This window comes from Anopheles bellator, chromosome 2 (genome assembly GCF_943735745.2).
Source record: "Anopheles bellator chromosome 2, idAnoBellAS_SP24_06.2, whole genome shotgun sequence".
Classification (NCBI taxonomy): Eukaryota; Metazoa; Arthropoda; class Insecta; order Diptera; family Culicidae; genus Anopheles; species Anopheles bellator.
In genome coordinates, this window is record NC_071286.1 from 24,445,426 (window position 1) to 24,508,066 (window position 62,641).

A 62,641-nucleotide genomic window follows, 5' to 3' on the forward strand; every position below is an offset into this window, starting at 1 on the left:
AACGCTCTGGCCCGGCATGGCCGGAAATGATGAGACTACGACAGTGCCGCGCCCTGCTGCACGTGGGGAGCGTCGGAAGCCCGGAATGGAAAACCAGAAGCACAGAAAAACACGATTAGACTTTTAATCAACAGTATCTCTGCGCCATTAAGCGGGCGAGAGGCGTTGTGGGGAATGTAGGGACCCGACAGCCGTCCCACACACAGACACACGCACCGAGACACAATGAAGTCAGAATATCATCCGGTTCCGGGCTGGGTTCTTTGCCTTGCAAAACGGGTCTCCCGTCAGGAATCGGACCATTCGTGATAATCGCTGCAAAGCTCAACACGGGGGGGGGGCCTAACGGGCCCGGACGTAACGGAGGGTGACTCGTTTGTGAGTAATAACCAAATCCGACGCCGCGACTTCCATTTTTTGCCTTTCGCCAGGAACGATTAAAACCCCCGTCGCCTTGCGCTCGCATTTGCCCTAGGTCCCGGGCGGAAAGGTTAATTTGGTTAGTGTCCAGTTTGCATCGCCTTGAACTTGGCGCAAGTTAATTGGAGCCGTACCGCTTTAAAGCCATTCTCAGCACCACGGCCAGAACTGAAACCACGGCCTTCCGTTCTCGCCTCAGTTGCCTTTATTTACATTTTCCAACTAGAACGTGGTTCCGGGTCCGCCGCCGCGTTGACGCAGCGAACAAGCACGCACACACACAGATAACACACACACAGACACACACACACAATCGGCCTTACGATAAGGAGCGTGGAGATGTAGACGAATAAAACACAAACATTTGAAACAAAGCCATTGAAGAATGCGCCCGCAAAAATCAGTTGTCAAAACACAAAATCTTCGCTCCCTCGGTCACTTCCGGTCGATCCTTTGCGGAAACTCCCGCGGAGGGGAACCGAGGGGAACCACTGAAGGGAATCAGTTGCTGATAACCTAGTTGCGTGATGATAACTTGAAGGACTCCCTTCCGTTGCGGTCGCTGCGATTGGTTGTGCGGCGAGAAGACCTATTCCGACCTATCGCTAATCAATCTCCAGTCCGCGGAACGCTTTCACCGGTGGCTTGATGGCGGCGTTCGAGCTGGCCGGCCCACCGCCATTCTTCTGCTTCGGTGCCTCCTTGAGGACGCTCGAATCCATCAGCCAGTCGCGGTACTCCGTCTCCAGGCGCCGCTTCTGGTCCGCGTGCATCGTGGCCACCTCGTCGAACGGTCCGCCAAAGTCCTGCAAACGAGAACGAACGAACGGTGGCGTGTTAGGGACCCGTCGTCGTCGTCGTCGTCGTCCTGCCTTTCCGAAACCAACCTTCGGCAGGTAGTCGACCCCGACGATCTCCTCCGGGCCGGCCGCCGTGAACTGCAGCAGCCCCAGCAACTCCGACCGGATCAGCGGCTTCACCAGCGCCATCACCTGGTTGATGAAGGACGCGGTGTGCACGATGTAGATTTTCTTCAGGCGCACCGGGTGCGCGTCCTGGATGTAGCTCATGAAGACACGGAGCGGCCCGAACTGGACGCGCGCCAGGTGCCCCAGCCGGACACCCTTCATGTCGAAGATGACGATGTAGCCCTCGACGATGCCGTCCACGCTGATCTGGGCGTCGTTGAACATGCAGAACGACTTGACGGCCTCGGCAAAGTTCATCTTGGACGGGTCGGTGTCGGACAGCCGGTAGTACAGCAGCCGGTACCCTTCCGGTGTCGGCCGTGGCAGGGCAACCATGTGACTAATTTGTGTGTTCGGCGTTTAGTACCGGTGGAAGCGTGGAGTGGAGCCGGGAATCCCCCCGACGGGGAACTTACGTGGCGTTCAGCGTCATCTGCACTCCGGCCCCCATGATGTCCCGGTTGTCGAATATCTCCGGCGAGTTGGCGTGGATCTGGGCGTACTTCTGCATCGCCTTCTTCGCGTCGTCCACGTCCCAGAGGCACGCGTGCAGAAAGAGGTGGGCATGGTTCTTGGAGAAACCGGGAAACCGTGGCTGGGCCTTTGACCTACGGGGAAGCGCGAAATGAGAGGCGGGTTAAGGGGCTACTCAATTTCAAGACTTCTCGGTCCTAAAGTGATTGCGAACCTGGTCGCGATATAATACAGTGTGTCAATCGGATTGTAGGACTCCAGTGTTTTAAAATTATGGGCAAACATCAGCGGAACATAATTTTCTGACGTTCCATTAGTTTGTCTCGCTTTTAATATTTTTTATGATTTGCTGTGGTTTGGGAGTACCTCTCATCTGTATCCTCAAGCGATACCCAATCTTCAGGATGATCACATTCAACAAACTATTTACAAATCTTATCAAGTTAACCAACAACCGACAGCTCGGAAAAAATCAACAGCGTTAGTTAACCCGCCGCATCTAAAATCAAACAATTAATTGTGGTTTCTCTAACTCAACCGTTCATATTCCAGCATTTCGTGCCAAGTTTTACGAAGCTTACGAACAATTGATCGTCGTGCCACCGTTGACATGACCACGGCGGGCATGTAATTTCAACAAATACGGTGCGCCTGATGAACGATCGTCCAGCTTTCGTGAATAATTCAGCTCGTATCGATCCCGGCCCGTAAGGCTCGGTAGATTTCAAAAACCAAAACAGGGCCGGATGTTGTCGCAGCCGGGCCGCTCATGTACTATTCCGCATTTAATCAACCAAATGAAGTCATCAAACCAACCCCAGAAAGGCCTCGTCGTCGGCTCGTGGCTTACCAGTCGTAGAGTGTGTCCACGTCGGCGGCGTACTGCTTGGGCACTTCCAGCGGCTCCGGACTGTCTTTGAACGGATGTGACAAAGTGGTCATTATTGGCACTGGTGCGGCTCTCGGTAGCGCCTGACGGGTTCGTTCACTCGCGCTTCCAGACCGGTCCTCGTCGTCGATCGTTGCCTTTTACTATCCTTCCGATTCGTAGATTAAGAACGGAGGAAAGAGAGAGAGAGAAAACGTTGGGGAAATTACACAAAAAAAGCAGTCAGTTACATAGTTTGGCCGCCAAACTTTACGTCGTCGACATTACAGGCAAATTATTGTGGGCATCCGGGTCCGTGGTTTAATATGCGAACGGCCATTAACGAAACAGAGACCACAACAGGACTTGGGTGGGAAATTTGTATTAATTCTTAATATAGCTAAGCCCAATCCCAAGTCCTGTAAGAGTTTGAAGAGTTCCTCGCAGGAAGCCCAATACAGTCATTTCATTAATCGCTTCATCATTAAACAAACACTTCCAGCTCCACTTTAGGCCCATCGGTTTTCTATTGTCCCGACGTGTCACACCGACGGTGAGTTGATTAATGGGTTAAATTAATTGCCTTTTAAGTGGACGCATTCACAACGAGTGGCCCTTCGCGTGGCCGGGAAGTTCCGGGAGTTTGCGGGCACCAAGATCGGTGCGACTTCATAATTTGTCGATATTACATAAACGATCGATTGGCCGATAACGTAGTCCGTAGTAACGCGGACCTTACGCAGTCTAAACCGCCCCGTTTGTTGAGTATGTTTCTCCGGTGGGTCTTTTTTCGGCTTCATGTTGGTCACAAGCGGCGTCTTCGCGCGACACGAAACGACAGCCCAAAAGGGTAAACAATAAACCACGCAGCGACGGGCGCGACAATAACCTTGACCATCCTAAAGCCCAACCGAGCGAATCCGTGTCCGAAGCGAAACGTCATCATCGAGCGTCGCGTCAATCGCAAACGCAAGTCGGGCCGGCAGCGATCGGGTTAGTGAGCTGCATACATTATCCACGAGGACCCAGTACGCGTACGCAGCACCTTGGCAGCACAACCTTGGCGGAGTGCTGATCGGCTTGACCGCCACCACCATCCATCCGTTTTCGGTACGTAATTATGCATATGGTCAGCGCGAACGTTGGGTATCGATTTTTGGGCACCGTAAAGGCGTTACCGTAGAACATAGAAATCATAGAAATCCTAGCGGGGCCAAAAACAATGGAGGGCTAGGAGAGCTTGTTAACTGGTTTCTACAACCTCTCTTGGTGGACAGTTGGTGCAAACTCAACACGATGAGCCAAGGTCCGTTCGCGTTTCAATGCATCGCTACGCCACGTGCCACCAGAAATGGTGCAAAAAAATGAAGGAAACATTAAAGTTCTCAGCGACGATTTCGGCAGAGGCGACAACTGGCTGCCAACGGCGGTGGTGCCGGAACCTTCCCGTCGGGTCTTCCCAGAAACCCATTCGACACATCGTTACACAAGGCCTGCGGAACGGCCTGCACATCCCATCTTACTCCGTTCCCACGGTTGTTGTGCTTTCGTGAAGCAAAGTGAAGCAAATATGCAAATTCTTGCATGCGGAGCCAACGATAACACCGGCACTGATTTCGTACGTAATGTCTCAAGGGCAGTGTACCTGCACAATGTAAACTTCGGTCTGTATTTCTTCGCGACGTACTTTTTGTGCTCCTGTTTTGTAGCCCTAATCGCCCTAAAGCGCGTCGCCGGGTTGCGGTTTAGAGGATGCACCAGGATTGAATGTTAGAGAGAAACACCGTCCTCGATGCTGACCTCATTAACATGCACTAAAACACGGTTTTGATAATACCCACCAACACACTAACAGTGATTAACAATAGCCCAAGCAAACATTCTTTCAAACGGTCGCGTAAAAAGTCGATCATCGCCAAGCACGTGGCGGCGGCGACCTTCGCGCGCCTTCGGTCGGATCTTCCAGATCCGAACCCTTCCAGAAGATGTTCATTCACCGCCCGAACGCGCTCGTGTGTCGTAATGCACCCACCGCCCCCCCCGCACCTGTTCACCTGGCCAGGGGTGCGAAAAGAAGCAAGAAAAACAAGACGCCCATCCGACGCTTCGCGAGACACCACGAAGAGAAAGAGAAAACTTTCGCATAATTGTCATAAGCGTAACTTTCATTACCTCGCTCTGCCGTGGGCCAAGGTGCCTTGCGTGCCCCTCGTGCCCCCTCGTGCCCACCGGACCGGGCTGGAGGCCATCACCGACAACAAACACCGCGGTGCGCTGGAGAGGGGCGCAAAAAATCGTGAAGCCTCATGGCAACAATTTTTAGTGCGCCCCTTCGCGTACTTGACGCGTCGCGTGCCGTGCCGTGTCGTGTATGTGTATGTGTGTTTGGACGATGGTGTGACGGTGATTCCCGCGAAGGTGTGATTTGTGGCTTCAGACGACTTTTCGGACTGCAAACAGCACGGCACGCCTCACACTTTCGACGGAATGCGCATCTGCTTGCTTGCCGTTACTTATGCTGTGACCCACGATGGACAGGAAAATCGGGTGCTCTGGCCGAATTGTGATGCCTCTGAGCCTGAGACACACGAGGCTCGAGTTGAGATCACGCCGGCGCCGATGCGGCTACTTCGGAGCGGGACTCGGACTTATGTAAGCTTATTATAAATATGCCCCAAAAGCCAACAAGCACCGACAATAGCACCTCAACCCACGTGATACATTAGCGCGGATGGCGAAAAAAAAAAGAAACACCACGACAGTGCTTAGCCGCACTGTCCGTTGGCGCGCGGAGACTGGCCCAACCTCCCAGCATTCAGCCAGGCCAAGCCAGTAAGGCCACACTTTACCATCTGCTGCTGCTGGGGGTAGGTTATGTGAGTGCTTTTCACGTACCATCGCTGTCGACGCGCGTCTTCTACGCGTCCTCTGGCGGCGGCTGAGTAATGAGACCGCGTTATGTGCCGACCGGTTGGAAGGTTGAAGGAGACGTGAATTAAATTATACAACCGTGCGGCACGGCACGGACCGATGAAGTGGAGGCATAATAATGGCGGGAGCATGAATTGCCGATCGCCGTTCATTCTTCGCTTCCCGCCGAACCGTCTTAAATCCGATGGACGGCGGACGGCATGGGCATCTTTCGTCCAAAAAACCATCGCCGAATGAAAGGGAGAAAAAAATGGTCAATTTTGACCACCCAGAACAGCGAGGTAAATAAATGCGTTGTGTAACTCCGCAAAACCTCTTCCGGGACCCCGCGATGCCGATTTATCAACCAAAGCCCAAAGGCCAAAGGATTGCGTAAGCGTCCGTCAGGGCTGCCAGGGAATCGTTTGCGCATACCATCCACACTCGGGCCGATTGACGCAAATCGATCGCTAGAGCCAGAGTGTTGTTTGAGGTCCTTGGGGCGGCCGACCTTGATCGGAGGTCACGCAAAGGGTCCATGGTTCGGTGATCGAACACGGTCACTCATTAAACCTGATCCTCCCCACCCCCGTGAGGCGAAGTAATTGCTGGGCGGCCACCACAAACGGGTTCGGGTGTAATTAGTGTACTGGACTTTGTAGTAATCTAAGTGGGCACCTCTCGCGTTTAATAAAACCGTTTCAAACCGTTGCCTGTAACGACGACCGAACGGACCTTGGGTCAAGGATGGGAGACAGGTTCTACAGCTGAATGAGTCAAGGGGCGAGTTAACAGTAAACTATGCAAAAATGCGATACACACTGCAAAACACAGTAATTACCGTACCGTCGTTGACCCGTTGGGCGTTGGAGTTGGAACTGTTGGAAAAATATGTAACGTAATTGTTAGAGGCCAACTTTCACCTTGCCCCGCATGGCGAGCTGCTTTGCGTCATGCCCTCGAAAGTGTTATCAACGTTGAGCTGACCTACATCCGGTCTAATCGAGCGATCGGAGACTGCGTGAATGGTGAAAAGGCACCCCATCGAGCGAAAGGCCAAACGGCAACATTAATCGCTGCACTGACTGCAAGGCTCGGCGGTTCCGTTGCACCGACCCGATCGTCAAGGTCGACGGCGACCCCGGCGATAAAGCGCACGCGGTTTTGGGTGCGCTTTCGCGTTCCATCCGACACAGTTTCGTGCACCGTTTCGATTTGGAAAGAAGCCGAGATGCCTCCTGCCGAGGTCCCCGGCCAAACGCAATGCAGTTTGCACGCCGTTGCCCTGCGCTGCAATGGTGCTGTAACTCGACATGCGTTTTCTCTCCCTTGTTTTCTGATAAACGATTACGATACGCCGTGTTTGAAGCAGTGTTGAAGGTTAGCTATGATTAGTGGCCAGAGCTGGCAGAACGAATCACGAATGCTGGGCACGAAAGGCTCTCTTACCAAATCAGTGTTATTGCAAGGATGGCCAACAACAGTCCTCATCTCCTCATCTGAATGTTTTCGTAAGTGTGGCGATTACAACCAAATTGAAGAGGATAACTGGCCCCTCCAAGTGGCTTATCGAGCATCGAATCGACAGTCTTAACATCGGTAACCAGCATCACGTAGCGCTCCAATTAACCTGCGCCCGATTCGATCGGCGATTGTTATTATCGTTAAAATAAAAAGCCACACTGACTCAATAAATGCTGCCCCGAAAACCCCCGTGAAACGTGATAATTAGCAACTCGATCGGGGGTTCGAATCTCCGGTCCGGGCCGGTGGCGCAAAGACCATCAGGCGCCACTCCGCCCCAGCGGACTTCTTCGTGGCGAAACAATTATGGAGATTATTCGATAATTGAGCTCGGGAGCCGAGAGATCGAACTCGTTACGCGCGGCCGTCGAGCTGAAAATGCAATCCGGTGCAATCGTTACGAAATGGGCGTCCTCGCGGGACGCATTTCTTCGAGAGCAGCGCGGCTATAGATTGTGCACCCGGAGACGGAGAAATTGTGACACCGCAACAGTTAACCGACGGCACCCAGCGGTGGGTAGGAGCAACATAACGGAGTTATGTAAATTTTTTGCAGATGCCAGCGGTATCGAGTCGAGTTTACCGGTGGAGTCGCTTAAGATCATTGGTAGTCCGTGTCGGGCCCGCAGTGCCTTTCTTACGGCAATTAAAACCCGGGCGACGAGGATGGCAACGAAAATTAAATACGTGATCGAAATATTTGCAACACGGCCGCCTAAAACCCGGGGCTCGTACGGATCCGGTCCGGTTTGCTGCATCCGAACTGCACGCCTTTCGTTTTCCGGCCCTTTCGTCGTGCAAAGGGAAAGGCTCGAACACTTGCCCGTTTCATTGTTACTGGGCTGGTGGACCCGGACCCGGGCCCGCCAAAGTACTTTATGTTCACTTCGGCTTCAGTTTCTTCACGGGGCGCACTTGGGCGCCATTACAGGCGGCGGGTACCGACTTCCGAGGCTCGTTACTTGGTGATGTAACACCGCGAGGTTTTGTAGTGTTGGACCGGGCATGCGACCAGCCCGCGAGTTGGTGTGTAACTTATCGCCCAAATATCGTTCAATGGTCACGTTTTCCGAGGCACTTTAAAATACTGTTTCAAACTCCATTTATGTTTACTCATTTTATCGTGCAACGATTTACAACCACTGCACGCCTTTCCGGATGGGAAATTTCGCTCACAACGGGAACGGGTTCAAGTTTAGATCTCATGATCATCGCACACACAAACACCGTTTCACCTCCGTTCATCATCGAAGATCGGCCCCACTCGGGCGCTTTTTTTCCACCGAAAGTGCACCGATTTCCCGCACGGACGGAGAAAGTGCACGGTGCGCTGCGTGTTGGCTTTTCTTTTTGCGCTACACAAAATCCCTGCAGCCCGCAGCCCTGCGGACCCACACGCTTCCAGACCGGTTGCCGCAAAAAAGCACCGAACTTACACCACTCGTCTGCACTCCGTCGTCGTTGCAAGCCGTTGCACTCGAACAGCGGACACGCACGCCAGAAGCACCTACACAGACACACGCGGGCGAGATCGGCTGGTGGGCTGGCGGCTCCTTGTTGTTGTTCGGCTGCTGATCGCGATCGTACTGACCACGGTGCTCCGATCGGTGCCGCGGTCCCGCCCGCGAGACGGCGGAACTCAGTGTCGGAGGGAGAAAAGCTTGCGCCAAAGCGGGGTGGCCTTGCGCATCAGCGCGAAGCAGACACTCAACTCATCCGCGGCAGCGCTCGCGGATCGGCGCCGGTTAACCCGATCGAGCCGTGAGTTGGTGGCACTCACTTCAGTTCGTGCTTCGAGCCAGCATTTGGCGTCAGCATCGCACGCCGTGCCGAATATCGAAAGCCGAGATCTTGGCGTGTTTGGGATCTTAAAACAATTTGAACTTTCCTTTGCAATCGTGTTCCCCAAGGGCCCCAAGGCGAGGCCTTTTCCTGCAACTGCACTTTCTGGCATTCCCAGCTCAGCTCATGATGCGCCAGCCCTGCACGTTTTATTGAATTCCCGTTCGTGTTGGGTTGTAGTGGCGATCGGTGTTGCCCGGCTCTAGTAATTATCATTCCTCATTTACACATCCGACCGTTGTTAGTGAAAATGACTTGTTCGCAAATGATTTGTTCGTTTTGATTCCCGCATCACGCAACGGACAACGGTTCCTCGCGGGCTACGCAGCTACGCTTACGCTTAATCTCCGCGTCATGAAGCATAATACCTTTTCTCAATCTCGACCCCGTTCCGACACACAAATCATGGCGAATAATTACTGGCCTGGCTCTGTTACAATTCGCTCACCACGATGGCCATCCCATTACGACCGCAAAGCCCACCACACTATCGTTCGCCTTTACCACATCCGGGTGAATGAAAATCTCAATCAAAACCAATCGGTCCGCACGGTCCGGTCTGCCCAATCGAACAGCAAAACAATAATCGGGCCTAGGGCTGCCTCAGGCTTCCCTTCAACGTGTCTGTATTCTGTGCGAACCAACCGACGGTCGAAGGGCCACACAAGTGCGGGCCGGTCAAGCAGTAAAAATTTTATCGCCACACAGAAGCAATGTTTATCGAACAATTAACTTCAATTAACCATTTTAATTGACCTTCGGCGCTGGTTCCTTTTCGGTGGTTGCACACTTCCTTCCAAAGGCAGCCGTTTCGGTACAGTGACCACCCCGCAGCAACGGAGGGCAAAGGCCATTCGCCTAGGGTGGTGGGGGATGGGTGTGAAAGCTTGCACTACCCTTCAAGTTCACTCTCTCTCTCTTCGTTGGCTTTCGTGCTTTGTTTTACCACCCTGCCAGGCGTGCGTGTCCTAACTACGCTCGGACTCGGTTATGGCGGTACATGTTTCATGCTGCGGCACGCACCGGACGAGGACCGAGAGTTTTGGTTGCTGTTCTGCAATTCTTTTGTTACATTTGGTTACGGAGCGAACAAAGAGGAACAAACTTTGCTCGAGTGAACTTGAATTGCTTGAAATCGTGTTATGATCCTGTCAATCTGTTATCTCCATGAGTCCGACGCTGCTACTACTGTGATAAGCTTGGTTCCTTTTCCCATCGGAAGGCAAGAATGTATATGGTCGGGTGGCTGGAACAGCCACTGAAACGTTACATTAAAGGCATACAGGTGATGAAATTGTGTGTTTTTGATTTGATTTGTCCTAGATTAGACATTTAGTGTAGAGAACAATAATATTATTATTCACAGGCACTGTAGGAAACTCGTTAACGACGCGATTTGAATCGAAGATTTAAATCGCGCCTGCAAGTAGGCAAGCGGTGATACATTGCACATTTGCACAAAGTATTTGAATTCAAGTTTGCTTTTAGTCACTAAACATTAGCAGCTATGAAAACAATACGTAACGAATCAGTGCCCTTAGTATCTTCCAACCGGAAACCATCCAAGCGATAACTTCGAACAGTAACTGTACATCCCGATAATCTGTCCAATACTGGCCTTGGCGAATTATGGATGGCTCTCGCATGCTTCGAATTGCGCCGAGTTGGCTCAAGTTGGCTTCCCTTGTGGCCGAATCAGCGAAGAACGTGACACGTTGGGTGCACGTGAGGAACATTTTTATTACCACACACTGCGTACTTCGCAGACAACAGAATCGAAGCTGGGTCCTTAAATAGAATCGTCTCATTCGGTGCCATCCAATACATCAACTACCCAAACTGGAACTCGATATTCTGATTTGGGTTTTTGGGCAACCGTTTTTGCAAACATCTGACATTCAATCTGACTCTCAGGGAGAACTTTTACCACTGCCACGTTCCGGTTCCGACCTCACGGTAGTTTCACTCATTATCCGCAAGTGTGACGAAAACCGTGCACCATGGACACGTTGGCCGATCAACATCGGCCCCTGGCAAAACCAGTGGACCATTCCAATACGGGCTAATCGCCCTGCCCGGGCCCGTGCCTTTCGTGTCGCAGGAACATATACACAGTTCCGCAGCCACCGACCCGCCGCCGGTTGCGGCAACAGTTGGCTAGCCCGCCTGTCCGCTGCTGGCTAGCTGGTTGGCTGGCTGGCTGGCTGGCCAGTGACGATAAAGTGGCTATAAAATTTTATGACATCACACTGTCGTCACTTTGCAAATCGTCCTCGATTGCGGAGTCCTCGATTGCAACAGGTCATTAAAAGGGCAACATAATCGCCCGAACCGGCCGATGGCCGTTGGTGGTGGAAAAATGCAAAGTAAGTCATTTTAGAAGCCAAAAACTGAAACTTTCCCCCCGCAGAGGTGACGGTTGGAAAACGTTTTACACGTTGTTGTGATCGTTTATTTTCCTTCGGAAAAATCCCTCACCCGGTCGTCAAGGCTGGCACCGGTCGGCCAAGTTGCCATCGTGCACTTCCTGTTCTGGGCGCGTGCGACGAGCGCGAAAGCATGTTTTCGCATGAATCATGCTGCGTTATCCCCTCCGCTGCCCCGGGCCGGTGCAAGCCAGTCGCGCCTCCGTTACCGATCCGGTCGTCCGTCGGTAGTCAGTTCGGTTCCGACGCTCGCACCGCACGGTCACACCTTCTTCCGACCTGGTTCCCCCGACGCCCCGTTGTTGTTGTGCAGTCCCACGAGACTGTTGGCAGGTACGAAATCGGGCAGAAGCTCGGTCCGCTTCGATTACGTCACGGCCATCGCGGTGACAGCTGACCACGCAAACCGCAACCCCCCGCTGTCCGAGGGCTCTGGCGTGGTCAAAAGAGGGACACCGAAAGATCCGTCCGCGTTTCGCCAAGTGGATGCAAAGTGCAAAACTCCGTCCTCGGTTAGCGTCGGGTTGATGGCCACGGTGGCTAAAAATAACAGTCGTCATCCGTTTTCCCGCCCATCCGTCTCACATGGCGACCGGTGGAGTGCTCTGGGCCCGCCGCCGCCATAAGAAACGTGCAAACTGAGCGGTTGCGGTTTTTGTTGATATTTTGGCGTCGACCCTCTTGTCTCTTGGCGTTATCCGTCCGACACACCGTCCAGCTACCGAGTGGCCTGTGGAAATACACCTGTGGCAAGTGAACCAGAGCAACGGCAAGAGTTCTTGTTGAGAGTGTTTTAATGCTTCACAAGTTTTCATCAGGCGCGCTCGAGATTGTTTTTAATCGCTGTTCTATTACACGTTGTTTCACATCCTCTGCGAAATGGCCGCAAAGGAGGGCCCCTCCGTAAAACGCGTGTAAACACCTGTACGGACGGATGATGGTCGATAAACTGCAGAGTTTGTGTGGTAAGCCGTGTAGCCGTCGAAATGGGGCTGAAGTTGTTTCAGGTGTACGGTGGGTCCGTTGGCAAACAGTTGGGCACGATATTAATTTGGCCACGAGAATGCCGTATCAAGATCGTTTAAGAAGTTAAACATTTCGTTCAACTTCTTTCCCGCAAACATCGAAGCCTCGCAGACTGTGCGCCTTGTCGACCGTGTCTTCTCTTTCGCTCGCTGACATTGTCCCCAATGCGCCTAATAACTAGTTTCGGATAAACCTGAATGCTGCTGCTTAGACACGCGGCAAGCTTTCGCCCATCGGCTGAACCCGCGATCTGTCGACCGAAGCCCACCGAAGTGGGCCACCGAAAAGTGACAGTTTTGTACTGCGTGAAGTTTTGGAAGCCGATTTGGCACTCCAGTCTGGGCGATCCTGCTTGAGGGTTTGTCTTCAAACTTTCGCTACTTGGCTCACTCGCCCCAAAAGCCTCTCGCTGGACGGATGGGGCTATGAAAGGGCGAAGGCTTCATTGTCGTTAGAAGCTCCAGCTCTCGCAACGCCACAGTCCGTCGATGGCTATCGCATCGGTCAGACCCTGGCGGTCGGAGGCTGTCCCACGTCTTAGACGATCGACGCGGTATGTGGCAATCGCTTGTCTGACCGGTTTTTTCAAGAAGCATAATCCAGCCTTACATAACTTCCCCGTGCGCTGGAACCGCGAAAGTGTGGCCGAGTTCTGCCAAGCGCGACGAAGAAATCAACGTTCCCTTCGGGTGTTGGCAACCCCGCATCGCGCTACTGGAAACAGGTATTAGAGAGGAGTGGTTCGAAACAAGCCGCTGCTGTAGAAATTTGGGAATTACGAGATAAAGTAACACAACAAATATGTACTTGTTACGTGCAACCGATTCCCGTTGGAACGCGCACACGGCATTAATTACCACGTGTTGGGCAACATCACCGAAGACGGATATTTTCCATCAGCCCATCGCCGGGTTCCCGGGTGGTGGATTTCAAAAGTGTGAATTTGGAGATTTGTTTGAATACCTGTTGCCCGATGCGGGATGTGCGTGAAGTGCGTTTGTTTATTTGTACGGCCAACCGAGTGGCATCCCCTTGTCCGAATGTTTTAAATATTCGATGGTCCATCCCACTACTCATAGGACGCAGAGGACGATCGGTCAATCCGGGGAATTCGGCCATGCCCTCGATCGTGGATGGAGAGTCAGTACAACACGGTATGTCGGATGACTTTCGAACTTTATTGTTTACTTAGAGACACCTATTACGAACTGTTTGCCTGCACTGGCCACCGAATGTGTTATTATCTCAATGCCATCGGAAGCGTTTTAGCGGCAGCTTTCATTAAGCTGCTTCGTAATTGGTGCTATTACTATTTTATCTGTTCGTACTTCAACTTGACCGCGGCAGTGACATGCCCCACGAAGGTTACAGTGAATAATTTTGGAATTTCAGGGCCCACCGATAAGCACATCGAAGCACTGCTCCCTCTCCACAGTTCCACCAACAGGGTCCGTTTGTTTTGCTTCCCAAAGACTTCCGTTCCGGTCTCTGGAAGCAGCGGTCACACCACTTTTCCGTGTTTTCACTCACCTTAAGACGCACTCCATGACCGTGACCTATTGGCTGTGGCCATTGGAGGAGGCGTGAGGCGGTGAATGAATTAATTTGAATTTCTAATCGTGCGTCACATCAACAGCGGACCCCCAGAGGTTGGTCATTAGAGCGTGACGTTGGATGGCATCGTGTAGCTCTATTGTCAAGTAATTGCGGTGGGCCTGTAGAACCATGATTGCGCCCCTTAGATGCCCCAGACACGGTTGTGTGGCCGTTGGTTGAACTTTGAGAAAAAGTTCTTTCTGACGTTAGTTACTTGCCCCCCGGGACTCAGGAGAGTGTTAGATAGAGGCTTTATTGACTTGCTCGGCGTTAGCTAGGAACGCCATCGACGACTATGCTAATTGAACGATTGCACTCCATAAGCCAACACTTCACCGCTCAATAAATAGCCCTTCACTATCCTCGACCCTCGCGTAGTGCACAAGTTGAACCTGATTTGCACAGCGCAGGGTGTTGTGCATTCGCTCGATAAGCTACCATTACCTTTAATCGATCAACAACACTCTGCGGTTGTCGCAATTTTATAGCTTTTGCAAGCGCTTAACTGCCGTTGTGACCTCACATCACCTTCTGCACACAGCCAACGAAACGTCGCAACATTAGGACCTAACCTAAGCTAACCGCACACACTGATTTGGGTCAAACTAATGTTAGATAGTTACACGTTTCATTCTCTCTTCCTTGGTCGATTGAACAGGATTCAATACAAGTAATAAGGTGTTGGAGCAGAAATGGAGCACGATTTGGGCTACAACCTCGAGGAGGCACTGGAGCGGGAGGGTCTTTCCAAGGACGACCTGCAGGCACTTCGCAACCCACCGATCGAGGGTGTTCCGACCACCGTAACCGACCGGCAGCTGGCCTGTTTCTTGGACGCGTGCGACAAAAACATCGAAGAAACACGCAAGGTGCTGAAGATCTACTACGAGGCACGCAAAAGTTCTCCCGAACTGTTCCACAACCGTGATCCGCTCAGCGCTCCGATTCAGCAGTGTTTGCAAAATCAGTAAGTGAACTGTGGAAAATTTCTGTTTGACCTAAGCTTACATTTGGCCCTTCCGTTGCACTATTGGCAGAGACTACTTCCCACTTCCGACGACCCCCAGCGGATACTCGGTAATTTTCCATCGACTGAAGAACCCGAAAGCTTCCAACTACGTGTTCGATGAGGCCATCAAGACGTACTTCATGACCATCGACTCCTGTCTGTACTCGCAAGGACCACGACCGGGAATCATTTTCCTGTTCGACATGAAAAACGTGGGGCTCATGCATCTGACCCGTATCAACATGAGCTCGGTGCGCAAGTTCTTCAACTACCTGCAAGATGGGTTGCCGGCGAAGCTGAAAGCAATACACGTGGTGAACGTGGTGTCGTTTTTCGACAAAATCCTGTACATTATCAAACCATTTATACATGCGGAAATTTTGAACATGGTACACGCCAAGCTTCCTCACATCCGTCTGGGCTCCGTCTAATGAAGTAAACCTTTTCTTTTGGGCCCCCGTTTCAGTTGTACCTGCATACGTCGAATGCAAACTTCGAAAAGTTCTACGAAGAGTGGATCCCCAAACGGTGTCTTCCGTCGGATCTCGGCGGTGACCTGAAGTCCGTGGACGAGCTGCACCAGGAATACTTGGCCGAGTTTGAAAAGCAGCGACCCTACTTCCTGGCCGAGGAGCGTCAGCGTAATGGTGGCTCTACGAGTAAAGAGAAATCCGCAGAGGAATGCTTGAAATCGCTGTCGATAGACTAAAACAGTCACACCGGGTTACGGGGGATGCAAAACTGCAACAAGTGATAGTAGACAGTATCAATGCGGAGGCATTTGGCCGATGCAGCCAAACTATTGTGGGCTAGGGAGAGGATTTACTTTTAACATTCACCACACCATTGTATTTACAGTTCGACATGGTTTTCTATTAATAAAGCAAAGGAATTTTTCAATAACAAATAAACAGCTTGGTTTATTTCTCATTTTCAACCTCACTTGACGAATCATCTGCACTCGATAAGCCATCGTAATCTTCATCTTCGCTACTGAAACCTTCGGAATCGTCATCTTCCTGTTTGCCGGCCGCCAACTTGAGCTGCTCGAACTTTTCCATTAGCTCTTCGCGTGTCCTCAACAGAGCGGCATCCGGTTTCTTTCTTCGTCCATCGCCTCCGGCATCCGTATCCGAGTCCGAGTCAGCCGCGCCGTCCTTTTGCTTCTTCTTCCCGCGGTTCATGTAGCGTAGAAAGGTGCGCCGCTTTCGCTCGGGAAGCGATTTGATCAACTGATCCATTTCTGCCTTCAGTTTGACCTGTTCCTCCGGTGACGGTTCCGGCGGAATGATGCTCGCATCATCGGCCGACTTGAGACACTTGGCGCAACACCGGCTACTGAGGGCACACTCGCGGCAGATCACATGGTAGGCACGCTTAACCTTTCGTTCGCCACACTTATTACACGACTTGGGCTGCGTTAACGGCTTATACTTCCGGTATTTGATTTTCCAGTCGATCACGTTCTTGCAGTGCTCGCAGACCTCAGACACGTTCAGATTGGTTATCAGCTTGATGAGCGGTGTGTGCTTGTCGTGAAGGTTGTTTTTGAAAGCGAACGAGTTCTGGTACTTCTGTGCCCGGGACCGGTGTGTGTCCCCTCGTTTGGAGCTCATTTTCTGCACGGTTCAAACGAGGTAAAGATTTATTTCTGCCGTGGCACTGTGGAACAACGTGCGATTGTTTACGACAACATCCCGATGATTGCTTTGCTCTGACGGCCGTTTGACAGTTCTCGAGGCTGGTTGACAGTTGTAGCTCGAAGAAGGTGTTCCTTTTCGGATACGATTTTTCGTCTTTAAAGGAGGCGCATTTAATTATACTCTATTTATTTAAAATTGAACGGTAATACTTTGCTTTGAGCGTTGAGGCCTTTCCCTCCGTGCCAGTGACGCCCAAGAACAATTGTTCACACTATCGTGATCTACGCAATTTTTATTGTATACGCCCGACGTGAGATACATTTCGCTCGCATCAGATAAACGTCCGAACATAATTTGATAAATCGTTAGCGTGCTCGCGGCATGTCGATAAAGTATTCCTGAGCATTTCTATTCCAATTTTCCAACCATCGTCGGTAGTGGTACAAACTAAGACTGGATGTTACACGTTGGGCTTCAATCTTCGCTTCCATTCAGTTGCTTCGGTTCCGTGGCAATAACTTTTTCCCATCCACGCAGCGCATACTTATACACGAATCTGGGAACAGATCTAACTTAACAAATGACGTCCACCGTCGCGGGGACATAGCACAATAGCACATTCTAAATATATGATGTGTGAAGCGTTTTGCCAGTCGATGAAACATTTGTTCGATACTACCATCCGCTGCCGGTGAGCAGTGTGAGTACGGTGAGTCCTTTCCAATGGACCCCAATCGAAGGGAAGGCATCTGGTAGAGGGAAAAGGTTCAAAAGTGGGGTGGTCGAAACATTGGCAACGGTGGCATCGATGGCATCCCAACCGGGTACGGAACGGCCGGCGGTGAACCGGGCGTCGGTGCGGGAGGTAAGTAGAACGTAGATCCTCCCGATTGGCGCACCGGCGGGAACGGTGCGCCGTGCTGATTGGCGAACGTAGAACCGGACGCAGTGCTTCGGTTGGCGTTCGACTGATTACGCAGCAATTCGATCATCTTGTCCGCTTTGGCTCTCCTACAGTGCATAAGCTTGCGGACTGCCATAAATTGATCTAGAAATGCGTCAATCGCCAGTTTGTTGCTTAAACACTGTTTCTCCAGAACCTCGGACTCCTCTTCGCATTCAGCAGCAGCAGTCTGTAGCAGTGCGAGCATCGTTTCCGGATTCGTTTTACCCGATTTTGATTCTGGAGCAAGCGGACAGTAAACAACAGTCATTGGAGCGAAACAGCACTCAACGCTACGTTCGAATGTACTTACTAAGTTCATTCATTTTTTCATTCACGGATGTGGCCAGCTTTCGTCCCTCGCCAGACAGCTCCTGTACCCGTGAGCGCAATTCAATCAACCTCGGTTCGTGCCTTAAATTTTCCTCAGCCAGTCTTCGGTTCTCTACCAGTTGCAGCTCTTTGGAAGATTCGAGTGATTTTACCTACAAGTTCGCAAGGTGGTGGCGTGTGAAGTGTTTTGATTGAGATGAGTCACCCGCATCTAATGCTCCATCCTTTACCGCTTCATTGACCCGTTCGTCTAACTTCTCGTCGTCGCCCAGTAAATCGCGCAGTTCGTTCGAGCTGAACGCCTGCAGCGATTGGACCACCTGATTAATGTACGGTTGATACATCGTCGCACTCGGACGCACTAGTTGGCCAGATATCGGCCCGGACAGGACACTCGAAGCCCACGAAAAGCGAGTCGCACTTTACTTCCGTTCTCAGACGGGCTTTGTTTTCGACAATTGCTCTGAAGCTATTTTTTTCGCATTCCACTCGACGATGACAGCTCGTCTGACGTCTATGGAGGGGAATACACGATTCGAAATGAAAAGGTAAACAAAGGGGTTTGATTTTCGAACTTCGATTCAAATTTAAAATCTCCAACCTTCCTCAAAATTTAATGGAACGCTATCGACGATCGATCGTGTTATAAGTGATTCTTCTTCTTGTTCGACAATTGCAACCGTCAAGCGGGTTTGGCCTGCAGCAGAGGCAATGTTAATCTCTGCTTTCTCACTGTAACGTTGTTTCAACGGGCGCCACAACTTCCTTACTTTTATAAAATGTCTTTTATTGCACAGAATAATCGCCTAATAAATATATCCCTAATTTACATTCAAAACAGCTGGAGAGCCAAACAACTGGACTCCATACATGGCTTTGAAGAAGGAAGGGAAATCATTTTAATTTTTGGTATAAATATCGAACCGTATCGGTGTGCTAGCGAAATCACGTGTTGCCGTCCACTGGTCCCGACGGCGAGGTGTCTCTTTCAATGTACTTACGCGCTCTATCCCAACCCAAGTAAACCCATCATACTGTGCGTTGCATACAGTTCCTTCGAGCTTGCAGCTCTCCCGGACCGTTCACCACGTCCGCGTGTTTAGCGTATTATTGGCACAAATGATCCCGAAGCACGGCTACTCGACGTAAAAATTTCGCGTCGTCCCGTTGTACGGGAACGTGCCGCCCAGAATGTAGCGCCAGTAGCCAAAGTGCTGGATCCGGTACGTTCCCGGATCGACTACGTCGGTGATTTCCCACTCCAGCTCGATGTCACTGTACGCGAAAAGCGTCGACCGTCGGTACCACTTGAATTTCGTTTCCCAGTTCGCGTCCGTCGCAATCACCTCCCATTCGCCGTCGGCGGGCTGGTGCTCCTCCACGCTGTTGGTCTCGAGTGACCGCTCGGCATCGGTCCGTAGCCGTTCCACGGTGAAGTAGCTTGCCTCGTGCATCAGATTGTTGCGCGGATTGCCAGCGATGAACATCGCGCGGACCGTGTCGCCCCGGTGGTAGGGAGTTTCCTTCGGTTGCACCTTGCAGTCGCCGTAATACCACCCGAAGGGATGCCCATCGAACACGACTCCCGTGGAGAGCGTGATCTGCTTGTGGTCCTCGAACGGTGGCATCGGTCCTGGCTCGAGCTTTTCCCCGGCGTTGATGGCCCGGACCAGCTTACGGAACTGCTCCAGATAGATGGGGAGCGTGTGTGGACCGTACAGCGTCGAAGCCCCTTCGTACCGCTGGATGGCGTACTCCTCCGGCGTGGTCACGTAGCTCGTGTACATATTCGAGAGTCCCGCGATGACGACGGTCGGTTCTGCCACGGATCCGTCACGGGTTGCCTCTTGACGGATGGCCGCACGCAGACGCCGCCCGGCCATGGTAGTGAACTCCGCCGGTACCGCCGCCATGATGAAGTCTCCGACTTGCAGCACCTGCGTTGGGACAATCTTGGGCTGGGCCTCGTACGAGAACTTGGTCCGCCCGCTCGCGATCAGGATCGGTTTCGGGGCCTGGCACCGCTTGTCCTCGGCCGTCGGTTGCCCCAGAATGTCACGGGCCGTGTTCCAGAACGCTGTGTCCGTCAGCTGGGCCTGCCGGAAATCGAATGCCCCCGGCCCGTCGGTGGTGCCCGCCCCGAAGCTATACCCCATGGCCGGGTAGCACCCGTGGCCCGTCTTCAGCTCACCCGACACCGCATCCACATACGTTACCTTCGTTTGCGACATGTCGACGAACTGATGGGCGAACTTGATCGGCCCAGTCACCTCGCGACCCCCACCGGCAGCCAGCAGCTCCTGAAAAGGGGACGACAGTGAAAGTGAAACCCGCGCGCAAAACAGGCGCTCCACGAAGGTCAGCTTACCGCGGCCGCGTTGTACAGCCGTGTGCCGATGATTTTGGTGCTCTCGAACATGTCCTTCCCGGGGCCGGACGCGATGCAAAACCCGGCACCGGACGGACACGACGAGGTCAGCATATCGCACGGTAGGCCCGTCTTTTCACACTTCGGCCCCATCAGGTTCGGTGAAGCGTCCCCCAGGTTGGTGGACGCAAACGCACCCACAAATGCACCGCGGCCCGCAATCCGCTCCCGGTTCCGGTCTTGCTCGAGCAACACCGACGCGTAGCCCACGTTGTCGCTGGACACGTACCGGTTCGTTTTGTTCATCGACGTCGGGTGGACGGCGTACCAGTTGATCGATCCGAAGGGCTGCCCGCTCGATTCGTCCACCAGGCGCAACTGCACCAACCGCTTGTCGGTGTAATCCCGATACCGGGCGCGCTCCTCCGGCGGGTTGTTCTCGTACGCACTCGGGCTCCGGTTGATGTTCGCATCCGGGATGGTCGTCTCCGACAAGTACAACCGGCCCGGGCGCATCGACTCGTGGGCCCGGACGATGGCCAGCGTGATGCCCTCGACGAGTGCATCGAAGTTCTGGGGCACAAACCCCAGCGATGCGATATCGTAGATGGTGGACATCAGGAAGCCGGATGGGACGCTGTGGCTGTGGGAACCGCTCAGCACCACGTTCTCGAAGCGGTACACGCTGCCGTAGCGCGTCGCTAGCAACGCCAGCACCTCACGCTTGACCGCGTGTCCCATCATGGCGGCATCGGCACTGACGAACACGACGCGGCGCTGTCCGTCGGCCCGGTCCTCCTCCTCGAACACGAACGCCCGGGCGAACTGCCGCAGGTGGATGCCCTGGCCGCGCTGCGAAAACTCTCCGTAGCCCATCTGCGGAAGTGAAGGTGATCGGCGAATCGCGGGTTAGTGAAGGGTTAGCTTACGCCGGCCGGCTACACACGCAGCCACACTCTGCACACTCACGAAGCCAATCTCGACCGGCGGACCGGTACAGTCCGCCCGCCCCACACCCATCCGGTAGCCTGCCGCCGGTGAGGCGTGACCGGCGGTGAGCAGAACCACCGTTAGGCCGCCGAAGAACAAAGACGCCAACATCTTCCAACAGACGATGCTCCGGCAGCCGGAAGACGATCAGCATTCGCAGCAGAACCTGAAGCAGAAGTACGGTACGTGCTCGGCATACACCTCGGCTCGGCTCGTCGAGTTGCAAACAGTTGGGCAACAGGACCCTTGAAGTGTAGGTACGTCTCCGATAAGCTGGGGTTCTGCGATTCGAGCACTGCACCCTCTCCCGGCAGCACAGATAACGTCCCTTACACGGTTTTTGGCAACCCTTTGGGGCCAAAGCCTCGGCTATACTATTGGACGCAGTGCGCAGAAGAAGGGTGCAGATATCGAAAACACGGCGACCGCACATATCGGAGGTGATTAGATTAGATATTGGCAACCGGCCCGGGGATGTAGATTTGTACCAACCTATTTTTCGAACGGGGGGCTTTGGTGGGTTCCGTCCGTCTACCGCCCGGAATTGATTGGTTCCGAAATGATGATTGAGCGATCTTTTACAACGCGTTTTGGGGGGGGCTTTACCTCGCGTACGGTGCTGGGCTTACTGGTATCCCAACGTTCACACAAGCCGTGGCTAGGCCTTCCGCCGTTTTTTACGGCTCCGGTACCCCACTTCGTACTGGCCAACGGAAGGTCAACCGGCGACTTTAATTTAAACTGGATGTACTTTTGAATTTGGTGCTCGTCCAACTACTATCACCTTGTCAGAGCTACAATTGCGCCCGGTGAAGTGGTTACTGGCGGGTCCGGTCGGTTGCTATGGTTGCCAGGCCAATCCAAGTGGCCCACGGTCGCTGGTTGACCACACCGTCCGTCCCGTTACTACCGGTTGCTTCGATGGGTTGGCGTGTTTTTTAATGAGTGCACTTCTTTATCAGTGTCGCAAGGTGCGGGGCCACGCACGCACGAAGGGCAAGACTCAGGCGCACTTTTTCTTTCTCCTTCGCCGCCTGCGACTGCGACGCGGTTGCTCCACTTCGTTCGCTGCAGCCGCTGCTGACTCATGAAGGCTTCTGAGGGCGTCTGAGAAAAAGTGTTCAAACAGCACGTGTGCGTAATGAGTGACTCGGACGCGGCCACTAGCGAACCTATAGTGCAAAAGCAGGCAGGTCGTGCGAGGTTGCACTGATCACAACAACAACGATGACCACGGCGACGACGACGACGCTGTTCTCGACTCAAACTGTCGACCAAGACTGACCGCTGGGCGAACTTCTACGGGCGGTGTGACTCCACCGGCGAGACGATGAGGTCCTCGCGTCGCCATCGCAGCGCCCGGGAAGCACTTTCGCTTGGTAAACTTCCGCGACGCTTCTCATCTTTCCTGGTGTCGTCTTTGTTTGTTGTTTGTCCCCCCTTTCCCCGGGCTGGCCAGAACACAACAAGCTACGCGGCTCCTACTGCGACGCGCGCTGAGATAAAGAAAAACTGCGAAGCGTCGCGCCCCGAACTCTTCGTTCCAGCCGCTCAGGGGGGGCTTCAAAGGGGTTGCGAGTAGGCAGGCCCCGACCCGCCGTAAACAACTCCCTTCACCCCGTTAGCCGGTCGAGAACGTGCACATGTGTGTGGGGGCTCCTTTGGCGGTGGACGACCTTCGCGCGAGGCGTATGTTTGCGCACCGCGTAGCGTCGCGCGCGCGTTCTTTGCGCGAGAGCAAACGGCGGAGAGTGAGAGAAAATCACAGAGAGAGAGAGAGAGACAGGGAGTGGACACCAGATCATCCGCGAGCGCGACCGCGACCATTGCGCGTTAAAGCTCGGAATCTGTCGAATTGAACGACAAGTTCGCCTTCTCGAAGCGAAAGGGTTCTCGAAACATCGTAACCGGGCACTTGACGTAATGTTGGACCGCCTGTCGGCTCGGGTGTCTCGACCCCCCTTTAGGTAATGATAGCGACCAGTACGACCCCTTCTTGCCGTCCACTGGACTTCTTGGCCGATGTGCCGACCGCCCGCGCGATTACGTGGCCACAGCTTTGCGATCGCGATGAAGTGATCGCCACATTTGGACCCCCCCAATTTGACTATCCGATTCATCTCGCTTCCTTGTTTGTGTATCCTTCGACGCGAACGGTCGAACCTCGCTCGGTCAACGAACGTCTCGCATGGATTCGGAACAGAAATGAGTCGCCAATACGGATAACGGTGTATCTTGATTTCGGGCCGGTTTAAAGTCTAAGCAACTTGCGCGAGGGAGGGCTCAACCAGACTACGGTTTCCGCGTGGCGGACTGTTTACGGAAGAGGTCGTGAGCGTTTAGAACCGGTGACTTCGAGGTGTGGCGGTTCCGATGATGAATCGATACGCCTCTGCGAGAGTCCATCGAAAGGCAAACATGTGCCGCGCAGAATACGCATTGGTGCTGTACTGTTCAAACAAGCGCCCATTAATTGGCCTCAGATTGAACCGTCGGGTTCACGCCGCAACCAGCGCATCGTTATTTGCTTGGTGCTGGGTTTGCTTTTTGTCCGTCTTTCTGCAGCCCAGCTGAAGATCGAACACTCAAAAGTCAAGTGAAGCCCCAAGGCGAGATATGCGTGGTGCGAACGGTGCAATCGAGAAATCGAATTAAGTGTTTTCAAGGTCGATGGGTCTCGATTTAACTGCGCGCGTGCGCTTGTGCAACGCCTGGCCTCTTGGAAGCAATGCGAAAAGAAAGGATGCTGTTACTGTGTGGGGTACTGCTCTTCTTGAGCCACGGTAGCAATCTACTATATGGGTCACAAGAAGTGTCTTTCAACTGGTACTGGGCCGCGTGTTGGCCCGCTGCGAGAAAAGCTTTCTATTTCTTTGGCCTTCCTTGTCGTAATTGTGAAGCGCTTCTTGTTGCTACAGTCATTTGGCGCTTGTGACGCCTTCATTAGCACGTTGTAGCACGGCAATGAGAGATGCGGTGAATAATATTTTCATTTGGGGCATTGTTTCGAAAAGCACAGTATATACGGCGGATGTGGCAAGAACAAAACACACGTAAATGTATTTGAAAATAGTTTTATTCGATCTAACTATTAACCAGCGGATTAGCTTGACTGGTTCTCGTGTTTTCGACATTTTCATTTTTTTACAGAAATCGTTTGCCTCATGTGGGCATGTGGCGGAAGTGGTAACATTAGAACGTGCACATTGTCATTAAAAAAACAATAAAAAAATGTTAATGCACAATTTGAATCATAGCCCATAACAGTAATCTGTCCACCTTAAAAATCATAAGTTCACTCTTGACGTATTAAACGATACAACCAGCTCCTTTTGTAGCACCTTCGAACCACAATTCGCACACAATCGCTAATACATTGACTACTATTGCCTCCTCTATCGCTGTGGGACATTATCGGATAAGGCATCAGTTAAAAACTCGAAAAAATCCGGTTAAAAATCCGACAGTGCTCTCAAGATCAATGCATTCACAAAATATTTTATTTAAGATAGTTCAGCTAAGGTAACTTGAGAACTACCGTCAGATAACGCCAGGCATCGGACAGACTAATTTGAAATTTTCCCTGCGTTTAATGCGCCTAGAATTCCGAACCACGTTTTCGTGTTCGAATTTCGAACATAGCGAAACCACCTGATCGCCGAATCGCGAAAGTGACAAAAGGAAGTGTCAAATTATGTAAACATGACATAACGTTAGCTAAAAGCACCCAAAGTTTGGCGCTAGTTATTTAGGTAAATGAGTGTAAAATGTTTCGGTTCGATTGGTAATGTGCATAGAATGGGGCCGAATTGGCACCCACTAAACTGCTGGCTTGGCCGTGCGGTTCTGTTGCGATATACCGAATCGCGGCAGCGGTGGATTAGCTACGCCGTGGTGCTGCTCCGGAACCACTATGATTCGCTCGGCGTGACGCCAAATGCCACACAGAACGACATCAAGCAGGCCTACTACAGCCAGTCAAAGCTCTACCATCCGGACAAGAACAAAGGAAGCGACATTGCCGCACAAAAGTTCCGGGAAATCACAGCTGCGTATGAAGTGCTCGGCAACTACCGGTTGCGGAAGCTGTACGATAAAGGGATTTTGCATACGGCCGGCCACGAGTACGCCAATGCGACACAGCCTGCGGCGGAACCGGTGGAGGACGATGCACAGACACGGTTCTACAAGAAGCGGATGGAACGATCGCAAGCACCGAGCGCAACGGGTCGCACTCCGATCTATGATTTCGACGAGTGGTCCCGAAACCACTACGGGTCACGGTTCGAACAGAAGATGAAGGCCGAAGAACGGTTCCGCAAGAAAGCGGAGCGGGAGGAGATATTTAAGACGCGGTTGCAGCACGAGTACATCATTTTTCCTTTAATAGTGTTCTCCGTATTGTACTTCATCATAATGATGCAGGAGAGTTCCTACGATACCCCGAAACCGGTGACGAAAGATGAGCCCGACATAGAAAATGGTGTGAATGAGAAATGAATTGGCTAGGCTACGAGAAACGAGATGCTTTATTTATGTGTAAATATTTTAGATCAATAATAACGGTGCTATAGATGGTGCGTTATCCGGGTCATACACCATCATCAACGCTATTGGTTGTGTTTGGCTTTTGTTGCTTAAAAGCGTCCACTTCGTTTTCTTGCCGTGTAGCGAGAATCTTTTCGTGTTTCTTCGCCGTGCTGCCTCCGTCGTTCCTTTTTGGCCTGAACCCATTCGCGCGACTTCTTCAGCGGCTTTCCACGTGCGTTTTTCGCAAACTCTCGCTTCTTGCTGTACGGAACCTGACTTTCACCCTCCGTTGTGCCGAGGGCTACCGGCAGCTTGGCAACACCACCCGTCATCAGCACCAGGAAGTACTTTTTCGCTTTGCTCGAGTTGGGATAATCGACGACTAGGCCACCGTAGAACCCGGCCTTCATCGCTTGCGTAGTGACCAGTTCGATTTGCTCTCCGTTCTCCGGGTAGAACTGAAACACGGCTCGAGCATTCCGGGTCTTAAAAGACAGGACATCAAAACATAAAGAACAAAACTATGTTACCGACTAGGATTTCTCTTACCAGGCTGGCGAACAATGTGCTGAAAAATTGATACAACCGTTTTGGTGGTACGTGTGTTTTCTTGTCCGCGTTACAAAGCCACTGGAGAGCCGAAATTGATACTGCACCATCGAATGTACCGGCTTTAAAAGGCATCCCTTGACCCATGTCCCCGAGCAGCAGATCTCCTTCGACCTCACGTTCCAGCGCAACGTCCAGCATAGGTTTCGATATGTCGATACCGATCCACTGGTGTCCCTGATCCTCTAGCACACTACCCGACAGGCCCGATCCGCAACCAATATCCAGAATCAGCTTGGGATCGTCGTCGTCCGGATCGAGGGCCAGCAGCTCAATCGCACGTTCGCACATCTGGACCTGGATGTCGATGATGCGTGTGTTGTTCGTGTACTTTTGTGCCTCATCCTCGTTGTAGAACTGTCCGATGAAGGATTGTATGAATAGCATTCTTTCTTCAGATGTTTTGTTGCACACTTACAATCTCTGGCGGTGCGCTATGTTCTGGCCTACGAGACATTTTCGCGGTGCACGTTGTTGAGCGACTTTAACGTTGTTTTTATGTGCGACGAAGAAATGCGGTCACCCGGCAGGCGAACTGTCAGAAGAATGTTTACTGTTATAGTTTGTCTAGCAACCACCAGGCGTGCTGCTGCAGGAGAAAATAATCCGAATTATTCTCAGTTTTCTGGGAATTATTGACTGAAACCTATCAGAAATTCAATCAAACCGCAGAATTAATTAAATTATCGACCAGATTATACAAAGAAAACGTGAAAATGATTGTTAAACTCGGTGATTTGGTTAAATTTCACGTCCGAAACGTTTCACGGCTAAATAAATGGATTGTCAATCGGTTGACAGTTGTTTGTTGTTATTAGTCATCCTTCGACCGATGGAATTTGTGCGATTGCCGGCGAAACATCTGTTTTTATTCGTCTTTTTATCGTGTAGAGCCAATATCTTCATTCAAAGTTGTTTTGTGTGTTAAATGTGATTTTCCTTCCAGAAGTGCCAGATACTTTCAATATTATCTGCGTTCACAGCGGTGCCAACGTAAATAGGTTGCTACGGAACATCCTGCCTTTGCGGAAAACGGTGCGAGGTGGTGCGGTATGGTTTAAAAATAGAAAATTTTCAGTTTTCGCCCAGCTCGGATTGGAAAATAGTCGGTGGCAATACTGATGCACGGATGCACGGATAGCTCGTAACGACGAGAAAGTTGGAGAACCGTCTAGAACGACAGCGAACAGCTTATAAAAGAGAGAACCTCGTGGCGATTGCATGAGATTTTTGAACCGGAAAGTGATCAATTCAGAAGCACTAGAAGTGACTCCTAGTGAGTAGGACAACGTACAGAGAAAGTGTGTGACGAAAACCAACACATTGGTTAGAACAATGGTTGCAGAACAGGAAAATCTTCAGGTGAATGCGGACGAAGCTACCACTTTCAAGGAACGCGGAAACGATCTGTTCAAGGAGGATCGTTGGGAAGAGGCGATCCAGTGGTACACGAAAGCAATCAATGCAGGTGAGAAGCACAAGGACTTGCCGGTGTTTTACAAGAACCGTGCCGCGGCCTATCTGAAGCTACAACAGTACGAAAATGCACGAGTCGATTGCACGGCCGCCTTGGAGGGCTGCCCGAACGATCCGAAGGGCCTGTTCCGTCGTTTTCAAGCCCTGGAAGCTCTGCAACGGTTCGAGGAAGCATATAAGGACCTGCGCACGATACACACTCACGATCCCGGCAATAAGGCGATCAAACCACACCTGGAACGGTTACACATGATAGTGCAGGAGCGCGTCCGTCAACGTGCCCAAACCTCCAACAAAGTGGCGCAGATGTTCGAGATCGCGTTCGACATCGGTGCCGCGAAGGATAAGCGCGAGCAGGCAATGAACAACATTGTGGTACTGTCGCGGGAACAGGCCGGTGTGGAAGTGATGATGAAGGAGGGATTGACCACGCGTATTGGCAAGCTGCTGAAGGTGGAGAAAAATAATGAAATCATCACGAACGCGATCCGCGCCGTGGACGGCGTTTGTCTGAAAAGCGCAGACCGTACGAAGCAAGTGATTCGCGAGCTCGGAATACCCTGGTTCCTGCAGATGCTGGATTGCAATGCAGAGGACCGAGTCGCCGCTACCCAACACTGTATGCAAACGGTGCTCAACTCCCTTTCCGGCCTGGAGAACAAGGAGGACAGCAAACCTATCGATGCGCTTGTGAAAGAGAATAAACCGGTCATCGATACGCTTCTCACTTGCTTGCTGTACTCAGTCACCGATCGTACGATTACGGGAATAGCGCGGGACTCTATCATAGAGCTGCTGATTCGAAATGTACATTATAAGACACTGGACTGGGCAGAACGGCTGGTGGAGCTCAAGGGTCTGCTGAGACTCATGGAGGTCTGTTCAGAGTTAGAGGAGTACAAGTACGAAAGCGCCATGAATATTACGCCGTCCTCGCGCACGATCGCGGCTGTCTGTCTGTCGCGGATCTATGAGAACATGTACTACGACGCGGCTCGTGAACGGTTCAGCGAACAGATTGCGGAGTTTGTCAAGGACAAGCTGCTAACGCCGGACCACGAGTCAAAGGTGCGTGTCACGGTGGCGATCACCTCACTGTTGCTGGGGCCGCTGGACGTTGGCAACACAATCATCTCACGGGAAGGTGTGATGGAGATGATTCTCGTAATGGCCCAATCCGACAATCTGCTCGAGCAAAAGGTAAGTAACACACAACATAATGGCTGTTTTGAGTTCGAACGTGAATCCTACGTTGCTAAGCTCACATTCCCATCTCTTTTAGGTTGCTTGTGAGTGTTTGATTGCTGCCGCCTCGAAGAAAGACAAAGCAAAGGGTCTGGTCCAGACGGGTGCGGAAATCCTGAAGAAGTTGTACACCTCGAAGAACGAAGAGATTCGTGTTCGTGCCTTGGTCGGTCTGTGTAAGATCGGCAGTTCGGGAGGGTTGGATGCTTCCATTAGGCCGTTCGCCGACGGGTCGACGAAGAAACTGGCCGAGGCGTGTCGTCGGTTTCTGATTAAACCGGGCAAAGATAAGGACATAAGGAAGTTTGCGGCCGAGGGACTCGCATATCTGACGCTTGACGCTGAGGTAAAAGAAAAACTGGTCGAAGATCGCGCCGCCATTCAGGGACTGATCGAGCTGGCCAAGACTGGTGACCAGTCGGCACTGTATGGTGTTGTAACGACGCTCGTTAATCTGGTGAACGCGTACGAAAAGCAGGAGATGAACGATGACCTCATTGAGCTGGCCAAGTTCGCGAAACACCACATCCCGGAGGAACACGAGCTAGATGATCCGGACTTTGTGTCGGCGCGCATCATCATACTGGCTGAGGAGGGCGTAACGTCTGGTTTGGTTGCTTTCTGCAAAACCGAGAGTGACAATTCGAAAGAAATGATTGCACGCGTATTCAACGCACTGTGCAGCGAGCAGGAAGTTCGTGGAAAAGTCGTCCAGCAGGGCGGAGCGAAGGTACTGATACCGTTGGCGCTGAATGGAACGGAAAACGGAAAACGTCATGCCGCCCAGGCACTGTCACGCATTGGTATCACCATTAATCCGGAGGTAGCTTTTCCGGGCCAGCGCAACTTAGAAGTGATCCGACCACTGATGAATCAGCTGCATCCGGACTACAATTCGCTGGAGAACTTTGAAGCTCTAATGGCGCTCTGTAACTTAGCGGCAATGAATGAGTCCACCCGGCAGCGTATACTAAAGGAGCAGGCATTGAGTAAGGTCGAAGCGTACATGCTTGAAGACCATTTGATGCTGTGCCGAGCTGCGACTCAGGTGATGTGCAATTTGGTTCAGTCACCGCAAGTGGTCGAGGCGTACGAAGGGGACAACGATCGGGTGAAGATGCTTGCGTTGTTGTGCGAAGAAGAGGATGAAGATACTGCATTGGCGGCTTCTGGGACACTTGCCTACCTAACCGCCGTCTCCGAGCGTTGCTGCGCAAAGATGTTTGATGTGAGCAGCTGGCAGCAGGTGTTTCGTACACTGGTAGCCAACCCAAGCCCGGAAGTGCAGTACCGCGGAATGGTCATCATCAGAAACGTGATCAAAACGAGCCGCCAGCTGTCATCGAAACTGTTTGAAACAGACATTCTGCAGATGATGTACGGCGTGACGCAACTGAACGACGAGCAGCGTGCGAAAGCCATCGAGTGCGCCCGAGAGTGCCTAAAGTTGGCAGAAGAGGCTCGGTTAATTCAGGAAAACGAGGATGCCGACATGGCACCGGATGTGTTCAAACAACAGGAGGCGTCAATCGAGGAGATCTACGATTAGACCCAGCCGAAAGAGAGTGCATTACAATCATCTATATTTATTATTTTTAACACTGTTTTCGAGTCTGTTAGGTTTTCGGCAAAAGAAAAGAGGTCGGATTCGTACTTATCTAGACGTTACGATTAGATATCCTTTTCATGGTTTTTCGAGTGACAAAAAACCCTATTTTAAGTTTATGGACAATAAATTATGAATAAGAATATTAAACTATGGCCTCGTTCGAAGTTGATCGTTGTATTTTGGGTTACTGTTTTAGTTTTTACCACTTTTCCCACCAAACAGGGTCGAAATTGAACGTTCACTTCAGACTCACCATCAGTGTTCACGCATGTCACCAGATAGTTTTCCCCATCATATGAGAAAATTTTTGGAACGAATTTGTCCCTTAATCTTGTTCATTTAAAGAACCAACAATTTCCCCTGAGCTCATCTCACGCGTGTGAGAAAACTCTTTCCCCTCAATTCACGAAAAATTCACAAGGCGAACAAACACGAAACACCTTCTCACTCGAGTGAGAAAACTCTTTCTCCTCAACTCACGACTAGTTCACGTTAGATGTGAATGTCTTCTCATCATAGTGAAGTTTTCCTGTTTCTCTCTAGTGAGCGGGAACACACTGCGGGGAAAGAATTTCCCCTTTCGCTGTGAGATGAGATGAGAAGAGAACGATGGCGAAATCATGGAAGAAATGTCCTTTTCTCACATTTTCCCGCTCCTCGGAGAGCGGCGAGAAGTAGTCGGTTACTATCCGATCTCTACGGTTCGTGTCGATTTGACATTGCACGAGCATCCTTTCGTTGGGAACCGAGCCGAAGCGAATCGAATGGCCGTGCCGTACGCATTTGTGGTCTCGTTCGAGGATCTAGGACTGGGGCAAGGTAAATTATGTTGCTGTAGATTCTGCACCGCGGTGCGTCGTCCACCGTCATCGTCGTCGTCGTAAACGAACCGTCGTGAGCACGCTAGGCAACTCGTCACCCTCCAACGGCGGCGCCCGGTAATGGAAACCAGCTTTTGCGCTTACTTGCCCCGGATCACGCACCGGACGGGTTTTTTTGGCATTGTTTTAGATTAATAGCCCCAATGGACCGTTGACAAACAGCCATAATTTTATAAACAGATTCACGTCGTTGATGAGGCCCGAATGGAATTTTTTTTCTCCTTATTTTAAGAGCTCTTCTCGTGGCCCTCTTTAACCGCTTTAACCGCTGTCGATGGATCAGGGTGCTCGTCCCGTGCAAACCGAATGGTCGCGTGCTGTCAACCCATCTCCATTAGAAATCGTTTGACAGTTATTTTTCGGTCCCAGCGGGACCAGCCTTTTCGGGAAGCGTCCGGCCACGCTTCGCTGACGGATGGAAGATGATACTTCATTTTGGGCGATTTTTGTGCGCGTGTTTCCGGGTGCCTCCTTCTTTTTGTGCCTTTGGCGGTAACTTTCCGGCCGACTGTCTGTTGGGGCTTGGTTTTATCAGCGCCATGCCCAGTTTACGTTTGGTCGCGATGCGTTCGCCAGTTCGGCGTTTCCGCCCCATCTACCGAATTACTTATCAACGGCCGGGCTAATAAGGGAGGTCTAATGCTACGTAACTTTAGTTAGAAGCAGTCAAAGCTGCGTGCACTGTATCCGTTCATGATTAAGCGCGTGCTCGAATGGCCAATAAAATAATCCGTCTCTAATCCGTAACGCATCCACTTCCAGGCACATTTCACACAAGCAAATATTGCAAACGGCACTGATTACAGTGTTGCAATTTGAATCGATCGGTCCAAAAAACCATTTACCACCTAACCACGCATCGTACATTGTTTTTCGTTTGTGAACCATAATAAATTCCTCTCGAAATATTGTTTATGCGTGATTTTACGATGATTAACGCTATTAGCGGGTCGATTATGTCATCGCACCAGCTCGAACGCGGCAGCCTAATTAGCGCACGTTCCACTACTTCAGTGCCATCCAGTTTCGAACTTCCGGAAGGCCGCCCGAAAGACCAATTCTCTAGTTTATCGCCGGCTGGGTCTGAGGTACAGCTCAGGCCCGTTAGCCCTTCTGGTCGACCCGCACCACATTACAGGACGGTCTGGTGCGTCTGGTCGGTCACGAGATGAACGAACGATTAAGGAAAACAGAGAATCGCCCAAAAAGAAAAGCACGAACCAGGGTAAAGAAAAAATGGCGAACACTAAAATAAAAAATAAAACTTTTGTCATTAATCTAATGTTTGTAGCCGGCTAACAATGGCCAACAACGGATCGAAAGAAAAAAATCAAGCGACAACGAAAACCAAGATCCAAGAAACGGAAAATGGACAACTTTTTTCTTCGGACCCCACCCGGGGCGGGGTCACCGATGATGGGCGGAAGTGGAAAATAAAAATCTCCCAACTCGACCGGAACGCAGAAAGACCGAGTCAGCGGTCTCGTGCACAACTTTTGCGCCCAACGGCTTGTGCGCCCCCATCGCGGCGGCGGTGGCCGAGATGGTGTAGATTATGTTATGATTTCATTTAATGCCCACGCACGGGAGGGTCGCGGCCGCGGGATGCTTTCCCGGGATGTTCGCGGTGGGCGGGCCGAATCGTAGGCGAGATAAAATAAATTTTCCCATCACTTTTCCCATTTTGCCTTATCGTTGTTTCGTTCCGTTTTGTTATTGTTTTCCCTTCTTTTGCCGTCCTCCATTCACTGGCCGGGCAAAAGGGGTTAGGATCGGTGGCGGGTGAAGCGGGTTTACACTCGAGAGCGCCAAGTGTATGATTTTGTTTCGTATCGCCGGATAAGCCGTCCCGAAAGCTAGATTTATGGCCGCTAATGCCAATTATTCGGCTTCTCGCCGAGTGGTCGACACGCCATCTGCGAGCCGGCTTCTAGGGACAGCCACCGACGCCGGAAACCGCCGGGTCGGTTCCGTTCGGTCCGGAGTTTATCGGTTCAGCGGCCGTCGCCTTTTTCGGGATTCGATAATATGGTGCCAAAGATGTTCCTTTTCTTCGCCGACCGCCCTGAACCGTGAACCGAGACACCGAGAAAAGCGCCCGACCGATTCCTTCTCGAATGATGAATGACTGTCCTGTTCATTATGGAAGGGCTTACCGGAGGATAAAGGGACGAGTTTTTCGCTGCGATGTTACGCTAATGCGCCCCCTCTTGGATTTGGTGACTCGGGTTTCGTAATCCTTTCGGCAATCCATTCCGCGACGGCGGCAAATAACACCGAGTGCAGTGTCAAGTGCTCTGGGACGCCATCCCGGAGGGAATTGGGTGGACCAGCACTAATTATTCCCTTGAGATGAGATGCTTTGGCCGCGAAGGCCGCTCGTTGAAAGTTAATTAAACCTCACTTCCGATCTTTTGCGAGCGAGGAAGTATGGGATAGTTTTAGTATTCGAAGAAGTTTGCCATTAGCGAGCGAGTCACGATATTTGGCTGAAAACTGGACCGGATTTAAAGCCGAATATTAAAATGTTTAATAAAACGCGCTCGACAACAATCAATTTATTTATAAATTCATGGATCGAAAAACGTGCGGTTCCTTCATGCTGTTAGGTTCAGTTGTAATTTACCAGTAACAAGAATCGAGCGAACTGCAGCGGGTCTCCGCTCAGATTTCGGTCCTTTTTCAAAAGTTTAACACATATTTCTAGCGACAAAATAGTGTAAACCGATTCTGTTATTGGGAACCTGACATTTTGCGTTGAAAGTTCTTGGTTCTTACAGAAATGATCATTGGAGTTTCATGAATTTGATTCCCTGGTGCTGCTTATTGCCTCTTGAATCATTTTCAGATGATGCCCGATGCCCCAAGATTATGTTTGCGATGCCCGAAAATCGAGTACAGGAATAAGACCCCAAGACCCCAAGACCCCAATCATCTAACAAATTGTGTGAAACATAACGAGCATGTTCAGCGCCTTTGCGTACAGTTCCGTCACCGCTTTCGGCTTGCGATTTTTCAGCAAAGCTGCGGAACCCGTGCAGTGCACAATGTAATAGCCGCCAGGGCTTACTCTGCTGTTTGGGTAAATTAAATTTGGTCCACCAGTGTTTTGAATACCCTCCGGATACGGCCTCACCCCGGACAGGAATGGGCTGATTAGTAAAAACATTGCCGACCCCGCGCTGAGTTGAGCTTAATCGCGAAATTGGGTCATTCGCGGCGACACGGAGGGAATAAAATGAAACTTCAGCTTACTGGCACACGGCTCATTACTTAAACGATTTGAAAGGCATTGCCAACGGACCCGGCAATCGGCGAAGACATCACGGACAAGGATACAGCATTTGCGGTGCGGTCTTACGATTATGAGACGACGGAGGAGCTGACAGAACGCGAACCCGATTGCCCCACTTTGCCAATCGACGTACCGTTTTGATGTTGATTACTGGTTCGTCGATAACCCCGACGATGCTGCAAATATTGCGCACCCAATGTGGCAATTTCCATCGGGCGAAAAGCCATCATTGAAATGCGGCCAGTGGAAAAAAAACAAACAACCCGCCCAGTTGTAATCCCAAATCTGACTGTTTTTTTTTCGGGGAGGACAGTGAAGCAAAACAGTCCGCACGATACGCAATTTACATTCAAAGTCCCCATTTCTTTCGACGGTCTTTCGAGGCGCGCTGACCAAAATCGATAACCTTTTAGCGAAGGATCGTCGGTCGGACATCCGTTGTGGGGGTCGTTTTTCGATCACTTCCTTCCGACTTTCGGGACTCCGGGGCCGGTCGCTGGGTTGTTTTGTTTTTGGGACACAAATCGGCACCCAGCAGTGTTTGTGCGTATGTGTGTGTGTTTCGCTATTTTTTCCCGCACCTGGCGGCAGGATTAAACCGTGGGACAGAGCCGGAAACGGGCAGCCTTCCGGCCAGCGAAAAATGCTGATTAACTAAGTTCGCCTCCATAAAGGGTTTAAGCCGGGATACCGCGGGGTATCTGAGTACTTTTTACGGTCCTATCGACTGTCCGTATTCCTCCGTCCCTCTCTCTCTCTCTCTCTCTCTCTCTCCCTTTGGGCTAGGATCTTTCTTGGGTGGATTTGGGCGAACGTAAGCGATTTTCAGTTGGCGGAGTCGACGGTCGATTAAAATTTCTGTAGCCTGACCCATTGCACCGTTCCGAAGGGTCATTAAGTGCGCGGCCCGCCACGAGTGGTCCGGGCGGACCAATCTGGGAGCGAGCGCTTTTTTATGTACTATAAATATTAATTATTCGTTATGTTTCGCGAGTTCAACGAGCGCCGAAATTGTTTTCCTCCGCCTTTCGTACACTCGTCTGGGGAGGAATTGTATTTGTTTTGGGTTTTTGGGTTTTGACCTCCGATAGTAATCGCCTAAAGCTGTTTTAATAGCTTAAACTGGGCTGCGCTTGAATCGATCATTATGCGATTGTTACGATTCGTAGTAGGTTTTGTAGAAAGTATTGTATTTCAACTTTGCTTTCTTTGTACGATAAAACAGAGTTTCGACTCGAAATTATGTTAAGCCCGAAGCTAGTCCCACTTTCGGTCCAGATGGTGCAGCGGACACCTGCCTAAGCGCCAAATAATTGAAAACGTGATAAAATTGGAAAATTACCAAATCCCGGAGACTTATAATTCACCATTGCGTCCCGCAGTAGCGAAAAGACGGTGAATTGTGTGTCCCAAAAAAAAAAAAGTTAAATAAAACGCCAGCAAATAACCTAACCGGTGACCGGTGCCGCATCCGCCAGATGCAGACGGTCCAGAATGTGCGACTAAAAGGAACCGGCTATATGGCTACTGTCACCGGTAAACAACGGAAACGAAAAGAATAATAATAGTACAACCGACGCAAGTGTCCAGTGCACCGCTGTGTCCGAAGGCTGCTGGCCCTGAGGCGCGAAAATCGTGATCGAAATGAAAACTATCGGCCGGAAAACGGCCCGTTGCATAAGACACGGCGCGCAGCGGACTCAGCAGAAGTGGCCCACGGCCGTGGCCTGGCGAATGAGGCAAAAACGAAAAAATAACAGCAAATTCACGACGAAACCGAACCCAGCCCGGTGGACGTGAAGCTGTTGTCACGTTGGCGGCATCACTGTCAACGCCGGTTCCTGTCCGGCACACCCGCGAGCCCGGATGACCCCAAAACCAATCATCTGGCCAAACGTGTCCACGGCCCACGGCCGTCTGTGGCCTTCTTTTTGCGATGTGCAACATACGCGAAAAAAAGGTGCAACACACAACAACATTCTACTGGACAGCAGTGACAGCAGAGCGGCCGTTTGGCAAGTTTTCGGCCACTTCCTCGAGTTAAAGTCTCCCAACCCCACTGGGGAGGCCACTGCAAGGGTGGAGCCTTCAAATGGAGGCTCTAATGAGTCGATATAATCGAGCCACACATTTTGCAGCCTTCAGCGAGATGGCCTCGGGCTGGGCACATGGTCACCACAGCCGAGCCGAAGTGTAAAATGGGTGGCTAAATGGTGACGACACGAAACAGCAGCGGGCCGGCGGGCGGGCCTAGTCAGCATGCATTTTTGCCAGGCAGGCCCATTCTGGATCCTCCGAAAAACGCGGTCCCGGAACCTTTGGTTTGCTCGCAGCGAACTTCATGTGAGTGAGCCCGGAAAGCCCGGACAAAATGTTGCTAAACTTTCGCTCCCGGAAAGCTGGAAATCAATTAGTGGCCAGTCCTCCGTTTTGCGGTGGGCGATTTCCATTCTTTTTCTCCCATTGCACCAGATAATGTTGGTAATTAAAAACGAGTTTTCTCTGCCACTCCGGTAGCAGCTCGCGGTGGCGATTCGATACAAATATTTACTTTTTGTGCGCCCCGAGCGCGTTTAAGGAGTTTATAATGCGCGTCCCACCGTCGTCTACCATGAGTAGACGACATAAACTGTGGCGTAATTTGTCCCACCCGGGGATCGAATCGGGTTTGCCGGTGGGCGAAAGAAGTGGTTCCCTTTTAAATGTGCTCCATCGACAGGAAACTCAATTTATTTTGCCGCACATCGCGCAATGATGGGGGCCGGCACAGTAAGAGAAATTCATCACCCGAATGTCGACTGCAGCCTCTGTTCCGTGGCGCAAAAGTTTACAGCTTAACGGAGGCTCCCGCTCGGTTCCGGCGCCGGAACCGGATTCGCCGAAATCGATTTCGGGCGAGAAGGAAGCGGAAGGAGGACGGAAGCCGACGAGAACAAAAAAATAAAATAAAGCGGAGCCGCCTTAAATGGTGCACTAAATGCAGCTGCAAGTGGAAAGCGCCCACACTCGGGCGCTCGGGAAAGTCGGAAAATTCCAAACAGCGTCTTTAGCGTCGCCGACGATGTGTTTCTTAAAAAGTTACTTTGTCACCAAACTTGTCTTGTTGCGCAAATACTTTGCGTCGCGTCACCAAACGGACTGCCGTTCGACTTCGGCCCCACTCACGGCCCCGCCGCCCCGGCCCAGGAGCGCAACAGTAGGCAACACAGGGAAAGTTTCCTGTTTTCTTGGCGGAGCAACTTTTATCCGCTAATAGTCGGCGAAAAGCGACACACTAACGAACACAGGTTTTGAGGCCGCGTCGTCAGAGGGTTGTGGCCGCCTAGCTGGATTTGCGGTGCGAAGACCGAGGATGTCGGTGCCGATGCTAAACGCGCGATGCTTTTTTGGGGATCCGATGCGAAGCAGTTGAGTTGAGGAACCGTAGCATCCGCATCCGGGTTCAGCGATAGGGTGAAATCAGCAGGCCTCACGATCTTTGCTGCGGGAAAAGTTGTCGGATGTCGACGCTTTAATGTGGTGCAGAAGTGTTACCGCGAATGGTAATGGAAACTTAAATACGGAGACAGCCTAGCAAATTTAAGCACACTAGGCCTAGGCCTGTCGACGTGTGGAGCGAGGTGCGAACGAAATAATTCGTTAATCGCCTAAAGAACCTGCCAGACTCCGAACAGAGGGTTCAACGTTTCGGCACTGAATGTTTCGGTTTTAATTAAACACCTTTTCTATTTCATAAAACCCACCAATGAAGACTGTTCGTGTTAATCATAAATCATAAGTCATTTCGAACAAGCTTTGCATGCGAAAAGCTCTCGATTAAGCTTTTTCGATTTCGAAATGTTTTAAACCGCTGCGCTTTCGAAATGTGAGCGCTTGCGACAGGTGGGCTTCTTTTCAGTGCTCACTATTTACGGGGCATTGCAACATTTGCGAAGTGAGTTTTGTTTTTTGTGGGTTTTTTTTTATTATTAGAATGGACAGGGTTGATGGCACGGAACGGGAACGCACTGGCAGGGAATGGACTGGCACGGAACGATCGATTTACTGTCAGAGTTCGAATTGACGCCTTTAGCTTCGAAATCGATTAAATGGCGCAGCGCAGATCAATAATCTATGGATGAGCCACCAAATTTTGTTCCTGCCAAACTTCTTATTCAAAAATGAACGCAAGAGAAGTAGAATTCCAAAACCATGGACAAATTTAAGCATAAAATAAAAGCCAAAATAAGATAAAAAAGCGTTTAAATGTCGACAGAACGGCACATTGTAAAAGATCAGTAATTCGTTAGTAACTGCCCGTGTCGTACCAATATCTCATCGGCCATTCTTACTGGAGCCCAACAAGGACGAACCACCGTGCTGACGAATGCACACAAAACCCCTAGCAAGGCCAAAGCTAGACCATTAAAGCCATTCTGCAGGAAATCTAAAAGCTAGCCTCTCAACATGACCCACTTTTCCCCCCCGACAGACACATACAAAAGGGCCGAAAAATTCTACAAATATTTACCCGGCCCGCCGGTGGCCGCAGTGGTAATTCGCGAACCGGTAATTTAATTATTTCCCATTATTGGCCCCATCGGCTAACTGTCGCAGCTCGGTCAGTCAGTGCTCGGCGAGGCGTTTACGATGATTAATGCCGCAAAATCGGCAAACAAACGGCCGATCGTGCCCCGTCCGTATTGTGTCACGCTTGCGCCAGTGGGACCTGGACACAGTTTTTGATCCAATTTCACCGCCGACCACCGTTTGATGTAAAGATGATTTTGGGGGGGATACGGTGAACCCCACGGTGATGCCCGTGCCGCGGCAGGGCTGTGTTGTGGCAGGCGTGAAAAAAGCTCATTGGTTATGTTGCACCCACATTGTATCCGGGACAGGCTCACCATCATTCGCCGCGGGGCTGCTCGCGTCTAGCCTCGCGTTTGATCGATCGACAACGCATCGGGGGTTGGCGGGTTTCGAGCTGCAATGCGCTGTGGTCACTGTTCATGCGACGCCCAGCATCGCTCGGGGCATACGAGCCCGCGGCCGGCGAGTGGCCGTCGCCGAAGTAATCCTATTAGTATCATCGAGGTAATTGCACTCGTAAAACATCATACAGGTTTAAGTTCATTAGTTTTGCGCTGTGAAATCAGTGTGAAAAGCGGTGGAAAATGGGCCGGCTCAATGAGGGGCAGCAGCAAAAATACGGCGGCAGCGGCCTGCACATCCACGCATCACGTGGGGATTATTTTCGAGAGGTTTCAACACGCCGCATCGGCCGGGCTACTGCTAGGTTCCGTCCCACGTGCCCCATATGGTGGACGTTGAAGTACTTCTGTTGAACGTGTTTTATGGCTAGGCCTCTCGTGAACCAGTTCAAGTGCCGATTGAAAGCGGTTACCTAGTGGTTGATTTTTATGATAACCAATCGCCATCGACTGCCTATTGTCTTTATTATCTTTCACATACATTACCATTCACGATGATAGGACAATAGTTAATTTTCCACAACATTTTGAAGAGTTTTGAGAAAACATGAAATAAAAATTGAAAATAAGAGCGCTAAATTGTATACATATGATCCATTTTGCCATTCTATGATACTTTAGTTGAAACTGCGGTCTTAGACTTAGAACCATTCGTTCGTTGAGGAGACACACATACAATTATAAAAATGACATGTACAAAATAATGATAATAAATTTATTGAGTATTAAAATACGATTGTATAACGTTTTCTATAATAGTATTAGGTATGTGAATTAATTCTTGCGGTTTGTATTCGACATTTGTGACCTAATTGCAACAACAAAACGTATGACTACCTAAACGAAAGTATTGTCCGTCATTAGCTACTACTTTCTCCCATCTTTTAAGTAGTTCCTCGATTCCGTGTCGATAGAACTTCTTATCTTTAGAAGCGATCTACTCAGAGACCTATTTTTCGATACTTTCATAAGAAATGAACCGCTGTGCTGCCAAATCGTTACTTATGCAACGGAACAAACACCAGTTCGAAAGAGCAACATCTGGTGAATACGGTGGGGAGGTTCACAGTTCCCATCCGACATTTTCGGGATAGGTTTTAACCGGTTTTGGGATGTGGGGTCGAGTTTTGTCATTTTGAAAAATCAGCTTATCATGTCAGAATGGTATAAATCTTGACGTTTTATGGCCAAAGCATTGCTTCAAATGCATTAATTGTTGTTGATGGGATTGTCCTTCAATAATTTCATCGAGTTTTGAAAGCTCAAAAAACACCACACCTTTCATATCCCACCATATGCCCATCATAACCATTGCGCAGTGAATATTTCGCTTTGGTTTCGATGGACATGGTTCACCAAACTGTATCCAGGGCTTTTTGGGTTTAGAATTCTTGTAATAACTCCACTTTTTATTACCAACGATGATTCAATACAAGATTCCCTTTTCTCTGCCGTGCAAGCTGTAATGAAAAAGTACTCCCCGCAAAAACGCTTTATCAGGAACAAAACTTGACATGTTTAAATGCTTAAAAAAAGGTGTTCTTTACACTTTGACCAAACAATCTATACTGCGTTAGATGGGTAATGAGAGTAGCCATCAAACACATATTTCATTAAAAAAAATCTGTTACATTTAGTGAGTAACGCCATCTATTATAAAACCGCAAGGATTAATTCACACACCTAATAATTATAACTATCCCCTTGCGAGCACCACACACTCAGCGATTCAGCATAAGCTTAAGACGCACGAATTTATTATAATGAAGGCACGTTCCTGATACGCGGCTTACGATACTGAATCAAGCTCGAAACCGCAAACTCCGTCGCCATAAAGTGACGAATCCAATTGCCAGATGTGCTAATTTCGCACTTTAAACGCAATTTCAGAAGGTGTTTCAAACCGCTTCTTCCGGGCCGCTTCCGAGTCGCCGTTCTCGAACGTTCACTACGCCCCCCCCAAAGGATCGTCTTTTCACACGTTTCGCGCGAGTCGATAAGTTCCGGTGTGTAGTTTTAAGGCTCTCGCGCTCTCCCCACCTGGCTGGCTGGCGTTATTTCGCTGAACGCAGAAGTTGAACACCCGTACTGTCTCGTGTGATGGCAGTGAAACTCTGGAGCCATCACACGACATAACTAACAAAGAAATTCTAAACTTTGGCGCGGGTGCGAGCGCGTGTGTGGCAAAACAACTCACATATAATTTGGTGTTCGCCACCACCGCAAAACTCCACCACTCCCGCCTCGGTTGCCCATTGAGGGACCCCATCCCCAGCGCTTCCGTGGCACCACAGCCGACAGTATTCCGAGGCCGAGGCCGCGGACAACCACAAACTATACACTGCGCCGCCGGGCCGCCGTGGATGGGAAAATGATGGAGAAAATTATAATCATATTAAAATTAAATTTTCATCCGTTATCCTTCGCTCAGGCCAACCGACAGGACTGAGGCCGCAGTTGCCGGCACCAGGTCCCGAAAACGGGGAACTATTGCGAACGCTGAGACCCGGAAGTTGAAGTCGAGATTCGAGTCCGCACACCGAGCTCCGGTTAACGTTGGATGTGGCTAATTTTCCGACAGTCCGATGGGTTTTTTTTAAAGGCAATTATAGTGTCCGGCATGTCAGTGGACCAGGCGCTATTTTAAAGTTGAGTTTTCATACAAACATTGTAATTAGTGAATTAATTTTTAACCTTGCCAGGCTGGTCAGTGAGTGACTTTTGTTCCTACCGCAATGTAATTTTAGTCCGTCATCATTTTGGTTTATTATTTAGAAGAGAATTGTTTAGCTCAAATTCAAATTTGAGGGAATATTACTAACCAACTTACAATGCGTCGAGCCAACAAGATTTATTTCCGAAACCCTCTCGGTGTCTGGATCCTACTGTGCGAACCGTCGCCGCCGACAACCATTTTAAATCAGTTCGAATGAAACTTTCGTACACTCCGATTGCCAGCTAGTACCTTAATCACCACCCGGTACCGGTTCCATCAGTCCTCAGTCCTGAGGTTTGGGTCTAATGATTGTACCTAACATTTGGGGGGATTGGCTTGAATCCTCTTTCTGAGCTGCCCGCCCACCGGTGGGTCGTTTAGTGTCGGTTGGACGTGGTGGCCACTTTGACACCGTGCCCTACCGGGAGAGTTAATCGTGGGCCGCCGAGACCCGCTCGGACAGCTCGATAGTTAAAAGCAAACCCGCCATCCTTTAGCTTGTTTGGGCCCAGTGTTTCGACTGAAGAAGATGCGCCTATATGACATGGGAGTGACGCCTTTGCCGCATTAACGTTCGACCAACTCGCTGTCGGCAGTGTTATGACTTTGGAAACGGCCCGTGTGCAGTTTGTCACATTGTTGTGGTCCTGACTGTGGGCCGACAGATCCCTATCTCGCGTGCTGGTCTACGTTCGCCACTTCGGAGCGCACCAGTTCTTCGTTGTTAAAGTTGGACCCACTGTGGCAGGGAAACAAAGGGAAGCAGGGTTTCGATAAGCCCCTCAACAGAGAACCATTGAGAGTGGGACCGGGGGCCGTAAGAACAGTTGGTGTACAGTTCGTTCATGTGGCCACCACGAAGAGATCTCACGCTGATGTGACAATCAACGTGACTTACGTACCGAGCGGAATCTAGGACGACAGCGGTGTCCGCGGCCGAACTAAGGATGAGCGACTCTCGAGAAACCGACGGATCGAGATTGGCAGCAGCAAAGTTATAATTAACTACGGGCCACCACACACATGCGAGTTCGGAAAGCTACACCACTGGGGCACCATGTTCGACTACTTCGACAGCTTCGCCCCCCGGGTGGCACCCCGTGTCCGCTTCCGGGCCCGGGATTTAGCTTTCACCGTGGGTAGCGAAATCCAATTTTCAAAGAGTTGTCCACGCGGCTCACTCGCTATAAATAAGCTTCCGGGAGGTTGGGCTCGTGTTACTTGTCCTTAATAATAAGCCCGGGCGATGGCGCCGGAAAGTTATTAACTAGCTGTGACGGCCACATGGCACCCGGCCCGGGACGGATGGTGGAGCAATAAAAGGCATGCACAATTCGCCACTTGGTGGTGCGTTATTTTAATTATCGTACTCCGGCGGCCAGCTGCGTAGTAAAAGGAGCCAAGACTAGCGAGAGAGTGCATGAGTGCATATTATTTTTCACAAAGAATTCATATTTCATCACCAACATACCGCACTATCACCCGGGTTGGTGGTCGGCAACGAGCCGCCGGAGCCACGCCACGCAAGTGCGGAGTGCAAGTTTGTTAAAAACCCGGACCGGAGTACTCGGAAGATAATTTCAACAACAGCGCGTGCCCAGCCCGTGGAAAGTACGGGAAAATTAATTAATTTCCAGCCCATAACTCATCACACATTCTTTGAATTAATAAAATTGAACTATAACTTTGGGGGGGCCCATTCTGGCACGCTTGGTTGGCTTCGGGAAGGACACCCTTCCCGAAACTGGGTGTTTTGTTTATGTTCGAGGTGTTTGCGCGATGGGGTGCTTTTTTCGTTAAACCCCGGCGGACGCAGGTTAAGCCACGTTTTAACCTGAAGTGGCCCCGTAATGGGCGGGACTTTACGGGGGTGGGGAGCACTTGCCGTGCGCGCGACATTTTCTCAAGCCGACCCCGACATTTCGATGGGCACATCGTAGCATAACTCATCTTAGTAGCCACGGCGCCGCACCAAATAAACAGCAACGCTACGTTCTGATCGGGGTTTGCCACCGTTCGTTGTTGGGGCCGTTTTCTCTGCGGCCTGCTCCGATGAACCTGGTTCAGCCCGATGGCAAACAACGATAGCCAAGCCGAAGTATTTACGGAACACTCCCCGACACATGTGAAGTAATTTTGATCTTGTTTTTAATCGAATGTTTCATTACTTATTCCTGTTACGTTGATTTACACAAACCGCTTGGATCGCTTAAACCGCACAACGGAGCTAATTTGAGCTACTACGGACCTTTGCGTTCCATTTGCTGAATAACATTGAATAGCAAATCACAAAGAATACTAAGAATTTAAAACACCCTGCACCTTGATAGAATTTTATGAAATTACATAAAAGAATGGCAAAAAAGAGAATTTAAGTTGTTATCTCATTCTCATTTTAGAGCTACAGTAGCTCTAATAACACTGATCCCTTTTGGCTCATAGCTTTGCATGGCCTCCCAAACCTTAATCATACCATTTGAGCTACTGAATGTGCTTAAATTCAATAATAGTTAATTAATACACCAAAAGGAAAAATATAACTTCACCTAGGGCTAGACCTCGATAGGAAATCTAGCGTTTTTTTTATCTAGATCTTTGTTCTTTAAACTTCGTCAAACTTTAGGTATCATTAAAAAGTTTCTTTACATTAATAGGTGTGTTGTCAAAGAATGGATGCTAAAATTGCCTTGGTGGATTCCTCAGTATCAAACCGCCTCCGAACTAAAGGTGCTCTAATAAAAACTAAAATTAACTAGAATGGGAAAAGAAAAAATTTGCTGCTTACCAAACATTGCTCCCACGTTGGTTAAATAAATTAGTGACAGCCCAAAACTTCACCAACATTGTGCCTGGGTGTGGCGAACTGTTTGCCCCTTGGGCCGGACGTGCGCTCCGCTCCGTGCGCCGTACCGTCCGACTTTACGCTATGTGTGGTGCACATTCCAGCTTTTCATAATAAATACCAACGTACGCCAAGTTTTGAAAACCAACCTCAGACCGCTACGCCGGTGGGGGACACTGCCGCGGGTATGACGGCGCAGTACATTCAGGGATAGTAGCGACTCATCGTTGGGAGCATCATTACCTAACCAGGCACCCGGCAGGCCGGCTGCATTAACGCGCCACGCAAGGACGCTCCATGCAAAGTGCACGGACGGCGCGGTTGGATGGATTTCTTGTGAAAGACGCTATAAATGATGAATATTCTGACACTTTGCAGTGGTCCGCCGTGGCCGGACCACCCTCGGTCGGTCTAATAACTCACCGCGCCGGCCCACCAACGCCCCTTGGCACGGAAGTTGCTTGGTGTTGCGAGAAAAGTTTGGCTCGCAGAATTTTCGCACATGATCATGATGGCAACATGATGTTTTTGGCGTTTTGTGGTGGAAAACCTCGTCCCGGGACGGTGAAGAAGACAAACTCTATCACCCGTCCCGGCTCGGCGCTAGGACTTCCGGGATCGAGGAGAGCAGGCCGGGTGTCATGTGCTCCCGCGAGACCAGCTCCCCGAAACACCGAATGGCCAGCGCACCACGCGTTATGTTTGTCCATTCTCCGCCACGGCTCCGGCCGCTGATGGCGGAGGCGAATTGCATTTGGTGCGGTTTGTTGCGTTGACTCATTATATCAACATAGAGGACGTGCCAAAGGCGTAACTCGTGCGGCCACAAGCGACAGACTGGATGGTTCGAAAACTTATGGCCCGAAAATTTCCCTCGGGGAATTTGGGCAACACTTCAGTCCTGTCTCAGGTGGCTTTTGGAACAAAAATTCACGAAAGCGGGCCCTCGGATGCGAGCACATGCATCTTGCTGCACCTTTCTACGGCGATAGTAATTTTAATTCCTCTGCCACGGCGCACCTCGGCGTGTGCTCTTAAGATGCAGTCCAAAAAGGTGAAGATCATGGCGTCGTGGCCGTGTTGAACGGGAGATTCATCAATCATTGTCGGGGAGTTTGGCGAACACTTTTCCGCAAAAGACTCGAAAGAGAAGAGCGGTGGTCCGCCGGCAGAGCAGAAAGTGTGAAATCAATCATCGAAAGAGCGTTGGAGAAGTTTATTCGACACGAGATGGAAGTGTAACTTAATTCTTGGGACGTTCTGAAGAACTGCACGCATTACAATCGGTAAACTGTGGGCAGCCCCTCAACGAATGATATTTTTTGTTGGAAACCCGGCATTGAACTGCTTTAAAATTGTCTATTTTCGGAAACTTTTCATTCGGTATCAAGTCTATTAAAAAGACTTACCGGTTTCAGATTCTTTTAAGCCCCGAAACCTTGGCCATAAATCTGGCTGACCTCCACGTGCCAGTTGGCTGATGCATTATCCCCCCAGTTTTTCATCATTTTCAAGCATTTCAGATGTCGGTTTCCGTTTCAAAAATATGCATCTGGCTGGTTCGCTAGGACCACCTCGGGCTGCGAAGAGCAGAAAAGAAACGATTTTTTTGCTCGTAAAAACATTCTATCTTTAACAGCAGAAAGTAAGTACCTTCCTACGCGATGATGAAAATTAATCATATTTTTGACTGTTTGTTGAAAGTTTTTACTAAAATGCTAGGTGGAACTTTACTTCAACATTAACCCAAGTTGCGTCGAATACGGAGCAGCTTACTTCGGTTTTAAAGTGCTGCCCGGATGGATGCAACCCAGGCGGACCACGCCCGCCCAGCGTTCGGTGATCTCCGTTCATTTTGCTCTGTTACAAAATTACGACAATTAAGAAATAAATAATTAAGTAAACCAAAAATGCGGTACGCTGCACTCGGTACGTGGTACGGGATGCGGCCACCGATTACAAATCCTTGCCCATTAAACAAACGCTAACAACGGCCCAACGCCGTTCCGGTGGGACTTTTCGAGGGCTGAGCTGGGAAAGACCGTGCCATCGGGGCGTCTCCAGCCATTTAATTGCAGCAATAAAACAGCAACACAAACCAGACGAACCAGAGCCCGACCGACGGACCAACCGACGGACCGACCGCCCGAGTGCTCCGGAATGTCTGGGTGTGTTTTCGTTTCGTTTCTTGCGCGTCCGCGAAGTGCCCACCAAACGCCGGAAACCACGACCGAGTATCAATCGTCATGTGCAAGCCACCGGAAACACTAATCTTGCCACGGGTTTTCCGGGCCCCCCCCCAGAGGTCCCTTTCTCCTCCAGGCAACCGTCATTCATTCGCGAGGATCGTCCTCGTCGTCGTCGTCGTCGCTGATGTTTACTGCTCTGTTTATTTTTCATTATCGGACTTTACATTTTTATTTTCGACGGTGGCTGTGCATCTTTCCTTCGGGAACCGGAATGAGCACTCAAGGTTGACTGGTAATGGCCATCGTGGCGCGGGTAGCGGGCCTGCCCGCCCATTAGTCGAACTTTCTTCGTCTGTGAGGAACTTGTAGCAACATGGCCGAGAAGCGATGTTGGCCCATTTTTTCCAATTAGCAGCAACTAGCAACTACAGCTTCGAGCTGTATCGTGGCGAACCGATCTGGTTGAAGGATTTCTATCTCCCTGTTGACGGTCGGTTTTTTCTTGCGATTGAAACTGACGCCAGATGATGGCTTTATGCCGCAAGCAGCCGGCAAAACAACAGACGCTGCAATCAAAATACAGTAATTAAAATCACTTTTGGTTTTTTTTTTCGGCAAAAGAAAGCTCAAGCTGTATTTTTGTGTTAATTATCAAGGGAAGAGCTACAAAATGAGTACGTATTTTACTGCTAGTTGGACGTTTGATAGAAAATACGTTATTCTGTCTCCAGACATTAATGATGGCCTGTTAAGGACCAACATAAATTTATATTTTTCTTTTTCAATTAAAGTTCTTCCTAGTAACATCTATCTAATGCGTTCCATGATAGGGCACAACTTAAACAGTGACACTACAGTCGATAGATATTCACTGTTTCAAGCTTAATCGATGTCACTGATAGCAACGCTCAACTGCACTCAATGGTCATATTCTATTCCGTCTTTATCTGAAATCTTTGGTCGAAATGAAAGTCTTTGGTGCTCATTGTCTTTGGTCGAAAGTATATTGATGAGCAAAGGGCTTGATACCTTCAAAGTGAGGAGTCATAAACTATTAAAGATTAGAACATCCGTGCCTAATTTAAAAATAAAGGTTTACAATATAGTTATATATTTATATTTGCCAACTCAAATTTTAAATTTTTGTAGAAATTGCTGGCCTAATATTAATCAATCGTAATAATCAAGTCAATACTACCTCATTAGATAACAATGAAATATTATCCAAACTGTGAGACCGTTTGGAAGATCATCGGGTTGATTCGCTGTGCACTTTCGTTTTCGAAAGCTACACACGAGAAGAACACATACACAGCACGCAGACTAAGCCCGTATCCAGCCCGGATGCGTCGGGCCGTCCGTTGCACTCCGTAGCTATGCTGACACTGCATCAACGGCTCAATGTCTGCGCGCTTTCCACGGGCTTCCCACGGGAAATGTGTGAGATTTTGTTTTGTTTTTAAATTTTTTGCCATTATCACAACCCCTCGGCACACAATCGGTTTGACAAACATGGGCGGCCGACCGCCGGCCACAAAGTCCGGCGGAAGTCAAACTTCACCAAACACGGGTGCCGATGGTGGCCTGGCCTGGCGGTGGCGGTGGTGCTAACAATAACAATTACAATTTGGATCATGCTCCCGGGCGGATGCTGTGATGCTGTGGACTGGTGTGCGCAGCAACAAACAAAAAAAGAAGGCTTGGCCCGGCCCAGGGACGAACGGAACACTGGACCAGCCACCGGGCACCAGGCGCCTCCACCGGAGCAAGCAAATAAACACGGACCCCAACAACAGATGTCCCGAGTGTCCGAGAGAGTGAAATGTGTCGGTGGCAAAACACAGGCCCGGGATGACAAAAACTGGCGCGCTGTATAATGCAGGGAAAATGAGGAAAACTGGACCAACTGGCATCGGGCACGAGCGCGCCGCGCAGCGCAGCTAACGAACTATTTCCATCATGTGCAAATTCGTGGCGCTGGCAGAGCTTTATGTACTACGCCGTCTGCCGGGGTTTGCTTTTTTCATTTGCTGTCAACCATTTTCCACCATTTTGCCGCACCATAACCCCATCACCGGCCGCTTGCGCGCCACCGTCCCGACAAAATGGCGTTTATTAAACAATAAATAATAAAAGTTTGTCACGTTTCTTTTGCGTTAATGTTGGCGCGGGATTCGAAGCTTTATATGTTCGGTTGCACGCGCCGTCGGGCAGTCAGCGATGCGATTGCCAGTTTGCGGTATGTACCGAGAGTCACGTGAGGTTGTTGGGCCGACGGCCCTCCGTCGGGCACATCCTTGGCCACCGGCAGCGGCACCGTATCTGCGGTTCAGCTGTCAACCGGAAGTTCCGCTGGATGTGCCCGATAGGCCCGCAAGCAAAAAAGTTTGCATCATTGTTGATGTGCTCGTGTGCCGATTGTCATTAATTTACGATATGGGAACGGCAACGGAACAGACATATTTACACGCCAACTTTTAGCCCTCGACCGCGCGAGGCGCGAGAACTCCGGTGGCCCGGTGTAAGAATTCACTACCCTGTCTCGTTGTTCTTGTGCTCGAAAACTTTCACCATGCCCATGGTGGTGTGTAGAGAAAAAGTTTTCCGATTTTTATCGCATTCACTTGCTTTGGCATTTTGCTGGCAGCGTGGCATGCATCCACCTGACACTGTAGTCTATTGGTACCATTGTTTACAAGGTACAAGGAAAGCAATCGTGGCCTTTTCGTGTCAGCCAACCAAAACGGTTAAAGAAGTGAACAACAAAAACGAGAATCGTTTACGAAAAATAGTCCTTTCACGCGAAAGAGTCCGATCTGGTTTTTGATATTCTATTATGCGCAGATGCGGTAGAGAGATGACTAGAATTAATATGCTATGCTTGTTACTCTGGAAGTAAAATAATATTTCCAGAAGAAAACTAACTATCGAGTCCATTTATTTAAGTACAGAGAATGAACACAGTACAAAGCATAAAATCATGTTTTTATGCCTGAACACAGGTGAATGAATTTGATTAATAATCGAATCATCTGGCACGCATGTCCAACATGCCCGCTACTACAAAGGTGTGGTAAATTTCATTCCTTTCGACACATTTTCCATTTCCCCAATCAGCTGTGATGAGCCATTTTCCCGTCGGTTGCCCCTCGTCGCAACCCGATGGGTCGCGTCGATAATGAGTTATGTGCGAAAATTAATCCCATCCACACCAAATTGGTACTACCACTGCTTAACGGGTTACGCTTTGTTCGGAAGTTTTTCGGGGATGATTCATTTATGCTGCGCCACGTTCGGTGGCCAATTGGCCGTGTTGTGTAGTATATTGATGCTCCAACCGAGAGATGAGCAAAAACGGAATGCTTTAAACCTGATCCGAGACAGAAACATGCTGCCACCGAGCTCCAGTACAATGGCATTACCTCGCGGGACAATGCTGATAATTCGATTTCATTGACAAAAAAGGATTTCACCTTTGATACAGGTACTTGTTATGCTTTGAATTGAGTTGATGGCAAAAGGGAAATAAAATGCACAGCTTATTAAATACGATAAATGTTTGAATCACTTCGACGCTGGCGATCGCTTCCGTTTTCGATAAACACAAAGGTAATTGGACTGCCCATGCTTCGCTGGTTTTACAAGACACAAAAAATTTAACCAAGAAATGTGGTCTGACTGCGTTCCGTGAGTTCAAAAACTGTTCGTTTCTTGCAAAACAAAACAAAAATCCTGCAATTCTTGTTTTTTGGGTGATCGTTAATTTACGGTGCGTCGAAGGATGTGCTGGCATCCTCCGGTCCCTTAGCTCCCGGAATAGTACGACCGAAAAATAAATTATGCAAAATTTAATTCATTTCCATCTCTTTCCATCCACGAAACGGCGTCCGCGGCCGGTAAAGTTGATAATTGACGCCAACGGCTCGAGGCCGTGGAGCGAAGCGAATCTTGTCCCGGCGGGCATCGGGTTAATGTGTGTGAATTAATAAAATCATTTGCCGAACGGTCCCCGGGAGAGTATGGGATAAAAGTGTGGCAACCGAAAAAAAACCGCCGTGCCGGAACCGGCACAATCTCGCCAATCACTTGTTTCGGTGCCTCAAACAATGCCTACTAAAGGGCGGCCCCCCCTTATTTGTCATTTCAGGTGGAAAAAACGGAATGCAAATTATGCACCGGTAAAGGGTGCTTCCGGTTCCGAGCGTGCCAGGGCTCTTGCTCGGACAACTGTCACACTTGGCGACACACGGAAGATGCACGGAAATATGTCAACCCCTCCAACCTCACTCTCTCTCTCTCACTCTCTCTGTAGGCCCGCCAGAACCTAAGAAGTGCGCCCTCTCCCCGAGGGAGAAGCATAAAAATGAAGTCTAAATTGAGTTAATTGTTTGAGGCTACGCAATTATTCTGCCTCTGTCATTGTCTGTATGTTCCAGGAAATCTGGACTACACCGAGCATACCGCAGTTGTCCGGTGAAAGTCCGGGTCGGACCGTCTCACCCAGCGGCTTGGCCGGCCGGGGATTCTCATAATTCCATCATCGCCGACGCCGATCCAACGCTGACCCTGCGCACCAGCGTCAAGCGTAGCAGGGAGTGCGTGGCACCGGAGCTCCGGAGCGTTCGCCGGAGCGTAATATGATCTTGTTTGCATGTTAATTAAAATATATCTCGACTTTAAACGACCGTCGACGTCGTCGGTGTCAATCTTCGGGATGGGAGAAAAATTCGAGCTACAGGGGATTAGAACTCGAACCTCGGGCTGGGTTGGAGTCTGCGGGAAACGAAGTTATTCCGACGTCCGGCGCAGCACAGCAGCGGTGAATGTTCAGGGGAATTGTTGTGAAAATAAGTCATCTTCACCCAGACGCACCGAGATTGCCATCCGGAATGTTTAATACATGCATCAGAGAAGCACCGCAAGCGACAACCGGTACGCAGCACCAGTGGAACGGGCGGCGTTAGAGACTATGTGTCAAAAGTCTTTCAAACACCAGACAGAGGAGCGTATTGTGCAGCCCGCAAGTGGCAGCAAGAAAGTGTTTTATGCTGACAGGCTTTCAGGCGGTCAACCCATCAGACAGACACCAAGTGTTGTGCATCAGCATAAAGATTAGATTGCCTCCCGGGAACAATGTGATAGCGCAGCTCCGATAGCGTTGCGTTAGGTACATCCGAACGTAATTCTCCTTTTCAGACCGATTTAAATTAAATTCGGTATAGCATGTTAACAAACACTACTCAAAGCGTTAGCATAATTTGGCCAATTTACTGCAAATATACTCAACATCACTCGCCCATGTTATTATACACAGGTTAGCCTTTTGTATTAAAATAAGCCATTTTTATGAGTTTTGAAAAAGAAAATCTTCAGATTGTTTTGAGAAAACAAACCACAGTGAACTCGAGAATTAGGCGCTCCTTGGCATTGGAAATAACATATTTATGAACTAATTTATTGGTGGATGGATGGATTCAGTCAGTTCGTTTATAGAAAAACGAATTTAAATATATTTTAAAGCGAAAGAATCAATTAAACAAGCTCAAAATAACCCCAGCATTTTATTGTTAATCTATTCTATGTCAATCTATCTAAAAATATTCATTTTATGCTGACGTTTTCATTACGTTTTTGTTTTGATGCCAAGGCTCCCCTTTGTTTCGATGCTTTTAGAACATTTTATCGAAACAATCGCACAAGACTTAAAACTCTTATTAGACTTTTGAAACCCAACAACCACTGCATGGTAGTCTTGTAGTAGTTACACATTTTACATTATTCAAAAGAACCTTTCAAAAATTATTCCATCTAATTTTAAAAAATCAAACACGAACAGAACTGACAATGATTTAGTTACCCATTTACCTAACGTTTGAGTGCACGAGCATGTTGGAATTTAGATGCAAGGTTTTGTTGCAAGAACAACGCATTGAATGCCAGAATTCGAAGCACGATCACACAAGTAGAACCCGAAACAATGTGACTTCGGTTTATGTTTGTTTGCGCTAATTGATCCAAATTCTTCCACATTTCCAGATTATTGATGGAAAGCATAGATTCGGCTTTACACCAAAGGAGAATCAATTCATCATTGTATTGCTCAGCGTCGCCATCCATTTGCGAACGGTTTCAATCTGGGCCCTAGGCTCCGCGCCCAGAAAGGATCGTAAATTAATGACCAACCACCATCGTCTTTTGTGGTGTTTTTTTATGTTCCGTGGTGAGCTGTATGCTGTGTTTTATGCCGTGAGCTTTATTGGTAAAATTATGGTGCTCGAGTCCATGCCAATGGAGCCCATAGTCGCAGTTGTGGTGGCTTTGCGTTCGAACAGCAGCAACATTGCAAAGACCGACCACCCGACCGACCGACCGACGTCACTTTGCACAATTTTGTTTGGCCGTTGTTGAGCTGAAATATGGTTTCGATAATTACTTCGCCAGCGTTACATTGTGGCCATTGTCGAAGGCACGCCACAAAGCGGCATGTAGGGCGTCGATAGGCGACCGTACGTCATACTGTTTGTAGAGCGAGCAATTTGCGCAAACTTGCCGCACATGCCACCGGCCTCACATGGGCTCCGGGAGTATGCAAAGTCTCTACCGGTGCCGATCATGCTTACGGTGCAGGGATTCCTTCGGACAGGCAACCGCCCCGAAAGGATGATCCTCGCCACGGGTGCACCCGTGCAGTGGCGTCTTTTTGGTGAAAGAAGGAGAAATCACGATCCCGCCGGACACGTCGGGCGCGGCGGAACCATTTTATGGCAAACGGAAGACAAACATCCAACATCCTGGCATCCAGAGCCGCGTTTATGCTGACTGTGTACGCCCGTGGGCGCTGCGCTTCATGTGCGAAATGTGGCCAATGGAAAAGTTTGGACACTGGCTGGGTGATGTTGCCTACCCGATTGTCGGCTGTAATTCCGGGCGAGCGGGGCCGCCATCCGCGAATTGTTTGGTTACGGAAAGTTTCGGCAAAGTCGAGCGGCGAACGAGCGCCTCAGATAGTTTCCTGTTCGCGGCCCCGGGACGCGCCCAATATGATGAGCCGTGCGGTGGTGGTGGCCCCGTTAGTTTACTTTCTATCTTTTGCGTCCTCATATGGTGCGTCAGGAACAACACATTCCGCCACGTGTGCGCACAGTGCACAGTGACGATGAATGTGGCGAATGTGGTCTCTACCCAGCGGGCGAGCGGTGCGAGATGGGGAAGAATTTTTCCCACCACAGGAAGAGAGGACGGCCGGGGCCGAAGATTTATGGTGCACTTTGCATGAAATTTGTATAAACATAAAGAGATTGTAAATCAAACCAAACTTCTGGACCAACTCGTGGCGCGTCGAGAGCGTCACTTGCAACAAGCGGAACAAAGCGACCGAAGCGCAGGCCAGAGCAGAGCCGCAGGCAACGGCTCCCTGTGCCGTGTCCGCTCCAGAGGCTGCACCGGAAATACTGGAAGACAGAACGGGAACACACGAGCTATGATGGCACGGGATGAAAGTTCAATTCTTCGGAGCAGCATTGGCGATGGCGGTAGCATTGGGATTCAGTCCTGAAAAGAACCCGCAAACGGAGCTTAAAACGGGCGATATAACAAATCAAATGCTTAACTAATTTTATCGTATGTCGCGCTGCTGCAAATGGACAGGACTTTCATCGAGTTTTTGGAGGTCAGGTAAACCAGCTACGAGAGCAGCGGTAAGCTTCTTTTGAGCAGCGTTTTGACAAACCTTTTTTCGGTCTGTCACAAAGTGTCTCGTAAAATGTAAAATAAAGTCCACTTAAGAATCCAGTTAAGCTATTTCAGATGACAGCTGAATACGCAGTTTTGGCAATTGTAAAACATTTTTCCCAGATTTTACTTGATAAATCTTTTCTATCTTTTAAATCTATCTTTTAAATCAAATCGGCTTTTACATAAAAATTGAACTCCAGAATTTAAATATTCTGCAGTATGCGACCGGTATAGTGTGACCAAAGTTTTCTTGTTCCATGGTTGAGTATGGGAACTGTTTATAAAATATTTTACACACCCCTCTAGAGTATTCGGTAACCAGAGTTAACCTAGCTTTATTCTTCATACCAGCGCGCACTCGGTTCCTCGGTGATTGTTTCGGGCAAGTGTAAATAACTCATATTGCTCCACTTGTGAAACATTGCATACTTTCATCCACGGTTCTACTGAGCCACCAAATTGTATGGACCCGTTCGCCAAAAAACATAAACAAACACGCCGAAACCCTTTTTAATCGTCCACCCGGTCTGCTTTAATAGTGTTGAATTGCAATTTTGCATCCATTAAGCCTGGAACCGGCGCCGAGCGAAACTATCGACCGAAAGTACTACGCTCTACGCGTCCGGATCGTTACTTTTCCACCGCACCCCAAAAAGGCACCACCTTCATTTGTCCCCTGGGACACCATGGAAAAGTTCACCCACCGGCGCCACTTCCGGCGAATCAAATTACAAAACTGGCCAATTTTCTGTGCCGCTTCTACGGTGGGTTTCATTTATGCAGCAGTCCACCGGGAGCCGAGAGGTTCGACCAGAGCACCACGCGCCCGGTAAAACGATCGTCTAAATACCGGAACCGTAACAAGAGCCCGGTTTACGGTCGGCTGAAAAATGGAGGTTTAATGCTTGCGCTGGCCAGCCACTGTTGCCCTGTTGGTGGTGCTTCGCTTCCCAACACTTTTCGATCACCTTTCCTTTTGTTTATTCTGCCACTCATTTTCAGGTTTTAATCCAAGAACTCCGGCTCCGGAAATCTCTCCGGTAGTGAAACTTTAATTTCTCCATTCCGACCACGCCGTGGCAACTGGGCTCGCGGGTGGGTTCGCGGACAGCAGAATGGTAGGGCAGTAAAAAATAACGCAGCAAGGCACTAACGCTAGTTAACTGCATTATCGTTTTCGAAACTTCCGGCGCCCAATTATGTGAGTTCGCTCGCGTTTCACCCGGACCGGACCGGAAAAGGAACTCCACGGCTGCGTTTCATCTGTGGCAGTGAAGCATAAGGAGCCACACTAGCCCCCTGACTGCATGCATCTTCTCCGCAGCTCCAATCGGCCGGGGCTAGGTTTTCGAAGTACCGCGACGATAGCAGCAGCAACGCCCCAACGAACGCCACCTCGGAAACCGGGCCCGGATCCTGCTGGAACTGGAATGAAAACTCACCCGGCGAGTCCATCGGTGCCAACAGTTCCACATTTTCGCTCCACTTTTGCTCCTTTTTCGTCGATGCGCGCAAGGTTCATTGTTTGGCGCGGGCGATTATGAGCAGAAAATGGCGGAACGACATCACGGCATCAGGGTGATGCAAATTTTAATTCACTTGAGCTTTCATTTTTCAGCCCCACTCTGGCAATTCACTCCGCCGGGCGGGCGACGGCACTTCTTCGGCAAAGTTTCGTTCGAGTTTTGTTTTGTTTCGTTCCGTTCTTCGCCTTCGACTACGACTGCTCGAAGATGTTGCTCCCGGTGGTCGCTCTGGCAGACTCTCGAGTTTATTGTGTCTGCGGTTGGGACTTTTTTCTCCCTCCCCCCGTAGATTATCGTAGTCTTCGCGGGGAGAGTGGCCTCGAATTGATGGTGGCGGTGGCTACGAAAGTGAAGGCCCCCCGCACAGCCGGAAGCTAGGTACGCGGCGGTGAGCAAAAGCATCGTGAGTGCGATAAATTTTCTCTTCTTCTAAGTTTTCTGCACCACGACATCAAACTATGGCCGATGGCGGAGACGGAAGTGCACTCCGTTGGCATCGCATTTCAGCAGAAGAACCGCAGCACACCACTACAACTATCCGCAGCATCAGTGTCACAATGCTGACGGTGCCTACCTAGAGCAAGGCGACTCTACTAGTGTGGACAAAAAATAGAAGGAAACCTCCCCAATTCACTTCCTTCGAAACTTTCAAACTCAACGTTTCGAAAACGGTGTTCTCGTGAACTTGGTTGTGCAGCCAGAAGCCACGCAGTATTATGTGAGATCGAAATCAGGCGTCTTTTTATCATCAAAAGAATGATCACTGAAGGCTTTCGGCAACTATCTTCACTATTTTGTTTTGTTGGTCCCTTATTGCATGTGTATGTTGCAATAGAGTAAAGACAAAAAAAATGTTCGAATTGGTCACAGTATCACAGGCCAACACACAGCAAAAAATATTTACCCACATAAAAGTTTTCAATTAATGTCCCACTTCTCGGTAGTGTTTGCCCATAGTAGCACTGTAATCCTCACAGCCACCGCCTACTTGAGCAGGGAAAGAAGTAATGGTTACGAAATAGCAACTCTTCGCCAGTGACAGTGTATGGACAAATTACATCACGCAGCGCCGCCCTGGACCGGTGATGCTGTTTTGTCAGACGAACACAGTACGAATGCGGACGGTAATGAGAGTGCATTATGTCATTATTTGTCCTTAAAATGCACTTGTACTGGAGGAGCAACACAGATTCACCACCCATTTAGTTTCGTTTTTTTTTTGCATTACAAACTCGGCACGGCACAGTTTTCTCGAGGCGAAGAAGCAGAAAAAAAGGGAAAAGAATGCACCGAAACATCCAATGAATTATAATTTAAGACAGCAAAAAAGCGTAAGTAGGCTGTGAGTTTTCCGAGCACTCCCAAGACGCTTCCGGCATGAGGCGGAGGTGGGAGCGACTGACGCACGGTGGCGATTCCGTCATCGCATCCCTCCGCCTGTCGGACGAAACTTTTGACGATGCCGACGATGCTTGGTGGCCACCACGGCGCGGGTAATTTCGCGAAAGTTTATAATTATGCAACTCTGGGCATCTCTGGGGACCCTGCTGGGTGGTGGTGGTGGTGCGTCAACCCACCGCGGACATCAACCGACGGCCCCTTATAATCATCCTGGCAGCTGGTGCACCACCCGGAGTAGCACGAATTGTGGCGCCCCCAAAAGACGTCGGTGATGATAATGAACGCCACCCGTGACGGGCAGAAGACGCCATGGGCTGAGCCGGGGCCACCCCCCGCCCAAAACCGTCCGCCCCCGGCGAAAGATGAAGTGTTGATGCACATATGCGACCAGATTAAAATGTCTTGCCAGGTTTTTTCTAATTTATCAAAAATAGGAACAGTTAAGGGGAAAACTCATTAGGATGCATTATGCATACGTCGTCGTATGGCACCCCCCGTAGAACCCCCTAAAAAGTTTTGTCCTGTCCCCCGTAGAACCACGCAACCGTGCGTCGGTGTGCGTGCTGTCGCTCGGGCCACTCCGGTTTTGTGGTTTCGGTGGCTGCAAATAATGTGTATGAACAGCAACAGCCTTATGGCACAGCTTATGGAACCGGTTAGCTTTGCGAGCGTGCTTCCGGTCCTTATGGGGGACGGCATGGGTGGCTGCCAACCCCGGGAAACACTGTCCGGCATTCGGATGCTTGACCCTTTCGGGACACTTTTCAAAGCGTATTTTCACAAATGTTTCCCCCCGAGGTCATAACAAGTTTGCAATGATGGCCCCGTCCATTGGTGACCGGGGTCGGAAAGAAGAATTTACTGTACCCCGTCAGGATTGTAGCGCAGAGACACACTCATTGCTAGTCACATCAGCTGTCGACACCAGATTGCGATGGAGCGATCTCCCTCTTTTTGAACTCGTGGCAACAAGGTTTCGAGGGTTCGTGCATGGGTTGTCCCATGCTTTGTGGTTTCCATGGCAGAGGAACTTGCATTAAATTCGTTATCTAATAGAAATGATAAACGGTGGAAATCCTTCCCTTTAAAGCTTCTAAGTGTTTCGTTGATCAAAACGTTCCCAACCCAAATTTTTTAATAATGATTGTTCACGCTTGACGAGAATGCTTACAACTTTCTCGCTAGTTTAGATCGATGACCACGATCCTCTCGGCAGCGGCAAAACGGATATGAAGTAGCGCACTCGATGCTAAGCACTAAGAACTCGCCTCAGCTGACCAATCTGTTGGCACACGCAGCGGGCACTTCTCTGTGCATCCTTTCAAGTGGCACGCAGGTTAGCATGACGCTGGAATACATCAAGTCCTGCTGCCTGGGCAGGCCCACTCTCTCAGGCCCCGGGGACCGCAGTTTGACCGCCTGGTGTCACCAGGCCAAAGGTAGCCAAAGCCACGGCGAGTGCTCGTGAGGCGCCGATATTTGCATATCTGTATGTTCTGGCATAAATAACCGACATACTAAACCCACCGCCACCGAATGGCACCGGTGCCGAGATTTGTACTATTTTCTGTCCTCTTGCCTGCTCGTCGTGGCAAGTTGCGGTCATTCGAAGGCAACAGCTGTGGGCGCTGGGTCACCGGGTAGGTGTGTCGGCGAGCGGGCGATCGAGCCACTCCGGAAGGTGCCGGAAACTTCATAAAATGCAACGTTTTGCATTCTTTTGCGGTTATCCACGGTACGATCCGTTCTAGGACTCGCGGGCCCGGGGCCAGCAGTAGCGGTGGGGTTCGGATATGAGCACCGGGGGTCTGGATGTGACCGGTCTGTGGGCACTTGTGGACACTCTGCCCCGGCTTGGCTGGCATTTTTTCTTCGCACCTTCCGACCAGTTACGAGCTGAGGGCACGCAAAGAGACCGTGCAATGGGAATCTACTGCTGCTGCTGCTGCTGTTGCGCTGACCGCGGACCGTGAATGTGGTTTATGTTGACGGCGACTGGTGTGGTTTTGTATGGTTTTGACAACAGATACTCCCGCAGCCGAAAGCAGGAAGGCAAGGCAAGTGTGCAGCGGGTTGTAAAGATGAACAGCTTCGGAACGGGTCTGTTTCGGTCCCCGAAGAGAAGACTTTATTTTATTTACGTCTCTTACTCAAAGTTTCACATCGACTAAAACGTTGACCGAATGAGTGATCTATAAAATTTCTTCCAAACTCGCTCCGTGCGACTATTTGCCTCGTGCATAAGAAAGGAATCACCTTTGAAATAAATTGATGAGGTCGCATTGAAAGCTTTTTCGACATTTTTCAACATGCCTGGATCGTACTTTTCCAGCGCTCATCGCTCATTGCTGCGTGAAACGAGAACGGGTTTTTCTTGTTTTTTGAAACTAGCTCCTTGATACTTCCCTCTATGGGGAAATGATTCCGTTTTCCATTGCTTTGTAGATCACAAACAAACAGAAACGAGTGCCATTTGATGCGTAAAGTTTTAACAAGCTGCCATCTTCGTCTGGGTACGGTCATTCAATCGTTTCCAACCTGTTAAGTTTGATCTAACATTTTCGTCGCACAATTTCATATTTTAAAAATGCTTATGGTTTACATCGACGTTTTTGTATGCTGCTCTGTGAAATCTTAAAAAAATCAAAATTCAATTCTTGCTATCCAGATTGACCTTTGTTTAGTCACATTTGCTGTACACGAGTTGAATATTGAAAAGAAAAGGGAAAAGGCTTGTTCAAAAGATGTGATTTGATTTGGAAAAACAGTACGCCGGATGGCTGTTAGTAGTCGGACGAGTGTTCCAAACGTTCGCCTATTCCCATTATAGAAAAACTAATTTCTTGCGTTCCTTCCCCTTTTGCACTGAAGCCGACCAACTCGGCTGAAACGCACTGAAAAACAATCCATGGCCGAGAAGTGTCTTCGTTTCATGGTGAACCCACCGAACACCCTGTGTGAAGTTTCGAAGAAGCGCAGAAAGCAGTGAAACTAACCATAACAACCAACGCGTGTTTGGGGGGTAAATGCAACTTTATGGGTCTTGTTTTCGTGTAAGTAAGTGTATTTCGCCATTTCCCCCGTTTGTTTTTTCCTCTTTTCGCCCACCACAACACGACAGAACACAAACTTAGAACGGCCAACGGAACGACTTTCGAACAATGCACATAACTGCAAAGCGAAGAAAAAGCGAATGCACCGAGAAAGCCAATCCGTTTGAAGAAGTGCAGAACTCGGCGGCGGTAAAGCTATGATATAAAATAAAATGAATGGCGCATAATGCATCAACACGCTTCCCCGCCGCTTCCACTTTCTCTCTCTCTCTCTCTCTCTCTCCAGAGCGCTGGCAATCTCTTTGAAGAGTCGCTTCCACAAACATTGGAACCTATTGCATTGCGCGTTGTTGGCGGAATGCGTCGGATTCCGCTGTAGCTGCTTGCTGCTTTTATGACGAACTATTTCCTATCGAGGCTCCGTATTTCATTGGCTTTCTGCTGGGGATTTTCAACTTTTATTACGTTCACTTCGGTAGACTCAGAGCGCCCGCCAGTCAAGCTGGTTTTGACGGCTTTTTACGATGCAGTTTTCTCGTTTTATGATCAGCGAAGACTTTTAATGGTTTACTCCATGTTGGAATGCTCCTAAAACTTCCCCGTAGCATTTTCGGAAACATTTTGAAAGCATAACTTACGGGCCGAACTTATTGTCGTTACATAAAAGTCCTTCAGTTCCATTTGTTTGAGATCAGAATTATCGTTCAGAAAGTGATTGGAAGAACGAAACGTTCCCAACGGAATGAAGACCCACAATCTGATGGACTTTCTGATTGTTTCTGATACGATTGAAAATCCGTTTTCTTCACTTGTTGTGTGCGTGGCTTCCGAAAAGCATCACCCAGTTGCACCGACAGGGTACCCTTGTCAGAAGTGTTGCACAAATGCGTTCCACCAATAGACCAGCACAATAGAATCCGTTTCGACGGTTTGCGCACAATTAATGAGCTTCGTGATTTCAGCGGTGGTAACTTCAGTGCGCTGCTATTCCATCTCGAGTGCCCTCCACGGTTTCCAACCTCAAAATTGATTGGAACCCGCAAGGCAAGTGCTTTCGGGAGCGAAACCCTTCAAAATTGATCGGTTACTGTGAAGTTTGTGCGCTCATTCCTTTTCGGAGGAGATGCAAACCGAAAAACGGCCAGTATTTAGACGGTTTGGTGAAGAGTTATCCAATTTCACGTTTCGATCTCCGATACACTCGAGGTGACACAGTTCCCCG

The 62,641-nt window shown here is 49.9% G+C and overlaps 8 protein-coding genes across 9 annotated transcripts; 3 read left to right on the top strand and 5 right to left on the bottom strand.

Moving 5' to 3' along the window:
- Positions 1–621: 621 nt before the first annotated feature.
- LOC131209646 (alpha-tocopherol transfer protein-like) lies at positions 622–8,742 on the bottom strand. The gene is made up of 5 exons (XM_058202756.1): positions 8,601–8,742; positions 2,713–2,899; positions 1,805–1,996; positions 1,308–1,728; positions 622–1,226 (listed from the first exon to the last, which is right to left on the bottom strand). Exons 2-5 carry the CDS (start codon positions 2,802–2,804, stop codon positions 1,026–1,028), a joined length of 906 nt encoding a protein of 301 aa, XP_058058739.1. The 5' UTR covers positions 2,805–2,899; positions 8,601–8,742; the 3' UTR covers positions 622–1,025.
- A 2,935-nt stretch (positions 8,743–11,677) lies between these two features.
- LOC131209137 (alpha-tocopherol transfer protein-like) lies at positions 11,678–15,964 on the top strand. Its single transcript, XM_058202132.1, has 4 exons — positions 11,678–11,765; positions 14,713–15,021; positions 15,092–15,452; positions 15,530–15,964. The coding sequence occupies exons 2-4, from the start codon at positions 14,747–14,749 to the stop codon at positions 15,770–15,772; spliced, it is 879 nt and encodes a 292-aa protein (XP_058058115.1). The 5' UTR covers positions 11,678–11,765; positions 14,713–14,746; the 3' UTR covers positions 15,773–15,964.
- Positions 15,964–16,745, bottom strand: LOC131209138 (uncharacterized protein C9orf85 homolog). Its single transcript, XM_058202133.1, has one exon. It carries the CDS (start codon positions 16,677–16,679, stop codon positions 15,984–15,986), a length of 696 nt encoding a protein of 231 aa, XP_058058116.1. The 5' UTR covers positions 16,680–16,745; the 3' UTR covers positions 15,964–15,983.
- Positions 16,746–16,891: 146 nt separating this feature from the next.
- LOC131210035 (vacuolar protein sorting-associated protein 37B) lies at positions 16,892–18,424 on the bottom strand. 2 transcript variants are annotated; one of them, XM_058203221.1, is made up of 4 exons: positions 18,213–18,424; positions 17,963–18,134; positions 17,528–17,889; positions 16,892–17,455 (listed from the first exon to the last, which is right to left on the bottom strand). In XM_058203221.1, exons 1-4 carry the CDS (start codon positions 18,324–18,326, stop codon positions 17,198–17,200), a joined length of 906 nt encoding a protein of 301 aa, XP_058059204.1. In that variant the 5' UTR covers positions 18,327–18,424; the 3' UTR covers positions 16,892–17,197. The 2 variants fall into 2 exon arrangements, with proteins under 2 accessions (XP_058059204.1, XP_058059206.1); XM_058203223.1 differs by having other exon boundaries at positions 17,312–17,889.
- Positions 18,425–18,780: 356 nt separating this feature from the next.
- Positions 18,781–21,439, bottom strand: LOC131209659 (neutral ceramidase-like). The gene is made up of 3 exons (XM_058202773.1): positions 21,320–21,439; positions 20,351–21,226; positions 18,781–20,282 (listed from the first exon to the last, which is right to left on the bottom strand). The coding sequence occupies exons 1-3, from the start codon at positions 21,368–21,370 to the stop codon at positions 19,119–19,121; spliced, it is 2,091 nt and encodes a 696-aa protein (XP_058058756.1). The 5' UTR covers positions 21,371–21,439; the 3' UTR covers positions 18,781–19,118.
- Positions 21,440–25,052: 3,613 nt separating this feature from the next.
- Positions 25,053–25,964, top strand: LOC131212890 (dnaJ homolog subfamily C member 30, mitochondrial). The gene has a single exon (XM_058206959.1). The coding sequence runs from the start codon at positions 25,097–25,099 to the stop codon at positions 25,838–25,840; it is 744 nt and encodes a 247-aa protein (XP_058062942.1). The 5' UTR covers positions 25,053–25,096; the 3' UTR covers positions 25,841–25,964.
- Positions 25,853–27,021, bottom strand: LOC131212889 (probable 18S rRNA (guanine-N(7))-methyltransferase). Its single transcript, XM_058206958.1, has 3 exons — positions 26,898–27,021; positions 26,420–26,836; positions 25,853–26,355 (listed from the first exon to the last, which is right to left on the bottom strand). Exons 1-3 carry the CDS (start codon positions 26,934–26,936, stop codon positions 25,978–25,980), a joined length of 834 nt encoding a protein of 277 aa, XP_058062941.1. The 5' UTR covers positions 26,937–27,021; the 3' UTR covers positions 25,853–25,977.
- Positions 27,022–27,814: 793 nt separating this feature from the next.
- On the top strand, positions 27,815–30,904 carry LOC131209782 (protein unc-45 homolog B). Its single transcript, XM_058202919.1, has 2 exons — positions 27,815–29,155; positions 29,238–30,904. The coding sequence occupies exons 1-2, from the start codon at positions 27,815–27,817 to the stop codon at positions 30,747–30,749; spliced, it is 2,853 nt and encodes a 950-aa protein (XP_058058902.1). The 3' UTR covers positions 30,750–30,904.
- The last annotated feature ends 31,737 nt before the right edge of the window (positions 30,905–62,641 follow it).

What these genes read in the sequence shown, in the direction of transcription:
- LOC131212890 (XM_058206959.1), top strand. Translation starts at nt 25,097, where the DNA reads ATGAGTGTAAAATGTTTCGGTTCGATTGGTAATGTGCATAGAATGGGG.
- LOC131212889 (XM_058206958.1), bottom strand. Translation starts at nt 26,936, where the DNA reads ATGTCTCGTAGGCCAGAACATAGCGCACCGCCAGAGATT. An exon ending in ATAGCGCACCGCCAGAGATT is followed by an intron (nt 26,837 to 26,897) that starts GTAAGTGTGCAA and finishes TTCATCGGACAG; the next exon opens with TTCTACAACGAGGATGAGGC. An exon ending in GCACATTGTTCGCCAGCCTG is followed by an intron (nt 26,356 to 26,419) that starts GTAAGAGAAATC and finishes CTGTCTTTTAAG; the next exon opens with ACCCGGAATGCTCGAGCCGT.
- LOC131209137 (XM_058202132.1), top strand. Translation starts at nt 14,747, where the DNA reads ATGGAGCACGATTTGGGCTACAACCTCGAGGAGGCACTGGAGCGGGAG. An exon ending in CAGCAGTGTTTGCAAAATCA is followed by an intron (nt 15,022 to 15,091) that starts GTAAGTGAACTG and finishes CACTATTGGCAG; the next exon opens with AGACTACTTCCCACTTCCGA. An exon ending in ATGCGGAAATTTTGAACATG is followed by an intron (nt 15,453 to 15,529) that starts GTACACGCCAAG and finishes CCCCCGTTTCAG; the next exon opens with TTGTACCTGCATACGTCGAA.
- LOC131209782 (XM_058202919.1), top strand. Translation starts at nt 27,815, where the DNA reads ATGGTTGCAGAACAGGAAAATCTTCAGGTGAATGCGGACGAAGCTACC. An exon ending in ACAATCTGCTCGAGCAAAAG is followed by an intron (nt 29,156 to 29,237) that starts GTAAGTAACACA and finishes CATCTCTTTTAG; the next exon opens with GTTGCTTGTGAGTGTTTGAT.
- LOC131210035 (XM_058203221.1), bottom strand. Translation starts at nt 18,326, where the DNA reads ATGTATCAACCGTACATTAATCAGGTGGTCCAATCGCTGCAGGCGTTC. An exon ending in TGAAAAAATGAATGAACTTA is followed by an intron (nt 17,890 to 17,962) that starts GTAAGTACATTC and finishes CGCTTGCTCCAG; the next exon opens with AATCAAAATCGGGTAAAACG. An exon ending in CGCCGGCCGTTCCGTACCCG is followed by an intron (nt 17,456 to 17,527) that starts GTTGGGATGCCA and finishes TCCCTCTACCAG; the next exon opens with ATGCCTTCCCTTCGATTGGG.
- LOC131209138 (XM_058202133.1), bottom strand. Translation starts at nt 16,679, where the DNA reads ATGAGCTCCAAACGAGGGGACACACACCGGTCCCGGGCACAGAAGTAC.
- LOC131209646 (XM_058202756.1), bottom strand. Translation starts at nt 2,804, where the DNA reads ATGACCACTTTGTCACATCCGTTCAAAGACAGTCCGGAGCCGCTGGAA. An exon ending in GTGGACACACTCTACGACTG is followed by an intron (nt 1,997 to 2,712) that starts GTAAGCCACGAG and finishes GCTTCCCCGTAG; the next exon opens with GTCAAAGGCCCAGCCACGGT. An exon ending in GGGTCGACTACCTGCCGAAG is followed by an intron (nt 1,227 to 1,307) that starts GTTGGTTTCGGA and finishes TCTCGTTTGCAG; the next exon opens with GACTTTGGCGGACCGTTCGA.
- LOC131209659 (XM_058202773.1), bottom strand. Translation starts at nt 21,370, where the DNA reads ATGGGTGTGGGGCGGGCGGACTGTACCGGTCCGCCGGTCGAGATTGGC. An exon ending in CGCCGGTCGAGATTGGCTTC is followed by an intron (nt 21,227 to 21,319) that starts GTGAGTGTGCAG and finishes TCACTTCCGCAG; the next exon opens with ATGGGCTACGGAGAGTTTTC. An exon ending in GGCTGTACAACGCGGCCGCG is followed by an intron (nt 20,283 to 20,350) that starts GTAAGCTGACCT and finishes TCCCCTTTTCAG; the next exon opens with GAGCTGCTGGCTGCCGGTGG.